The sequence below is a fragment of the Cryptomeria japonica genome, chromosome 9 (genome assembly GCF_030272615.1).
Source record: "Cryptomeria japonica chromosome 9, Sugi_1.0, whole genome shotgun sequence".
NCBI lineage: Eukaryota > Viridiplantae > Streptophyta > Pinopsida > Cupressales > Cupressaceae > Cryptomeria > Cryptomeria japonica.
In genome coordinates, this window is record NC_081413.1 from 339,202,015 (window position 1) to 339,274,103 (window position 72,089).

At 36.8% G+C, this 72,089-nt stretch overlaps 1 non-coding gene across 1 annotated transcript; it reads right to left on the reverse strand.

Moving 5' to 3' along the window:
- Window positions 1-25,705: 25,705 nt before the first annotated feature.
- Window positions 25,706-25,837, reverse strand: LOC131029815 (small nucleolar RNA snoR74). Its single transcript, XR_009102835.1, has one exon. It is a non-coding gene; the product is annotated as a small nucleolar RNA snoR74 (small nucleolar RNA).
- Between the last annotated feature and the right edge of the window lie 46,252 nt (window positions 25,838-72,089).

The window sequence follows — 72,089 nt, forward strand, 5'->3', positions numbered from 1 at the left end:
TTTGGCATTTGTCTATAATGGCGGACCGCAAATCTAGTGTCGTTGGTGTCAGTCATGTTTTGGACCCTTGTGTTTCTTGTAAATTCTCTACGCTCTATAGTATATATATTGTTTGGTTGCAGGTATTTTTTGGTGCAAGGGCATGTCAATTTTGGTTGCAGGAGTTCTTTGTTGCAGGGCCTTCAAGATATCCCAGGAACTTCTTTTGTAAATAAGCTTGCATGCTCCTATTCTGTAAAATGAGCTTGCATGCTCCTATTTGTAAATGAGCCTGCATGCTCCTTTGCTGATCTCGATTTTGTAAATTGCTCTGGCTAGAGAATTGTTCACTACTTCTCTTCTATAGCCATGTTGATGAGCAATGACCGGAGTTTTTCTTGCTGGTTCTTTTCTCTGGGAGCTCAGTTTGAATCAGTTTTTAAATATATTGTAAAAATTATATATTATTAATAAAATATATCAAGTGGCATTGCCACCTTGCCAAAAAAAAAAAGATCATCATCATATAGAGTCAATGTCTTCATATAGATCATCATAAAATAATAAAAGTCCAAGTATACAATGATATCAGATCAAAAGTCCAAATGCCTCATCAATACAAAGTCAAGTCAAGGCTGTCCTGTACCACTACCACCTGAATTTATCTATCTTTGTGGCTGTGGATGAGAAGATCCTCTAGATGCCTATCTCCCATGATCACCACTCCTCTAAGGAGGTCCCATGACTCCACCACTTCTAGTATCCATCAAAACAGTGGTATGATAACTACCTGCTCTCTAGATCTCTATGACTGCCTCCTCATATAGTCGTCGCCAACGAGAAGTCTCCTTCCCAACCCGAACTAGTTCTCTAACACTGTCAGCTAAGAGAGTACACAATCCAACCTGCTGAATATGATCAAGAAGGCCCTGAGTATCATGTTGTCTCTTGACAACTCTATCCCTCTCAGCCATGAAAGTTTGTACCTGTTCTCAAAGCTGATCAATCTATGCTCTAAGACTATCAATGGTCTCCTGCTCTGGCATATCATGCTCAGGTGCATCCTGCTCTGGTAAATCTTGTTGTGGCACATGAGCCCCAATCCCCTCCTCACCACCTCCATGTCCACCTGCTGGAATCTCAGTCTGAGTAGCTCTTAGAACCCTTCATCTAATAAGTGGAACATGATCCTTTGGATCCTCATCATCTCCACCATGAGCTGCAATAACCCTAGGGTCTGGCTGAATATGACCAAAATCAATGCCTCTCCCGCAACCCCCATCCAATCCAGTCATCCTACCTCCTCCTGTCAATGGAAACCCTCTCAATGATCTCATCCCTGCCCTACCAATATCCCTCCCAATCCATCCAACATCTCTCCCACCCATACGACACGGTCTCCCAATCCTGCCAACTAGTCCAAACGGTCCTCCACAGACTCTCAATCAACCTCCTCTTTGTCCTGATCTCCTACCACCCCCACCTCCATCCCCACCCTCATCTCCATCTCCCTCGGCCTCCTGAGAAGCTCTAAGCTCTCATCTCTGTCTCTGTCTCTTGACACCTGGATCATCTGAATCGTCATCCTCATCTCCTCAATTGGGAGGAGGATCTATTGGATCAGTAATACGAGTACATGGATGTGATAGTATATACTGAGCATAATCTGCAGTAACACCAGGATCAAGAATGTACAATCTCATATCATAAGCCACTCTTGGAGTAGCAAGAAACTCTGTGCAAGCAATCTCAAATGACAAAGAAGGTCCCCAATCTCGCCTAGCTCTGTACCGCCAAGCATTTATCATAACACTAGTAGGTATAGACTGAATGATACCAAACTGTCTAAGAATACGACTAATCAACTATCGCTCAATAATGTAAGGAGTCTAACCAATGAGATATCTACTCTGCATAATAAATGATAATCTCCATGCATCATCCATCCAAGGCTCACAATCAACATATGGTCTCCAAGTAATACTATCCAGTGAATCAAACACCCAACACCAATACTCCATCTTACCCAGCTTATGTTGAGTAAGGATACCTGCATACAGATAAACATATGGCTACCTCTCTCCACGAACTCTATGATGGATAGGTTGATAGGACGAGTAATAGCAATGTGCTCCCAGCACCAGATCTGCAATAGTGTGTATCCTGTAGATAAAATAGCACTCTCATCATACACCACCTAATGAAGATCATGATATAAATCTGCTAGCATACAAACACCCCAAGCATATCGAGTCCGATGTTGCATCATACTCTGAAGAATCTTACCCCATCCAACAGCAAAACCTCATGATCGCCTATCAGGACAAATGGCTCCTCCAATCAAACCAACAAGAATCATAGGGAGAGTCTCGTAATACATCACCATATCCTCCCATCGGATCTCTCCTCTAGAGATGCTCTCATCAGCAAAAATGTCTCTACAAGCCTCTGTCCCAACATGATCATGAACATCATACTGCACTAACTCGTCAATCACTAGGATGTGCAGAATCCTATAGACATCCTCAAGCGTCACTCTAATCTCATCTGTGGGTAGGTGGAAAGTGCTATGCTCATTGTGCCATCTCTTGACTAACACTGTCAACAATCCTCTATTATAGGTAATCTCAAGAATATATAATAGATGGCATAAACCAAAGGAATATATATGTCTCACCTCTGCCTGTGTCAGCTCTGGTACTAAATGATGTACCGCCGAGAATTTCTCCTGATACTGGAGAACATCAAGTTTCTCCTATTTACTAAGAGAATTAGATCAATCATCACTTATCTATCTATCAAATCAAAGCAATCGCTAATCTATCAAATCAGTCAAATCAAACTTAAGCAACTTAAGCTATCAAATCATTTTAAAACCTATCAATCATGGTTTTCTATCAATCACTAAGTTAAATAAAAAATCTGCTAAGCTCTTACATCAAAAACTAAATCGATTTCTTAGAGCTAATCTATCCAATCAAATCAAATCAATCTATCAAACGACATCAATCAATCAATCAAGTACCTATTCATCATACATGTGCATCAAACACGTCAAATTCTATCAAAAACATTCATTTAGAGCATATGTGCTATCCTATTGAACATAAGCGCTAAACAAAGCATATGCGCTAACTTTTTCAAAAAACTTGCTAACCGTAAGTACATATGTGCGAAACTTGCAAAAGCACTAGCACACAATGCATATGTGCTAACAAACGAAACATAAGTGCTAACCGATGCATATGTGCTAACATCCTTAGCATATGCACTAACAAAATGAGAAAAAGTGCTATCATAAGCAAAAGCACTAAACCTAATTGCATATGCACTAAATCTAAATGCAAAAGTGCTAACCTAATACCAAAAATCATCAAAATTCAAAAAAACGCGCCTAAAAACATGAAAAGTTGTACAACAAGTTGAAAACAAAGCGCGGATAAGATACATACTGGCAACCTATACTTAGGAGGTCACTGATATCATCGGACATGCTCAAATCGATGGTTCTCCACAGGAATCAACATTTCGCCACCTCACCAAGACAATTTTCTTCACAAGCTGACAAGGATGACAATGAAATTAAAATTAACCTTGGTTAATTTTATATTTACTATTTTGAAACAGTAATTAATGCTTTTCAATGGGGCAATTTAATTTTTTTTTCACAAATGAATTTAATTGAGGAAATTTTTATCAATTATCATGAGATCAATCGTTCAAACCAAAATTTTCAACAATTTCACAATCAATCTCTTGAGGGGGCACACAATCAGGATTTTTATCTCCATCAGGCGCGCTATCGAGACTTGATTTAATCTTTGAAACAATGGTGTCTCGACATCATTTCAAAGAGGGGCAAAATGTATACACATAAAAATGGCTACGAGCGATTAAATAAATATTTAATATATTTATTTAATAAGTATTCTTCTATTAAATAGTTAATTTGAAAAGATTAATTTATTTAATTCATTTCGTGTCTTTCTATTAATTAATTTAATTGAAATATTTTATCAATTAATTCATCTATCATATTCCTCTAAATAATTAAATATCTAATATTTAATTATCCTTCTAATCAAGTTAATTAAATATCTAATATTTAATTATTTCCTCCAAACATTTAAATATCTAATATTTAATGGTAATTCTTCTATCCTATAGTCTCAAATATTAAATGATTTCCTAAATTATTTAATCTTTCTTATCCAACTCACCCTCCATCTCCACTTTATCTTCCCTTTGCCAACTAATCCATCATGTGGCTAAGGAAATTAATATTTCTTAAATATTAATTCATCATTTATCTCCAACCTCCAAACTTAATGAAATATTGTGTACGTACACATATTTCATAACCTCCTTCTATATTCTCTCCAACACCCCCTACATCTTAGGAAGGACTTGAGTCCACTTGTCCTCTCATGCCTAAATCTTCTCCAACCATCCCTAGATTCCCTCAGTCAGCAACCCAGTCAAGGTGAGATGAGCGACACTTGTCTTCTCCTTCCCCCTTTCTCGCAACCTTCACCTTTGCTCACAGCCATCCAAATCTACAGATCTGATCATAACCGTTGATCTAAGCCACATCATCTTATCCTCTCAAGGTCTATAAAATCAAGAGTTTCAGTTGAGAGAGAGTTAGACTTCAAGTGAATTTGCAAGTCAAATCATTTGTAAAACTTATGCATCCGTGAGTTTTAATCTTGAAGCAAATAGAAATTAGCATTTTAGCATAATCATTTTAGTATAATCATGTAGTATTGTATATCATAGCATTTGTGAACTATCAGTTATCAGACAATTCTTCATATGCCATCTTGGAAGCTATCAATGCTTGTCTGAGAGCACACCATCTGCAACCAGGAACAATGGAGTTAGGACACAATGAGACATAAATCATGAAGCTAATAATAATGCTTTTATTTCATATATATTTCATGTAGTTTCATTGGTTGAGTTTGGATTTCCTGTAGCATTTCTATTGGTATTTTGTGAAACTAACTTGTTGCAAGTAGCATTCTGAGGATGAAATTCAAGTCGACACACTAATAATGCAATGCAATGAAACTAAAATTGTGTTCACATCGGACTCACCAAAGATGTGTAGGTGAAAAAGTGAGACCAAGTATGGAAACCCTAATCTCACTCTCATACACACTCATGGAATACGAAAGAGCCTAGGGAGGTAACGCACATCAGCTACTTCTTATGAGAAAGAGAGAGTCATGGATTACCTCTTAGGTTTTCTATTCCTTTGTTGTAAGTGAGAGAGAGGAATGATGCAAAATGCAAACTAACCTAGAAAGCAAATAAGCTAGCAAATCCTAATCTGAGAATGCAGATCAAAGAACAATTGATACACTACTAAAAAGTATAGATCAGAAGGCAAAATTAGAGGTGCACCTGTGTCTAAAATCTGAGCAAAAATGTTCGGGATCAGGGTGCTACGCCACTATCCTAATTTTGCAATTTTGAAGCTACAACTGAGAGGAGGGATTTTAATATTTGTGAGTTGCTATTTTGCCAAGTCCTACTGATAGAGGGCAAGACCAAGGCACCACACCCCTGTCCTTGACAAGTTTCCTACACTTTTTATGTTTCTGAGTGATGTAGATGCTTGTTCCAGACCTGTACCTGCTTCTGGATTCTTGTTTCTACACCTGCAATCTAAAAAGGGAAGGTTTGGGGTGGCTATATAGGTTTTTTCCGTAGTCAAACCCCCATGTTGGTGATTTCCACCTCCATGAATAGCCAATAATGTACTAAAAATGTGTGTGCAAGAACCTTGTGTATATGCAAGATCTTAAGAATGAAAGTAAACAACCTAGAGCAACCCTAATTGTTTATAATTGACAAAGTAAATGCTCTAAAACCATAATGCAAAGTGATCTAAAGCATGAATATGAATCAAAATGAAGCTTATGCAATGATTTGAAAACAACATGAAACCATACCCATACCCAAGGGAGAGGTACAAGCCAATCATCAGTCGATGATCTCCTATTGTTCTTCTACATCCTCAAAAGCCCCTAATTGATAAAATGATGCTTGATGGATGAATGTTGAATTTTGTTGAAGACTTCAAAGATCTACTCTTTTTCTGCAAAGAAGGCTCTAAAACTCCAAAACCCTGTTCTTAGATTCTTAGAAGAAGACCCCTTCAAATGAAGAAATAGAGTTAAGTATGAAACCCTAGATCTAAATTTTATGTTTAGGCTGACCTAGGATTTGAATTCCCCGCTTATATTTTGGGGTTAAGTATTATCATATTATAGGATTGTGCTCCCGAAATTTCAGGAAAAAACTGCAGACCATGTGCATTCCCGCCACGATCCAACCAATTTCTCACCGAATTTTCATGACCATTAGATATGATGATATTAGAGCGCATCCCAAAGTTACAGCTGATTCCAAGATGCTTTGATATGCGAAATTGGCCCTAAACGGTCAAAATAAGACATTAGGGTTTATGATTAAATGATTCATTGGAGGACTAAAATGAAAAGGGGCACACTTAGGGTAAAGGGCTCAACTTTGTAATGTGGAAAGTGATGAGACATGACCTTAGATTTAATTAAATTAATTAATTAAATTCTTAAAGGGGAATGAGAAATGCAAGATGCAAAATACACTAAGGTGGGTGCTAACTTAAGTGTGAAATTGTACCACCCTAGCAAGGGTGTACAATTTACGACACTACAATATATATAGATAGATAGATAGATAGATAGATAGATAGATAGATATTCTCATACAATTTAATAATTAAAAGTTTGATAATAAAATAATGTTATTAATAATATAATACTAATATTTATTAATTTTATTACAATATTAAATCGGCAAGTACTCGCCACTACGTGGCACTTGTTTTAGAATATTAAATGATATGCACGAAAAAAATAGAAATCTATTTTCAATCTATATTTTAAAACATAATTTTTTAAATTAGAAGTTTCTTTTAAATCTAGTTTTAAAAACATTATAAATAGCCTTATATTTATAAGCTTCATAGTAGTAACTACTAGTAAGTGAGATGTCACTTTTCCAACAAAGTTGAAATGCATAAATTTAAAGAAAAGCCAAGTTATTTGGTGAAGCAGATTCCATGCCTTTGCATCAATCTTGTCAAGTGCACTTATAACAATTTCCATAGTCTATACACACATCTTCAAGCTATTATACCAAAACTCACATTTTGCACACTTTCCTAATAAAGGGTGGAGTGAATAATGCTATGAAACATAAACCAGCAATTGATAAAGACTTTGTTCCATTATCATTCCCTGTCTCAAACCTCTCCATTTTTACTCTGCATTGGAGATAACTTGAGTTAACAGCTGATTAAATAAATCTATTTCACGTAGGTTTGGAATCATTGTATTCAATGAGAGCAAATTGCGTTTTCTTGAAAGCTTCCACCCCCTTGTCAAAAAGTCCAATCAACGCATTCCAGAGCAACGGAGCATAAGGAGGTTAAGAAGTTAAGAAAAATGAGCATTAGAGCATGATGGTTAAAGGAGAATCGAGCAAAATGGTTAAGAGGTTGAGCAATTTGAGCAATTGAACACATCGGTTAAGAGGTTAATCTCGGATGGAAGGAAATGTGGAATTTAAAGAATTTTTAACTATTTTTCTCCAAAATCATAAAAATGGGAAATAAATGAAATTAATTTAAAGATATTACAATTATTTTGAAAAATAATTTAATATTTCTTGTTTACAACTTAGTAGCTCGGTTTAAGAAAATGCTTGTATCTTTTGACTGGAAAGACATTCTGCTCTGAAATTTTAACCAAACATTAAGGAGAGTGAGGTGAGGACAACCCCAAAAATCATTTCTTCATGATGGAGTTTTGAGAGCAACATTCAAATTTTTTCTGAACAAAGGCCAACAAAAATTAAATCATTAAAATCCTAGAAACGATGAAGTGGGTTTTCATGAAACTTTGCCACATTGCTTGAAATAGTACCAAAAATATGCTCATAAGATAGTTTGCCTCAAAGATTTATAATTTCAAAAGTTAATTGGTTTCATTTTTTACCGCATTATTATAGCTACTTATAGGGGCTGAACTGAGACGAATGATGATTCTTGTTCAACCAAGTATGCCTTTCAACATAGTTTGAACCACCTATAACATTCTAAGTATGGATGAACAAAAATGTGAGGATATAAAACATTTTATATCATGATTTACATTCATTGTTTTGACACAAAAAAATTTAATTTTGTGGTGTTGAAACAAGGCTAGCATACCCTTGGATACAAAATAGTATACAAATCTTCACAAATATGCATTGTGCTAGCTCAAAATGGCTAGTGAAAAAGTTAACATAGTATAAAATTGAATTTTAGAATATCACATTCAAGAATGCCTTAGAAAATGCAAGCCTTACTTTATCCACACATTCCCCCTCTTACAACATCCTTCACTGCCTCATGCCATCCAACTATCATTTCACATGTAAACCTTGACTTATCATCCTACATCCATTTGGAATATTTTCTTACACTAACCAACATATCCATTGATACATCTAGTATGGGGAATATTATTCCTATCTGAAATAGTCCTTAGATATCTATCATGTATCCCTTCCAATTCCCCATCTTCTCTACTTAGATCACAAAAAATTCTTTATTACGATATCATCTATGTTCATACTTCCTTCACGTGCATCCCTGATATCCTATTGAAGCAATTCCCCCATCCTTTGTCTTCATTCATATCTTGGTTTTCCCTTATTATTGGTCCCAAAAAATCACCAATCTCAATGGACTCCCATCTTATCCGCTTATGTTAAATCCCATACACCATAAATAAATATCACAATAATGCATCCAAATGTCAATAATCCTAATCTATGCAATCTATCATCATTAAGGTTATCTTGTTCTCAATCCTAGTGCTATTCTTATCACCAACAACATTATTAATAGTCATGTCTTTCCTAATCTTTATATTGTTCTTATCATCAATGATTCTATTAAATATTATAATCATTGTCTATGACTACACAATTAACCTAGTTATAAACAAGTTCAACTCCCTACTAGTTACGATGATTTTAGTTAGCTCAAGGTAAAAGGTTGAAAGATAAAGCTTACTCAAATTAATAATTTTTTTTTTTCTATTATACTAGAACTCAATCAATTTTATATGAATATATATCATAAATATTCAGAATACAATTTTATATTTTATGATTATATAACAATTTTTTAATTTGATTTTTTTACAAGAGGCTGTGTTACAAGATGAAAACAAAAATCTACTAAGGAGGGTATATATAAATGATAATTAAGTGGAAATTATAGTAATTTGGTAAAGCTATTAATTCTTAAAACATGTTTTTTTAACAGATTTCAGAAAATGAGAGAAATTGTTTAATTGGTGGTATGGAGGAAGCTCCTAATGGTAATGGAGCCTGGGTTCATCCATGAGAAATAATACATATGAAATACTATATATGCAACTAAACACAACTCCAAACCCACATTGCATATTGGGTAGGTGAAGTTTAGTCATCTCTTAGCATGCCCATTAGTAATTATAAAATATTTTATAGTTAAATTGTTGCTACTTACTATAAATTTGATTAGAAACTTTAAAAACCACTAAATAATAGACACATTGATCATATGCATCCATTTTAACATAATATGCAATAGAAAAATAACAAACCAAGTCTTATGATGAATCTTTATAAATGTTATCGGATGAAGAGAACAAATTTTCAAATTTTGAATTTGGAGGGGAAACCCGGCCATCATGGGTTGGGTTTGCTACGTAGCTACATATGGCCTTGTCATCGGCTTCAAGGGGGGTTAGATAATGATGATATTTATCGGTGTAGTACCAATATCAGGAAAGGCGATTTTCTAATTATCATCCAGATGAATATCATTGGTGGCGATAAAGGAAACAATTGGGCTCAGCTAAATCACATTGGTTGGATTGATGGTTCACATAAGTGTAATAGATTTCGTGATGTGGAAATCTGTTAAACACAACTAGCAATAATCGCGACGATTATTGCATGATTTTATTCTAGAGTTGGCTGATTTTTCTTCTCGACTCTGCCTCTTCTCTATTTTGGCCCTATATCTTTGCTGCCCTGTTTTTCATTTTCTCTTCTAAGCTGGAAGAAACGACCATGGGGGTGATAGACTAAGACTGGAACCTGACAAAATGGATGAATTCAAAGCCAGGCCGACGGTTTGATTTATTTGCTCATAAGGCGGCATTGATAAATTCATGGAGAGAATGAAAGGAAATGATGAGAGACTGTCAAAGTAGTTTGTCGCCTCCTGGGAGGATAGAAGGGTCACCATGGGTGGTATTTCGTTCGAAGTCAAAGAAGAGGTGATTGATCAGTCGATGGGTTTATCCATGGAGGGTAGGAAATGGAAGAAACAAAGCCGCATTTCAGACACCACCAGCCTGAACCAATTTTTCTGTGATGGGGAGAACCCTATGAAGAGGGTTGGTGACTTCAAGTGGGAAGAGCTTTTGTCACCTTGGGACGAGGTTTGCTACATCGTCATCAAATATTTCACCCTTGAAGGACGGTATGGGGTCTTCTGCTACTATCACCTTCATTTCCTTAACCATCTTAGGAATAAAGATCTTATCTCCATTCCTTTTTTTCTGCTACACTCTATGGATTCTAATGTGAGAGATATTGTAGAAGCCAAGAAGAAAGGAAAGGACTTTACTATTTTGCACCAAGGCCTTATCCTCCGCCTTTACAATTTCCACTTGGCCCTATGCCCCCCTCGCACGATTTTTGTCCAGAATGTGCCTGAAAGCCAATCCCTGGCCATAACTACTAATAAACCTGACATAATCCCTCCTCGGCTGCCCGAACTTGGCTCTTGTAGTAAGAAGAATAAAAAGTGTCATTCAGAGGATGCAAAACCCCTTAAGAAAGTGAGAATCCAAGAAATTGCCTCTGATGTGGAGATTATAGATGAGGCTAACACTCCTCGCTGATCTGTGTGATTGGCATCCAAACCCCCTGAGAAATCCTTAAGGGATCCCTCATCATCCCATGAAACTAAGAATTCCATCCCCTCTGACAATGTGGCCTTGTTTCAGTCCACCTCGACCCCACACTATGTCAGCGCCACCCATGCTTCTGAGAGTCCAAAAAATTCCATGAGCCCAGATGCCGACCCCAAATCCTGGGCCAAATATTCATCCCCTACTCTCAAGTTTGATAAGATGATGGTGGTGGAGGAAGTGAGAAGCATCAAGGAGGAAGTGGATTGCAAACTAGCAGATTTGGAAAAGAAAGTGGAGGGCATGTTTGAAAACCTGCAAGAATTTACCAACAGAACGAAGGCCATTGAGAACAAGCTGCAGGATGTCTCCAGGTTTGCTTTGAATGTTATGCACAACTCGACGACCACTCTTTGTCTCCTGTAGGAAAGCACAATCAAAGGTAAAGGAAAGGAGGGCAAGGACTACAAGTACCTCCTTAAATTCCTCACCAAGGAATGGGCAAGGAAGCTCCTCCCCAAGAGGAGCCATGGCAAAAAGAAATATTTGTGTTTTCTATGGTTTGGGTTTCTGGTTTTTTGAATGGCCCTAATGGTCTGTTGGCTTATAGTTATGGTTTTTGGTTATGCTTGGACTTAACTATATTTTGCCCTACATGGCATATTTTAATTAAGACTTTTATTTACTCGATTAATATGTGTAGCATGTTTAAAGTTTTTGATAGAGGAAAGTTTAGGAGGTTGTGATTTTGTTGCTTCTTTGCTGACAGTTGGTTTGCCACTGTTTTCTTATCTGTACCTGGGACAACCCCCTTGTTTTGGCTACTTTTAATATCAAAAAAAATATTAGTTTTATGAATAATAGGTATCTAGGTTTACACATTGATAGCATTGCAACTCTTGAGGGGCATCCCCATAATGGAGCACATAATTTCTACATGCAAGGCTGATGGATTTGAATCTCAATTTTTATGAAGATAGTGTATTTTGAGTATAATAAAGCTTTTGGCTTATTGCATTCCCTTGGATTTATATTTTAATAAAACTTTTAATGGATTTCAAGTTGGCATTGCATCACCTAAAAATTGTAATGGTGTAGGTAACCAAATTTGTGATATATAAGGATAGGCAATTTTATCCTCATAATTGCTTGTGTATCAAAGGATATGTAGTTATAGTTGTTGTATTTAATGGTGAATATGGAATATGGACATATTTATTACTTAACATATGCAACACAAAACGGTAAAGATATAGTTAAAAAGGTAATTTCTTAGGTCACTACCTAAGATAAAAGCCTTATTTGTTAATTTTACTTAGATTTTTATATTATTAACTTTTTAAATATTTAAGGTTTATATATTTTATATTTTTTATATATTACATCTAATATTTTAATATATTTAATTTGATTAAATTATAATATAATATATCTACATAAATCCTGGTAAATTGTATTTAAAGAAATATAATTTCTTAAGTATATATATTTTTTATAGTGGATGGTGATTTATTTAAATGTGTCATATAGTTAGCAAAAAAAAATTTACAGTAATTAAATTTGATATTTTTCCATTGTTAATCGATATATCATTTTTATTGAAAAGAGATATTATAGCTAGTTAAGTTACCTTAAAATTAATAAAAGTGTATTCTGTCGAGATGTGTATGTAACTAGGAATTTAGGAAAAGGCATCAAAGCATACAATTAGGCAACCACAAACCTAGAATCTTATGAAAATAACTCCTAATACACACAATAAAGGTATGAAGACAAGATGCTCAAAAACAAATGCAAACCATAAGACATCAAAGGATCTCCTCCATGTCTCTTCATTGGATTTCTTTCTCCTCCAAATTATGTGGATGTCACCTACAAATGCAAGTGAAAATGAAAGCAAGTTGATGAGAAAATGATAGCAAATTAGACAGCATAAGGATACTCAAAGCATGGTTCATTTTGATGAGAAATGCATTCAATTTATAGAGAAAATTGGATAGAGGACAAAAATTAGAATGAAATTGATAGTAGATGCAACTGGATTCAAAAATGGGAAAAATCAGATTTAGAAAGAAATGCATGACACACTTTCCCATGCAAAAGGATAAGACTAGATATCAAATCCAGTGTTAGGATAAGTTGTCAAATCTAGACTCATGATGAATAAGAAAACATGCCTCCAAAATGAAGCACAAAAATAGGAGCCACTTGAGAGAGATAATGAGTTGGAAATTAATTTAGGAAATTAGGAAATTAGGTGGAAAATAGTGATTAGGAAACTAGGAAAAATTAGAAATGATGAATTAGGAAATTAGGTGGAAATGATCAATTAGAAATTGGGAAATTAGAAAGTGATGAAATTTAGAAATTAGGTGAAATTAATTAATGAATATCCATTCATTAATTAATTCGCAAAAGAGGGGGAATTAATTAGCCAATTAAATAAATATTTAATTGTGAGAAGAGGACTTAGGATAAATAAATAAATTATTTAACCTAGAGGGAAAATGACAAATAGGATTAAATGATTAAATCAGAAAACCCTAGGAGATGAATTAGAAATGCAAGGACGACAATTAGGTCTTGACAAAAGATAATTAATGTAAGGTCGATTTGATCATGATCTAATCATGAAAATTGAATAATTGATAAAGTGTCGATGTTGATTGATAAAGATCAATGATAAATTGATCAAGATTGACAAGGATGAAATTGATAGACATCAATTGATGAGGACCAATGACTAATTGATCCAAATTGATAAGAGATTGATCAGGACAAAACCCTAATTCAACATTGAGAAGGGTCGACGATGTTCTATTGACATGATAATATTGATAATGATCAAAGATCGCAATTGATAATGATAATGTTGACAAGACCTAATTGAAAATGTGACAAATGCAAGAAACTCGGAAGAATGACAAAATGTTGACAAATAATAAAGATCAAGTGTGCGACATAAACAAAATGTTAATAGGATGCGAACACCCTAAAAATAAGGTCACATAGACATGTTAAAGTATGACACCACAAGCATTGACCATGTTTAGATGCCTACAGTGTATATATTAGGTCTTTTTAGCAATCATTATTCATTAGATAAAATGTTATATTTCATACTATTATACTATAAAGTAAATTTTATTTGTTGTGAATTTGTATGTCATTCTAATATTTATTATATTGAAGAAATAAATTAATTTAATATCTCATGTGTAATTTTATTTTGGAGAAAATTAGTTATCACATTTTGCAAATTACATGTGAAATTTTTATAATAATAAAATATTTTTTAAAATCTAAGATTAATAACTCGAATCTTTAACCTAGTTCAAGCCCTTAATGGCTAAGATGATCTTAAATGGCCGAGAGTAAAATTTCAAAACTTAGAGCCACTTCATGTTAAAATTATTTTTCTTCTATCACTACTAGAACCTATTTGATTGTATGTGAATCAATAACAAAATTAAAATATAATTAACAACTCTATCACATATATGTTATTACAAAAACTTTTCTACAAGATGAAAAGCAAAATCTATAAAAAGATAAGTATAATGCTAATGGAGTTTCAATGAAGTATCTTGATCACCCAAAAAAGGAACTATTAATTTTATTAAATAAATATTAATTAAGATAAGCACGCATTAATGAAGTATCACAATATAATTCATTGAGTATTCAACATTGTATTCTTAATTTAATTGTTCTCCTTACTAATTGAGCAAAATTGTATAACTAGCACATGCATCCCAACGAGGTGCAATGGATAAAAGGATAGCGAGATATGCTTTGGGTAATATATTGGTGGGCAGATGAAAATTGGAAGAAATGAACATTACCTAAAGCACTTAAAATTTAAGTTTGTTTATTTGATAAGTTAAGATATAATAAGATTCTAGTTACTATTAATATATTTCTTTTAATTTTGAAGATGAAAACAATTACATAAAAAAAAAATTAATTTTTTCCTTTAATCAAATTGAAGAGAAATGTTTTTTATACATAAAACAAGATATGATAAGATTTGGGCTCATAAATTTATAATTATTCCATGGATGATTTCTTAGGAATAAAGAAATTTATATTGATTGTCTTTGTTGAATATTTTATAATTCACTTTATATTAACTTAGAAGATAAAACTCATATTTATTTTAAAATTATGATCTTTTCATCAAGATAAAATCTTCAAGAAAAGATGAAATTTGAATATTGAAAAAATAAAAAGAACAAACATTTTTTTAGCCATTTATTTTATTAATATACTTAAATTGCATGAATTGTTTATCTTAACTATATTATCTTTGAAATATATATTTATTTTTTCAATAAAAGTGGAGTACCACTAATTTTATTAATATTTATAATTTTTATACACAACCTGGTTCAAAGAGCACCGGTAGGAAAGAACCAAGCAAAGAAAATCTTCGGTCTTGCTCATAAAGTCCCAATGGGAAAAAAATACAGCTAATTACAATCGAAGATGAGAAGAGAATAATCCAAACCAGCCCCAAACCATCCCAAAAAAACCATAAGGGCCACCAAGCCAATTACATCAATAAAGCCCAGCCCCCCAGAATATGTGAAGCAGATACAAAAACTATGAGGTGAGCATGAAGCATCAAGAGTGCATAAATCAAGTACTGGAACCTTCCTCAAGAGGAGATAAAGGCTGGGAAGCCCCCTCATTTTGATCCTCTGAAACAACCACCTGTAGAGGCACAACTACACTTGGAAGAGACATTACTGCCTTCAACGAATCAAGAAGAAAGTGAATACCTGAAAACACATTAATAGCCATAGTCAAGATATCTGGAGAAACATGATCTAAAAAAGCTACAAGAGAAAACATCATGTCATCATAAAGGTTAGATATCAAACCACCTCTTATAACTGAAAGTAGCTCACAGTGCCAGCTACTAGATAATAATTCAGAGCAAGGTACAAAACCACCATAAGGAAAAGCACCAAACTCAAAATGATAAAGAGACAAAGAATTATCCAGATCAGAAGCAGAATAATGAAAGGGATGAACGTATGCATCCAATAACGCTCAAACTAGAGAAGCATCCAAGAGCATGTCCATACACATAGTAGTAAAATGAGAAGCAACTTCAACAAGAAAAATATTAGCATTCTCCACCAACCACTGTTTGCCCACCACCTTGTGAAAAGAAAGAGAAAATTCCAAAGAATGAACTTTAAACAATCAACCAAGTTTCTCATCATCAAAAAGGTGAGGATCCAAAAAATCACACTGCTTAACAGGAAATAAAATTCTATAACCAGCAGCCTCCATCACCAAAAAAACACAAAGGAAGATAATGCACCCAACAAAAAGGAGCGAGATTATAAAGAAAAAATAAGACATCATTAATAAAGAAGCACATCCTCCGAACGAACTAAAATGATATAAGATCAAAGTTCAGCATGACCTAGTTAACATAACACTGAACCAACAAGCTCCTACAGGCCCCCACCTTTTAGAAAAAACAATCAATATTCCTCATAAAGAAGAAAACATAACTTTCACATAATTCCCACAGTAAATGCAAGATATTTGCATGAGCCATATCCCAGGACCATGCCAATAAGCATACACAAATCGACACATCAAATATCAAGCAATGAAAGAAACATAAATAATCATATGTGTGAGCCGCCACTACAAGTGCAAAGGATAATCATTAAAGTTTAATAAAAGAGAAACTGTACAAGCAACTGGTACCGAACAATCAGTATAGTGAAAATAATGATGAAATCAAGAATAGTACAATGTACATAGGCAACCCAAGAGCTAGGCACTGACCAACATGATGTTTAAAATTACAAGCAAACATGCAAAATTAATGTGGTGATATAAAACGGCCAAGAAGGCCCCATACACCATCGCACTAAGTTGCATACATGTTGACAATCCCAAACAAGATGTGAGGTCGAGGCAAAGCAAAAGAGTATGCAACAATAGGAAATTTTAAGGCTTCAAAGGATGAGGAGGCAGGAAACTCACTTCAATATCAACCAAAGATTAAATATTTTCATTTAAAGCCTTATTTGCCAAAAAATCCGCAACACAATTAGCTTCTCTATAATAGTGAGAAATAGAGAAAGAGTTAAATAACTCAAGTTGCAATAGAACCTTGTCCAACCATTATTTTAGATGCCAAGAGTTACAAGAGTGATTTGTAATCACATAAAAGACAACTAATGAGTCTCCTTCTATCAAAACATCTAAGACGTTTAAAGAAAGAAGCAAATCAAGCCCAACAGACAGAGCGTACAACTCTGCCACATTATTTGTCCCATCAGGAATACATAGACATTGAGCTTTGATTACTCTGGACTCATCATTAGAGACCACCACCCCAATGGAAGACTTCTCTGGATTGCCTCGAGAGGCCCCATCAAAGTTTAATTTATGTTTGGAAGGAGGGGGGTAACCAAACCACCTCTTTTCTGTTAATTGGGGGAGACCTTTTCTTAGAAATGGCCCCTTGCATAGGAAGGAAATCCAAAGCTGGCCAATGCCTAATGATCCAATTATCCCATGAAGTAAAAGTGAATTTAGGACTAAGACCCTTGTAAATAAAGGCCAAAGAAGATTCTGAAATGGATTTCTCAATACAGAAGAGTACATCCGATAATGAGGATGAGTGTTTCCTAAAAATTCTATTATTCCTTTCTAGCCAAATCTTCCAAATCAGAATAGAAGGGGCAATAATCCACACACAAGAATAAAAAGAGGATGAACATAATAGTGGCCAACACATAAATTGAGACCAAAGATACCCACATAAAGCTGCAGCCTAATTTTATTTCTTAAAAAGCTAGTACCAACATTGAGAAGCAAAAGGGCAATGAAGAAAAAGATGATCAGTTGATTCTAACGACCCTCCACACATAACACATGAAAAAACAACAGTGATACCAGCCTATCCAACCTCATACCCATGAGAACTCTATCTTGGCTAGCTAGCCAAGCAAAAGCTCCTGCCTTTGGAAGACAGGCAACATGCCAAAACAACCAAGAGGGCCATACCTCCCTCCTACAAGTAGTAGATAAATATTTGTATCCCTCCTTAATCGAATACTCCCTAGATTTTGAATGGACCCAAATAAGCTCATCATTAGCCTCAAAGTAAAGCAATTGACTCTTACTTAATTCCTCAACAAAAGCATTTGAGCTCTTGAGCAACTGAAAGAGACTCTACTGATTTCCATCTGGCAACTGGGACAAGCCCCGAGGAATCCACAAAAAATTAGTCAGCCACAAATAAACCCCAAGAAGATTTCAAAAGAGACATAAGAGATGACCAATCTCTCAGACTAGTCAGAGCAGAGAAACCATTCCAGACTTCCTCCCAAAATCTAGCTTTTCGACCATTATGTACAAGCCAAGATAAACCAGGAAGAATAGAAAACCTACATTCAGACATGAAGTTCCTAATTGCAGAACCCTTAGGAAATGAGGAAACAGTAAAAATTGCCTCCTGGAATGATTTCTTAAATATTTTGCAAATAAAATGGAAGCCTGCTTAGAAGAGGGCTGCTTATACAACTTTCAAACTAATTTAGCACCTAAAGCCAAATTTTGTTTACTTAAATCCCTAATCCCTACACCACCCCTGTCTTTCAAAGAATGAACCTTATCACAAGCCCACAAAAGGATTTGAGCCCTTTTCTTTACATTATCATTCCACATAAAAGATCTCAGAATTGACTGCAAATTAGAAACTGATTTCTTGGGAGCCTTTAAAACAAACATCAAATAAATAGGAACCGCATTTAAAACAACCTTAATAAGCACAATCTTCCCTGAAAAAGTAAGCCACTTGTGAGACCAAGAGAGAACCCTTGAAGAGATAGAAGCAGAAATTCATTCCCAAAAATTATGCTTCTCAGATCCAGTGAAAAATGGAATCCCCAAATACTTAAGGAAATTGACCAACAGAGAAAGACCAAAAATTAGTCAATCTTGATTGCACCAAAGGGAAAACATTAAGAAAACATATCTTAGATTTAGCACTGTTCACCTTCTGACCAGAGAAAGTAGAGTAATCCCTTATAATCCTACTAATAATCTTTGCTTCACCCATAGTGGCATGACCAAACAATAAAGTATCATCAGCAAAAAGACAATGAGAATGATTAACAACCATATGTGGAATACTAATTCCCTTCCAAAGACCTCTCTCCCTAGCATCCAAAATAGCTCTACTAAGAGCTTCAACTAAAATAATAAACAAGAAAGGAGACAAAGGGTCCCCTTGCCTAAGACCTCTGGAAGAAGCAAAAAAACCACACAGGGAACCATTCAAAATCATAGAAAACCTAGCAGTAGAAATACATGCATAGATCCATTTCACCCACTTCACCCCAAACCCAAATTTATTAAGAACAAAAGAGAGATTCTGCCAAATAACACTACCATAAGCCTTCATCATATCTAATTTAAGAATCATCGCAGCAATAAAAAGATGGGAGATAGAATGCAGAATATCATGAGCCACAATAGCACCTTCTGTCGCCTCCCTACTTGAGAAAAAATCACCCTTCTCACCAGAAACAATCTTAGGAATAAGCTTGGCAAGCCGCATGGAGGTTGATTTAGTGATAATTTTATATAAAGTATTACATAATGCAATTGCATGAAAATCAACAAAAGACTTAGGATTCTCTGTTTTTGGAATGATGGCAATAAGAGTTGTATTTAATTCCTTCAAAATGGATTTATTACACCTAGCCTCCTCTAAAACAAGAAGTTCTTCCCCAAGGAAAGACCAACACTTTTGAAAAAATAGAGCAATAAACCCATTAGGCCTAGGGGCCTTGTCAGGTGCCATGGAAAAGACACCCTCCTTAACTTCATGAGTAGAAAAAGGAGCCATAAGCATGTTATCATCCTCAACAGATATAAGATGAGGGATAGTTGAAGCAAAGCTATCATCTAAATCAGAAGGTTCTTTAGACAGCAAAGATTTGAAGAAACAAATAGCCTCAACGGCAATATCCTTTTCCTCTGAAAGGAAAACCCCATCAGGATCATGAATACAAGAGATCCTATTCCATTGTCATTTTAATTTAGTGGATGAATGAAAAAAAATTAGTGTTCCTATCTCCATCAACAAGCCATAAATCCCTAGATTTCAGTCGCCAATAGATTTCCTCCCGAGAAAGAACTTCCTCAACCTGAGAATTTAACAATTTGTGTTTATCAAAGGTAGCACAATCCATCCCAATTTTCATAACCACGGAATTTAAAACTTCAAGCTCTTCCTGAATTCTAGACTTCTCAGAGAAAATGTTTTTAAAATGCAAGACATTCCAGGACTTGATCTTTTCTTTAATAAAGGAGAGCTTTTTGACAAATCGGAACATTCTAGTACCGGAGATAAAAGTGGTCGAGGCCCACCATGATTCTAAGAGCATCAGAAAAGAAGGATCTCTAAACCACATAGGCTCAATTTTAAATGAATATTTCCCAGGAGCTCTATCATCCAAAATAGACAACATGATCGGAAAATGATCTAAACCAGAATTAAGCAATACCATAGCAACAACATCCATATCTGAGGAGACCCAATTATTAGAAATCAAAAACCGATCAAGCTTTTCAACAATCTGCGAAAAATCCTTCCTCATATTTGTCCAAGTAAAAGTACCATTCAAATTTTTACAATCCAACAAACCATTATTCTAAATGAAAGCAATGAAATCAACCATAATACACTTATTTAGTAGAATACCCCCAATTTTATCATCATCACAAGAAATGGCATTAATATCACCACCCAAAACCACAAACTATCCTCTTAGAGGCAATAGATAGAGAGTCCCAGAGGTTTCTTTTCCCCACTATAGATGTTGGACCATAAACAATAAATAACCAGAACTTCACATTAGAAACCATACTTTTACCAAAGCCAACATCCATAAAGGAGCAGAAATAACCAAGGATAATTCAGTAGAAGCATCATTCCAAAGCAAAGCCAAACCCCCAGAAGCCCCCGTACAGGGGGAAACACAAAATTTCCATACTTTCCAATTAGAAAACAAATATTCAGCACCTTGCATACTTAACTTAGTCTCTTGCAACATTAACACATTACACTTTATTGAGTCCAATTGTGACTTAATGAAGCATCTCTTGTTAGGGGCATTTAAGCCCCTAACATTCCAAGAAATGGCCTTCATTTCTCTTGAGGGGAGGCAATCTCTCCCCTCTTCTCAACTACATTATCAAAATCAACAATGCCTACCCCAAAAGAAGCTTGAAGACTATGTTTGGAAGAAACCGACCTTGTAAAAGGAGGGCTAATTTTTTTTTCCTTTTTACTGAACCAGAACCCAGAGTCAGAAGCGTAGACTGGATGCTAGCATCAATTTCTAACTGAGTATAAAATGCCTTCAGCTTCCTACCTTTCTTAGAAGGAGAAGGAGTAGGAGATGAAGGAGATAAAGGAATCTAAACCAATGGCTTATTAATTACAGGGTCAAATTCAACATTACTGACCACACACAAAGCATTCTCACAATCATGGGTTTTATCTGGAGAGAGAATATCAAAAGGATTGCAAGTTCGGGGGATAACTAAAGAAGAATTAAATTTGATCAAGTCCTGGTCAATCACATCTACCACCTTATTAGTAACATTAGTATTCAGAGTAATGTTATGTTCAGAAACCAACTTCTACACTTGGGAAATTAAACCCTCATCAGGAAGAAACAAAGTCGAGTCAAATCCATTAACCAAAGCGTGAGAATCCCTCAGAGGAGGACCAATAGAGTTCATAGCCAAACTCCCCTTATTAGGAGACCCTAAAGGAGAACCTAATCCCACCATCCCCTCAACATTTTGCACATCTACCGAAGGGAGAACTGCATCCCCAATAGGGATGATAGTCGGAATAGAAGCCCCTTGAGGATTAGACGATTTCGACAAACACCCAAGGTGAGAATTAATGGGTACTCGATTTTCTTGCCCAACATTAGAATCAAGGTTTTCCAAATTTAAATTAACAGACTTTGAGGGCCGAACCACCTTATCACCAAACGACAATCCCTTGAGGGAAGCAAATAAAGCAGAATCCAGAACCACAAAAGACTTAACAAACCACTCAGAGTCACGAACAATACTCTGTTGCCAAAGCCCATCAATAGATTTTAAATTGCAATTACAAGGAACCATAGAGGATGAAGAAAGTAACACACATATCTTAACCCTAAAAACCCCATCCTCAAAAATCGAATGCAAATGAATGAATTTTCCAAAGGAATCCCCAATTTTTTGCAAAATATCAGGGTTAGAAAATTCATATGGAATCCCAAGCAATGAGAACCAAGTAGGGATAGTTTTAACAATATCTTGAGAAGCAAAAAAAAAGGGTTTCCAATCTTCAAAAAAAAAAAAATTACGACCAAGCCAAAAGAATGGTTTTACCAGAGCCTGTTGTTTAGCTTCCACAGAATCAAAGATAACAATGAAAGAGCTCAAAGAAAGAACCTGAAATTAAAGCGTGCCATACCAAAGAGAATGAATGTTATGATGAAGCTTGGAGAGAAAAAAGTTATCACCCCAAACTTGAATTAACACAGCCAAAGAATGAATATCCCTAGCTTTTTTTTTATCAAATGGAGCTTCAACTGTAGAAATGCAAGGTATCAGCAAACAAACCTTATCTATCAAGGGCACCTTACCCAAGGGCTTATCCTTGTTTATAACGGCAGGAATTGTCATAGATGGTCATGAAGCCCCTATGGGATTCTCCACCTCCACTTTAGCAAAACCAGAATTGCTACTAGGTTTACTTCTAGACCCCCCCAATTCTTTGAGATTTTGCAGGAAAAACCTGAAAGGGCCTCGAATTATATCTCGCTACACACTTTTTCTGATGACGAAAAAAGCCCTTGAATTAATTAGACCTCAGCCACTCGGAATTCCTTCGGTGCCACTCATTCTTCTCTAAAGCGAGCACATCAACCCATTTCCCATTTTGAAACACCCACTGAGGAATGTGGTCCCTCTACAAACCAAAAGGATCCAGGGCAGGAAGAGGATCACCGAGGGCATCCTCACCCCAACTCAAATTTTGCCGCGAAACCCTAACTTGCAAAATTTTGCCCATTTCGCTCCTTCTGTCTCACTTTAGTTTTTTCTTCTTTGAAATATATTAGTTATGTTTTTTATCTACAATATTTGTATATACATTTTTCAATATTATCTATATTTTTATATTAAAATGAAAACAATTAATAGTAATTGTTATCATTGTCCCATGCCTCACTCTCTAGGCTTTATGCATTTTGCAAGGGAAATATGCTCTATGAAGGCAACATCTATCTAACATTTTGAATGTACTTTTATGAAAATAATTATCAATCAAAATTTTAGCTGATATGAGCATTGGTTGTTTAACTGGCATCTCAAATCCTATCTAAAATAGAGTTAAGTTGGCTATTAGTTAAAATTTTCAAAATCATATGCAACATCACAATCAAATTATTCTTTGATTCCTTTATTTTTACTCTTTGAAAAATGAGTACAAAAGAAACATCTAACATGGTTGTGCAAAAAGAGCTACCAATTTTAATGTAGTTTAAAAGATGTAAGAATTTTAAATCATTAATCAGAGTCTTTGGATGGGTTAAATTGTTTATAAGATTATTTTTTGTTAATTGAGTTTTTCAATATATTTTGAAAGTAAGCAATTCTATTCATTCTATATGTAATTTCCCTATGCATCGGAGTTCATTTTGGATTCATGAAGATTTGATCTATTGTTTTTAAGGTCACTTCAAAATCTTTTATTTCAACTCTTTTTGGAAAGAACCAGATTTGAATTCAGTAATATAACATGTTAATACTTTGTTCTTGCCCTTAAAGCTTTTGATATCAGTTTATTCTCCATGACATTCATATTGACCAATGGTGTCTTTTATGCATCAACCACAAAATGAAAGTTGGCCACATATTAATTGAAAATAAAACAAGTCCAAACTTCAAACACTCCAACAACGAAGTGGAAATTATGAACTTCCCAATAAATTTAAAGTTCAATCTTGGCAATCTAGAGTCTAGACAACCAAGTTTAATTGTATCAACATGGGCCTTCTTCTGATATTTATACCTTTGAGTTATAAAATAATATTTTTTAATATGAGTTTCACCATATAATTGGAAGTATGAAACTTCAAAAATTTGAAAGGAAATTGAAAATATTTTTGTATTTTCATTAAATGTAAATTTGAGAATTTGATATTGATAACATTTACAGAGATGTATGAAGTGTTAGGGTTTAGGCAAATCTGGAGCAAATACAAATTATATGCAGATATAAATAGAAAAGATGAAGAATAATTCATAACACAAATAACATAGAGATTTAATGTGGTTCACCCAAGATGGGCTATATCCATAGAACACAATCTTCCAATCTTTTCTTATTGTCTATTAAACTAGTACAACACCATTACAATGCCTTTTTACATTCCAATCGCTTATAACATGCAGTTTTTAGGAAAACATACAAAGTCATCTATTTTTAGGGTTTTTTCAATGTCAGTTTTTTTTCAACAAAAATGGTAAAAAACTTGCATGATCAGTTGCCACATATCAATATGAAGCTGTATTGTTCCTTAATATTTTTACACAAAAAATTCTTATCCATGAAATGGAACAACTAAAATTTGCAAGATATAAGATGTTCAAAGTAGACAAAGAAAAAGCAGCAAACCAGACCAACCTGGAATTTTTTGGTATGTACTGCTTGTAATGATGAAACTGGTACAATTCATAGCAAGAATATTGACAATAAATTGACATGAAATGTGGTACTTCTCATAAAATTTTGACCAATATAGATCATAACCTGCCTTCCTGCAATTTCATGGTATGTGTTTGTAATGATGAAATTGACACAATTCATAGCAAGAATATAGATAGTAAGTTGAAATGAAAAGTGGTACTTCTCATCAAATTTTGGTCAAAATAGATCATAACCTACATATTTGACCTTCTCCAAAGCATGTGTTATGTTAAACTAGTGGAGAGAGACAAAATAGTTAAAGTTTTATTTTGTAAATTATTTTATCAAAAAGATAATTACAAATACAAAATCTATCAAGTAAAATGAAGGGCATAAACACTTGAACAATCACTAGTTTACTTGCAACCAAAGTAGCCAAATTTTTTTAGCTAAGATCCACAAAGAGAAGATTCACAAAAAATAAAAGAAAACGCATTTTAAAAAAAAATCACTGTTGGATTATTCCATACAAAGTCCCAAGCATTTTATTGAAGAATAACGTATAATTTAAAATACCCTCAAATCTATAAAACTGCTATAGTTTATATAAACTAAAAAAATATATGATGATTAGTTAATCTAATTCTCAACTTGAAAAGCTAGACAAATTATTTTATAATAAGTCGTCCCCCAAAAAAATCACTAAAAACCGTGGCAAGTGACTTACCCCAAGATTATGCACAAATTGTGGTATGATGTCAACAACTTTTTTCCAGAAAAAATTAGCATAGTTTGCAGGAATAAAAACAAATGCATGTCAAGCACAATATTTTCTCCCAAAGCAGTTACTTGTAGTATATTAATTGCCATATTGATTTCAATCAAGTAGTAATTGACACTACTTTTCAATGGTTGTGGTAACAAAACCAGACCTTAAACTTACTTAAATGCATGATGTTAATGATGTTGCATAGTAGATTGAATCTATTGTCAAGGAAATAGCCTCCAATGATTCACCCATTAAACAGTGCAAGCAATTTCCCTGAAGTTGTCAAAAGACCAGCTCATTATCTTCACTGTTCTCTTCTTTTTTTTAGGTACATTGAAATAAGAAAATAAAAAGCGAAGATAAATATGCTCAATGAACTAAAAATCAAGTCTTATTCAATCATAAAGGAAAAAAAATCAAGTTTGACTTCAGAGTTTGGGATTACGTCAATACTTGGATGAACCTTACATTAAGCCTATCAAATGGCCTCAGATTTGCATGTGCCAAAATGGTAATGATTGGGGTCTTGGAGAGGATTGAGCAAGAAATAGTGGAGATTGGGGCGCTAGGCATAGGTGAGTTATTTAGCTTAGCTCAGGGAAAATAGAGGGGCAACTCAAGGCCAAGTTTTATTGGGAACATTTATGGGTATTTTTCTTCCTTTTATTTGTTTGTTCACATTTTGTTTTTACATAGAAATGTAATAGTAAAAGCAAATGTCTAGAACATGCTTACAACATATATCATGTGGATGATTCCAATAGTATGGTGGTCAAGTTGGGAGTTTACTTTAAGAAAATGAAATGGTTTAATTTTTTTATGCAACTCTCCACTAATCTGGTTTTTTTTATAATGTATATTCAATATTAGAGGATCGTTACATTACACACCCAGCTTATTATTATTTTTTAACCACATATACCTAGGTTTACTTGAAATATATAAGCTAGATCAAATAGGCAAAAAATTTATCCAAGTTCCACACCGTCTGACCAAGAGAAGGTATTTTAGTATTGCTTGATCTCTTCTTTGGTTTCCTTGATAATGTTATAGCAAACCCCGATAAAGGTTTCAATTTCACAAAATATCAAAATATGGGATCAATGATGATGTTATGGAAAGTCCAGATAAAAGGTTTTAATTTCATAAAAATCTCAAAATAAGGGATCAAAGATGATGTTATAGCAAGCCTAGATAAAAATTTCAATTTTAGAAAATCTTAAAATAAGGGTCTAGGGTTTTAGAATATATTCATCCAAGCTTAGTGTAGCCGACTTCAGATTCTAGGCAAATTCTAGACCAAAGGCTAAGATTTCAAAATCATGAACCAAAGCTTACAAACGTTAGGATTCACGTATTCAGATTGATGGGTTGCCTAAGAACACCAAGCCCTAAAATTATTCCAAATCGCTACCAGATTGAAGTGTTCTTGAAGGTTTGAGGCACCTGAATTTTTTTTTTAGAGAACTGTTTAACAAGAGGACTCTTTTAGAATGAAATAAAACACAACAAAAAATGATCTAGTTGCATAATGATTCAAAAAATCACTAAAACCATGGCAAGTGACTCACCTCAAGGTTCTACACAAATTGTGGCATGCTGCCAACAATGTGGATGATAAAAAAATAGGCAGAGTTTGTAGAGAAAAATTACAAAACCCTAGCACGATAAAAAAAAATTAGAATGAAAAAAACCAAAACCATCTCTAGTTGCTTCAATAATTTCATAGTAAACAAAATATTATATAAAAATATTGGTGTTTGAGGTTACAGAGATCCAAAAATACTAAGGTTTTCAATTGCTCGCAAAAAAATTCTTTGTATAAATTTGCAAAATTTTGGACGGTAGATATGTTACGCTTGAAGGAATAAATGCAGAGGCATTAAGCAAGTAAAGAAAATAAATGCTTTCGCTATAATTTTTATGCCTTTTTGGACCATATTAATTTTGGGTAGTTCAATTTTAGACTATTACTATTGGTAGTCCTTGGCTCATGTGCTTTGTTGGTTGAGGATTTTGCAAACTAGGTGAGTTTACAAAATTATGGTTTCAACCACAGCGAATGAGATTAAGTCTCTCCTAATTTCTAAGGGAAGGCTCCCCCTTTTAATTCACTTCTCTACCTTTCTAAACTAAGATACAAGTTTCAACTTATAAACTAAACTTGGGTGGTGCATCATCCTATCCTCTTTTTCAAAATAGATGTTATTCTCTCCTCTTTCTTTAGGAAAGTATTTACAATATAGAGAAGAAATAATTATTACAATTTCAATGTTACAAATTAACTTAAAATGCAAGAATGATTAAAATATGGATAAGTAAAGAAGCAAATTTTCTATAAAGGCCCAAAGTCCTTTGTTTTTTCTTCGGGATAGGAAAGAGTGCTTAAGCTTAAAGTCTTAAAACTCACTACTATCCTATCAAACTCTTCACAAATACTTATGTAGCCGAATGTGTTAACTAAGAAAACCAAAGCAAAGAAAAAATTCTTTAATTTGATTCCTTATTACAAATTTCGATAATATTTTTATGAAACAATAATATGAAGCTCAAAGTCTTTAAATTAAGATTTCCTTTTCCAAGATAGCACAATAAAGCACAAAGTCTTTGAGGTACTATCTTAATATATTTCAGCTAACTTTATCTTGAAAATACCAATATGAAGCTCAAAGTCTTCAAGATGATATCACATTCACTAATTCCTAATTTTATCAACAAGAGTTTAAATATGACACAAAGTTCACAAACCAACAATTGTTTTACTCTTTAACAATATTTCTTCAAAAACACCATTACTTGAGCAAAATAAGTATTTATAACAAGAATGACATAAGAACACTCTCACCATAAACCACAAATGAATCCAACACAATGTTTGGATGTCAAAGTTTTCTTCTCATTTGATCATTTTTTTAAGATAACAATAGGAACACAAAGTTTCACTCTCTCTCTTCACTTCAATAGAGTTTTGGAATATAGATTAAAGATTCTAGATCCAAATTACAATAAGCAACCTCATATATATAGGTGAGGTGCGTTGAGAAAATATAGGAAAAACTATGACTAAATCAAAGAATATTCCTATTTGACTTTGGACTTATGCATTGCCTAAGTGCAAAAACGTAAATACAAAATGACACTTGAAGTGTCGAAGTCTTATTCAAAAATGCATCTACAAAATCTAAACTATGAAAAATACTAAGTATCACCAGACACTCCATTTTGATCTTGTTTCATAAACTCCTTGAAATTTTGCAAAACTTCTTTCATCTGTTGCCCATATGGTCCTTTGGTGTGACTTGTGATGATTTGGACCCGGGTTATAGAGTCTCTGAGGTTTATGAAACATTTCTTGTGCCTTTTCAAAAGAGAGGTTAGATCATCAAGATTTACTTGTATATCTATCAACTTGTCTATTGAAGACAATGATAATACTTGTTTGTCAACCTCTTCACCAACTAGTAAACTGAATTCTTTGATGATGATATCCTCATGAAGGGGTTTCTAATTCTCATCTTGGAAAGTGCAAGGGAGTGCTGATATCTTATCAATGGTGTCCTTCTCCTTATCCTTGCATTCTTTCTGTGCTTTCCTCATATCTTTGACAAGTTCTTCCAAGGTGTTCATTTGGTGTTCCAATATCTCCCTTTGTTTAATATACATATTCCTTGAAGGGAGCACATTATTATTAACTAGAACATCTAATTGGAAATCTTCTAACTTCAACCAAGCATCGAAGTTCCTCTCATATGTGTCCAATTCTTGAGAGAAAAGATCTAAAGTTTTGTCAACTTTAGACCTCATACCTTCTAAATTATTTACCAAAGCAACACTGGAGCATATCAAATAAGTCCCTTGACTCATAAGTTTATCCATCAACTTGACAACTATTCTTCCATGAGAATTGACCTATTCATCTTGTTTAATGATTTGTTCATCCACTGAAGAGGTGACAGGCTCAACTACCTCTGATGATTTGGTTATCTTGATCAAAACTTTGGTAAGTCCATCTACCTATTTCTTCAATTTGTATTTCTTATCCTTCTCTTCATTAAACATTGCAACAAGATGTTGGAAATATGTTTGAACATCCTCCACTATTCCTTGATGTGTTTTCTTGCCTAAATCAATCCTTTTGATAACATAATCAGAGGGTTGCACTTTATCCAAATCAGTACCTAGAGGAGGAATTGTCATTTCCATATAGTTGTGCTTTGATTTATCCACTTTCACCCTGGATAAAGTGTTGGCATTCTCCATACGCTTGGACTTAATAGGCACCAACTAACTGAAATCAAAGTAATCTAGATATATGGCTTGCTTCTTTCTCTTAGGAGTGTTACATACTAGCCATGGTGGTAGAAATGTATCATCTTCCACTCTCGAAGTCAACACTTGTGTTGCCTACTCTTGAGATTGAAAATTGGTAGTAACAATTGATGGGGTAGAAGTGATAATGGCAGGTGGATTTGGAGCAATAGAAACCTTAGGAGGAACTTCAATTTTTGACATAAATTTATCAAAATCTTCCAACATGGAAGAAGTATCCTCAAACAAATTGGGAAGGAATACAGTATCAAGATTTTCATGAGGTGTGTCAACGGCAAATTCACTAGTATACATGGAAAGAATGACATGAATTTTAGGATCTTGGGACAAAAATGAAACAATGAAACCTAAAGGAATAGTATCAGAAATTGGAACTGAAGTGGTACATGTAACCACACATGATGTAGGAGGACTACCTTCTTGTGTTTCTTGAGACTGGGAAGTACTTGGGATTTCAGGTAATCCCTCCTCATCAAATTCTCTTTTCTCTTGTTCATGTTCATTTTTAGGTTTCTCTTCATCTTCTTGTTCACCTTTATTATATTTGGCATCTCCTTCATCAGCCTCTTCATGATTTTGAGGAGTAGAAGACTCACCTTGACTCTTACCTTTTCCAACTGTGAACTTGAACTTTGGACCTTTAGGAGACATAGGATCCTATCTATTTTTTGTCCTCAATTCAGAAGTTTTTCCCTTAGCCCCTACAATATCATCTTCAAATGAATTCGGTCTAGAAAGGCTTCAGCTGAACACCATGTAGATTCAACCAAACATTAGTATTAGCAAGCATATTTTGGAATCTGGCCTTTATTGAAGATCTATCCTTTTGAGACCATTGGATAAGAGGAAAAGGTGATCCAATAACTTTGTTCTTCTCATGTATAGGATCTAGGATGTCTCCATCCTCCTCAAGATCCTTAGGAACCTTAGCAAGATCAAAAATTTCAATCTGCTCTACTATCAAACAACAGTAGTCAAGTCTCCAGATGTCCTATTCAGTTCTGCAATCAATCCATACATCTTCAATCCAGTGAACATGGGTGTAGCTCTTCTTGATTTTATTCTTCATACCTCTATAGTCAAAATACTTTCTAGCCTTGAAGAATTTCATGGTCACTCTCTTCATTTCTTCCTCCATGGCACGTGCCTTGTAGATAGAATTGACAGAGTATCTCCCAATGGTGATGGAGCACTTGAGACTTGTCTTATGAGCTCCAGATTTACGCTCATGGGTTGATATCATCTAGTGAGCCATCTCCAAAAGGATGATTTTATCTAATGGATATCTTGAAAGCATGAAGGGCTCTCCATCAAAACATCCAATCCCGATATATGTAAATGTAGGAAACTGTAAGAAAATACAAAAATATTCACTTACTACTTTCCAAGCCTCATCTGGGACTCTCTTGTTCTGAAGATCTTTATCAAACAAGCACATGTAATGGGGAAAGAAAGCATCATTGACCCTCTTGAAATGATGTAAACTCTCCTTGAGAGTTGTAAGGACCCGCAAGCCCTAACCATAGAATAACTAACATTATTAAATCCTAATTAAATCTAACAAACATTTATTAAGTACTATTAAAATCTGCTTACTCTTATTTCAAATGAATAACAAATTATCATTTATATAAGTGTAAGATCTAACATTCTACATAATAAGGTAAGAATTATATATTAACAAGTATGTAGGAAAATGAAATACTATGCCAAATTGAGTACTACCATCTATGGTTAGTGAGATGATTAAAGGTAACCAAAAGATGATGTGCATGAAAATTACGAGATACTAGGTCAACTTGATGACTATTTAATGAGCCATGAATAAGGTCAACTTATCAAACTTTATTTAGCACTATCCAACCAAGCATTAAGCATTCATAAATGAAAGATAGAAAAATAATCAAGAAACACATAATCGATGAGTCATGCACGTGATGGACTCATGTTAGTAGGTTAGTGAGTCAGTGCTTTCCTTGCTTTCTGGTTAGTTACATTTACATGGCGACTTCCTGTTGCATTTGAATCATTAGACCTCATAGGTCATTTACATGGCTTACTTAGCCTAATATCAATGAAACAACAATACAATAGACGTCAAAACATAGAAATTTACAATGTCATAATATGAATCTTTGTCTCTGGATGTAGCGTCTCGATTGCCATCGAACTCACCTCCATCTGTAAATGGAAGATGGACATATGACCCAGGCATTTTATCCGCCCAACCAAACAAAGCTTATGCTTCTCGATGCTCATGATAAGCTCTTGTCCCTCACGACGGAGTATCCTAGCAAACCGGTATCAACTGTTGAGAATGGAACCTGTGTGTGCATGTATTATCTAACAACCAAACTGTTGAACTTAGCTACATGTGTTATGGCAGGGAGTAATTTAATTAAGTTATTTGGCCAAATTAGCCCTCTTGGAATAGGTAAAAAAACACCCTTCCCTATTTTATCCCATGAACAAGCACATGTTTCCTACTACATCTATCATAGACAGTAAGATAAAATTACCCTCCCTTGTTAAATTTTATTTATTAAAATTTTTCTTTTATTCTTAATTATACCCTATTATGGAAAATAAATTACATACAACTTCAAGCACTAAAATAATTAAATTAACACATCCATTAACACCTGCATTAAATAACCTTCTTGAAAAAACATCTAATGCAAAATAAATAAGATATCAACTATAAGGAAGCTAGTGTGATTTGATCTCACGACTTGTGAGTCCTAACTAAAAATTGTAACCATCGTACCGAAGGCATTATTTTGTAGGAAAAGAGAAACAGTTATATATAAACAAGATTTCCACCAACTAAATTAATGTAAGCCATATTCTAATGGACAACTCCACCTTTTTAAATTGAGTATCAAACTATCAAATGAAAGATTCACTAAATAGAGAATAATACCAAAAACAAATGCCTCAAATAAATGTGAGTACATAGGGAAATATGATTCTCTATGCACACAGTATGATATACATGTCAAGAAAAGATGGGAGGAAGAAAAGGAGGGCGTTAGATCCAGCGAAAAAATTTCAAAACAAATACTTGCTTTAGCAAATTGACCCAATAGTAAATTATTAAGAGAGATGCATGGGGTGATAAGCAAAAAGAATCTACCTTGCAGCCAAAATAAATTTGTTAGCTTCAATAAAATGAACCTTTCATGCCAACAAGGCAATTCAACATAAGTCATATTGCAGATAAGAGAAATAAGAGGGGGAAGGGGGGGGGTGATAGTCTCTTAGTTACCTAGAATCAATTTGGCATCCCTGCAAAACCAAACATTAATCAATCAAAGAAAATGTATTCTTCAGAGATACTAAAAAAAAAACTATTGCCAAGCAATGAAATTTATAATAGCAGATTTACCCAAATTTCTCAGCCAAATGTGGTCAACAGAGGAGAAGAAAGGCGTACTCTTTCAGCCAAATCCAATCAACAAAATATCCAACAAAACATATCGAGCCATGTTGAATTGTAGAGATATGAAGGAGGGGGCGATAAGAACAATTTACCAACAACAGCACATGGAAATGAAGAAGGAGAGGGCATGGGCACTCTCCAAACTATCTGGAGAAGAGGTGAGGAAGAGGGTGTAGCCCTTGTTGTTGTTCGACCCTTCCTAGATGTCTTAAGCAGACGCTCTCCCTTAATCTTCACCAAGTCGATGGGAATGCAGAGAGAGAGAGAGATGATCCCAGTTCGATATCTCTCTAGGTTTTTTTGTTTTTTTTGGCTGAGAGAATCGATCCTCAAAATGTGGATCTAAACTAATTAAATATAAGTGAAGTGAGGAGAACTAAATATAAGTGAAAATTATGTGAAGACTGAGTTATCCCTCACAATTTGAGGCAAATTGAGATTTGACAGGCAGTTACAGATAGTTCAATTCTAAGTTCTCATTTGAAAACTCGTGTTAATTTCAACATGTTTTAATTTTGAATTTTAATAATTTTTCTTTCGAAAATCTTAGTTCGAATTAAATTTAATTTAATATTATAATTTGTTTATTTATTTATAAACTTTTCAAACTTCTAATTTGGTTTTAATACTTAATGTAGTTATTCTATTTAATTATTTATTTATTAGTGTGTGTGTGTGTGTGTGCAAGTTCACATTCTGTGAGTCACTGCCGACAAACTAGAAAACTCCTTCTCAGTCATATGTTTGTCCTCGATGATCGACCCTACATCCACTTCACACTCAACAAAATCGTTAGATCATCATTATACTTTAATAATTCATCACATCAATAACATCGTATCAAAATAATGTTGCCAATAGCATTATTTCATTAAAATAATATCGTCAATCACGTTATTAGTATCATCAATAATTTCAGTGTCTAACTTAATAATTTAATCTAAAAATTTATTAGTCTAAAACTGGTTCATGACAAAAGTCAACTGGGTGAATTATTGATTAACAGGAACCTCGCTCCTATTGCATGTGGTAGATAAACCTGGAAAATGCCTCATTGAGGCGACTGCATAGACAAGATATGAAGGCATATAAAATTTCAAGGTGGTGGGCACCTTGGTCAACTGCTCACACAAAGCGTCTGCAATCCACTTGCCCTAATAGATCTTCTTCTTATTTTTCTTAATAATGTGAATGTACTGATACATCCACTTGTAGTAAGTATTGGAAGTTGGGAGGCCTTTTACCCTTCTAAGAAGAGTAATCAAATCATTGACCTCCTCAATAAAATCACTACAAGGAAGAGTCTCAGGGCACCTTACAATTGTATGCCTAGGGTTCTTCAACCAATTTTCATTGATGTTCTTCCTACATTTATCTAAATTGTTGTCAAAGTAGGTCACAGCTGATTGTATGTCAATATTGGCATATTGATCTATTGGTAGGAACTTGAAAATTGTGTCAAAGAAGTCCACATCAAGCTTGATGAGCATCTTCTTTCCATCTACATCCTTTATCGATCTAGTTGTAGGATCATGCCTCTTAGCTAGGGTTAACACAAATTTCATATTCTGAGCTAACATGGAAAAGGCCACCACCAGATGTTCATTCCATTGTTGATGGTGGGCTCCATTTTGTAGGACATTGTCAGCTCTCTAACTCTTTTCAAAAATTCTTCAAGGTCTACATGTATGATCTCCTTATCTCTCATATTGTCAATATTTTATGATACGGAAGGAGGAAAGACTGGACGAATCTCTTCCTTTTTAAACTTTATTGTTCTTTTACTAGGTGATGGCTTTGTCATTTGCAATAAGTGCATTGCAACATAAAAAAATTGTCACCATATTGAGATGATTAGCCTCCATAAGAATCCCATTGGATAGAACAAAAACCTTTGATCAATCACAAACTGGTTAAAAATCACCAATTTGTAAGTGTGTTATTCAAGTGCGAATCGGACTTATAAATTCCATTAACACTTTGAAAAAAGTGAAAAACAAGAAGAAGTGCATATCGGACTTATACATTCAATTTTCACTTGGGAAAAACCAAGAAAATCAAATTAAGGTGTATATTGGGCTTATAACCCCGATATACACTTGGAAGGACCAAAAATTATTAAGGTTCATATCAAAGGTATAAGCCCAATATGCACTTAGTAATAGAAATAATAAAACACAAGGTGCGGATCAGTGTTGTATCCCAGATTTGCACTTGAAAGGGTCAATTTGGTGCAAGTCAGGGATACAACCGCGTAATACACCTCGTAGGCAATACTTTGCAAAAATGGTTATAGCTAGGTGGAAGTCGGGGTTGTAGACCCGACCGACACCATAGAAAGGGAGAGAAAAAAGAAATGGTGGGTGGCAGGATTGTAACCCCGCCACACACCATTGAGAAAGGCTCTAGTGTATGGCGGCATTACATCCCCGCCATCCACCACAAGAAGCGCAAATTAAAGTGGTGAGTGGGTTAGGTTTGAACCCGACACACATCGAAGCCATTAGCTTCAGTGTGTTTCGAGTTCAAAACCTGACCTCACATCGATTAAATCCAAGACAAAGCAAATGGTAACAGTGATGTGGGTCAGGTTTGAAAGCCCGACACACATCATAGCCGAGGCTTTGATGTGTGTTGGCTTTTGAACCTTACCAACACCAAAGGCTAAGGTTTGGATAAAATGAATGACTCTTATCAAAACGACAATGTGGATTTGAATAATAACAATATTTATCGAAAAAAAAATTGATGTATGTTGTTAGTATTCAAGCTCGACTTCACATCAAAGTCAAAAAATATACTGAATGAAAATTAGGGGCAAGATCAAAATACATACCACATGTAATGCCCCTCCAAGACTTACATTTTATTTGTGCTTAGATAGACTTATTTAGATTTATGATGGTTATTTGGATGGTTATTTATGAGTCTTTTGCTATCTTAGATGGTATCAACGATGTTAGGACTTATGTGGATTATATGACTTATGATGATACTAACCCTATTTCATGATGATGATTCTATGTGATGATTGATATCATTTTGTGTGATTGTCTTCATGAGTAAATACGATGCCATATCACTCATTACGAGTGGGGTATGTCATTATGATTCTCTATCACTTGTTTGTTTATATACTATTGGCATAACTAATGGTGTTGGCACAACCAGTTCATCAGTTAGTATTGGCATTGATGACAAACACTTATCGGTGAATAAGGCCAAGCTCATAGGCAAGGAGGTGTGGTATTGGCTACAAATAGTATGAAGGATTTAGTGCTTCCCAAATATGCATTATTGATACACTGAAGCAATATGTTGTTAGAAGACTAATCGGTTGAAGGACAAAAGGAGTGGTTGACTGGTCAGTCAAGCACCTGATAGGTGTTGAGATCAGTTTCTTAAAACTGACAGATGATATGATGATGTGGTCATAAGAGGTGACTCAGATTGCAATTTAGTAGTCTTATGCATGACCATAACACTCTGCATTGACAGGAAATCAGTCTGATTGATGATCAGTGATTGGTGGCAAAAGATGAAGAGTTACACCGATGAACCCGTAATACAGGTTGAAGAATGCTATCCACCAAGAATCTTGGAGTAGTGACCAGTAAGTTGGATGCGATGACCAAAGGTGAGTTAGTCATGGAGAGATATCATCAAACAACCGGCTAGTGAAGTCTACAACAATTAACAACTAATCAAAGTGAGATTTGTGTGTATTTTCCTGTTCGCATTAAAAATACAAGACACAACCTAGAGGTTGGTGAAATTATGAGTTGCAGAGGAAGATGAAGATGAGTTGCTAGCGAGATTGATGGAGAGCGCGTAGAGAGAGTGCGGAAAGATTTGGAAAGATTTGAATTTCAAATCTATCAAATGTTAGGTGTGAACTCATTAAGGAATCAGTGGGTATGTGTTGGCAAAATATGGTACAAGGTTTTTGGTGAAAACCAAAAAGATTGATCGTAAAATTTGCAAAGTGCAATTTTGAAGAAAGGTGATCTAGCTAGGTGAAAAGGCCAGAACTACCAAGTGAATAGCAGAGTGGTGAAGAGAGTGTGTAGAGCTCAGATAGTGTGAAGAGTAGAGAAAGAATGTAAAACACTAGTAGAGTGCAGAGTTAGTGTAACCGGTGGTCAAATTGAAGAGCTTCATTTGGATCTGATCAAGCTAAGAGTATCTATTACAGCAGATCATTCTCTCTATTGTTTTCTAATAACTACAACAGAAAAATCCCTTAACCGAGGTACTTTAACAGGTCCCTTTGTAACATCCCTTAACCGGGTAACATCTTAAATGATGATCCTAAGTCCTTTAACAAGGCTACCTATAATAGGGTAAATGTTCTAACATGCCTTAAAGAAAATCCCTTAACCAGGTGGCACCTAACAGTGTCTTTGTAATCTCCAAATAGGAATGGCTCCTCACCGGGCATACTCCAGAAGAGTGTAGATTTTGTGAGTTTCTACTCACACTGTGGTTTTCTCCCATTTGGGTTTCCATGTGATAAATCTTGGTAGTCATGTGTGTTTGATTTTATGTATGCATATTTCTTATTAAATGTTGCTCATACTGATAAGTGTTAAGTTTGAATAGAAGTTTTGATTAAGTTTAAATCTGGAATATACCGATATAGTGTTGATTCACCCCTCCCCTCTCTGCTCCGGTTGGGACTAACAATTGGTATCACATCGTTGGTCCTTATATTCAAAAGAGCTTAACAGCTTAAGGAAATATCCAAGATGATGCGAAAGGAAGGCCCCAAGTTCTCTAAGGATAATTACACATTATGGTGTGGTAGAATGAAGCTCTACCTAAGAACCCTAGGAGATCAATATTGGAATTATGTAATCATAGAGTACAATGAACCTACAGGGGTTCTCACTGCAGATCAGATCAAAGAGAAACAAGATAACATCACAACTATGGATGTGATTGCCAGTACTCTATCTGATAACAAGTATGTTCAGGTTTAAGATCTGAAAATAGCCTATGAGATGTGGAACAAGCTAAAGATTGTTTATGGAGGAGATCCTCATGTACAAAAGGCTAAGGTGGACATCTTAAGAGGCAAACTTGATGAGATGAGGATGCAAGAAGGAGAAAATATAGACCAGTATAGTAAAAGAATAAAGGATGTAGTAAATTCCATCAGAAGTGCTGGAGGAAAACTTGAAGAAGATGTGTGGTCAGAAAAATCTTGAGAACCCTGCTACCACAATATGCCGTAAGGATTTATGCAATTCAAGAACTTAGATCTTTGGGAAAAGTTAATGTTACACTTGACTCCCTGATCGGTAAGTTGACTACCTTTGAACTGAGCAACTATGATAATAGTATGCCTAAGATTGATGTTGCCTTCAAATCTTCCATGACACTTGCACCAACAATGAGAAGAAAAGAAACTAGAAGTAGTTTTACTGCAAGAACCAGTCATTCTCATGAACATGACAACTTGTTATCTGAAGAACAGAAACATGATGAGCTTGAAGATCTAATAGAAAGAAGGTTGCCAAGAGGAAAAGGGAAGTATAGAGGTAAACTACCCCTGAAATGTTTCTCATGCAATAAAATAGGTCATATTGCATCCAGATGTCCTGACAATGATAGGAAGGATAAATTTAGAAGATATAAAGAGAAAAGCAAGAAGGAGTGATATCTTGCAAAAGGAGTTACCGATGAAGAATAAGAAGGATCTAATGGAGAAGGGATTGCATTTCTAGTGGTAAAGGAAGATAGCACAGAGAAAAGTGATAAGGCACTGATTTCTAGTTCAAACCGGTGTGGAGACTGGGTAATTGACAGTGGTTGCACTCACCACATGACTGGTGATAGTAACAAATTCCTCAGCATTGAGGACTATGATGGAGGACTGGTGAGATTCAACAATTATGCTCCCTATGCAGTAAAAGGTAAGGGATCTATTACCCTAAATTATAAAACCAATTGTGAAGATGTTTACTGGGTAGAAGGGCTAAAGTATAGTCTATTAAGTGTTGCACAACTTAACAATAAGGGTTACCAGTTCAAGTTTAATGAAGGAGTATGCAAAATAAGTGATAAATCAGGAGGTCTAATTGCTATCAGTAAATAAACTAAAGGTAATATGTTCTACCTAGAAACCAATGTAGGAAGTTGCCTAATGGAAAAGGTAGAAGATAGTTGGTTGTGGCACAAAAGATTGTGTCCTAATTTTGATAGCATAGCAAAGGTTAGTACAATGAAGTCTATAAGAGGTATGCTTGACATTATGAAACCTGAGAATGCTCTGTCTAAAGATTGTCAGCTAGGAAAGTTGATTGGATCTAGTTTCAACAACAAATCTTATTCATCTGAGAATGTGTTGAACTTAGTGCATACAAATTTGTGTGGTCCTATGAGGACTAAGAGTTTCTATGGGGACCAGTACTTCATGTTGTTTATAGATGATTTCTCAAGAATGATGTGGGTTGTATTCTTGAAAGAAAAATCTGAAGCCTTTCACATGTTCAAGGTCTTTAAGGCTCGAGTGGAGAGAGGAACTGGTAAGAGTATGAAATGTTTGAGATCAGATAGAGGAGGAAAGTTCACCTCTTAAGAGTTCATAAATTACTATGAAGAATAGGGGATTATGAGGCGGATGTTTGCACCCATAACAACTCAGCAAAATGGACTTTCTGAAAAAAGGAACACTACTCAAATTGATTGTGCAAGGACTCTGATGATACAGAAGGATATTCCACATGTCTTCTGGAGAGAAGCAGTGAGTGTTGTTGTGTATACCTTGAACCGGATATAGGTGAAGAAGGGGACAAATAAGACTCCCTATGAATAATGGTGTGGATACTCACCCAATGTGAGTTACTTCAAGGTATTTGGAAGAAAGTGCTACATCAAGAGGGATGAGTACTCTGGAAAGTTTGATCGTAAGAGTGATGAAGGAACCTTCTTAGCTTACTCCACAAAGAGTAAAGCATATCGGTGTTTGAACAAAAGGACCAGTAAGATTGTGGAGAGTGCAAATGTCAGAGTAGATGAGTTCTTTGAGAAAAATGAACAGGACAACAAGAGTGAACCAGAGGACTGTCAAGGATTCGATTACACTGTACCAGTCAAACCTACTATAGAAAATCCTAATGTAGTTGCAAATGAGGAAACATGTGAAGTAGAACCTACACAACCAGTAGAAGAAGCTCCAAGAAATGAACCGGTACAACCAAGGTATGTCAGAAACAATCATCCTGCTAACAATATTATTGGTGACAAAAATGCAAGAGTATTGATTAGAAGAAAAGCAAGGGAGAGTACTTATCTTCTCTCTAAAATTGAGCCTAAAATAGAAAAGGAGGCTCTAAAAGATGAAGACTGGATAAAAGCTATGGATGAAGAACTAGAGTAGATTGAGAAAAATGAAACCTGGACCCTTGTGCCCAGACCAGAGAACAAAAATGTGATAGGCACCAAGTGGGTGTTCAGAAACAAAATGGATGAAACAGGTCAAGTAGTAAGAAACAAAGCAAGGTTAGTCTACAAAGGGTATGCACATGAAGAAGGATTGGATTACAGAGAGACATTTGCACTGGGGGCCAGACTGGAAGGGGTCATAATCTTGCTTGCTTATTCTGCTTACAGGAAGTTTAAGGTCTACCAAATGGATGTCAAATCAGCATTCTTGAATGGTGTTCTAGAGGAAGAAGTGTACATTGAGCAACCAGAAGGGTTTGCTTCAGAAGATGGAACAGATATGGTATGTAAGCTAAAAAAGGCTTTGTGTGGGCTAAAACAAGCACCAAGATCTTGGTATGAGAGACTGCACTCATACCTAATAAGTATAGTGTTCATGAGAACCAGTAACAATAGTAACTTATATTTGAAGAATGGAAAAGAAGGAAAACATCTAAATTGCAAAGATTTTTGTAGATGACATCATCTTTGGAGGAGATGATGAAATGAGCAAAGGTTTTGTAGAATAAATGAAGAAAGAATTTGAAATTTCCATGATAGGTGAAATAAAAATTCTTCATTGGTCTACAAGTTTCTTAGCTAAAGAATAGTATATTCATTAGCCAAACCAAATATATAAGGGAAATATTGAAGACCTTTGGAATGGAAGATTCCAAACTTGTTGGAACTTTGATGGTTATAGGTTGCAAGCTTTCCAAAAATGATGAGGCTAATGAAGTGAATGAGACACTATACTGATCCATGATCGGTAAGTTGCAGTATGCAGTGCACTGTAGACCGGATATAGTACAAGCATTTGGCTTGGTTGCTAGATTTTCTGCAAATGCAAAAGAGACTCATATGGTGGCAGTTAAGAGGATATTTAGATATCTTAAGGGGAATGATGAATATGGTCTCTGGTATCCACATAAGGGAAACTTCAACTTAAGTATCTTCACCGATGCAGATTGGGTAGGGAATTTTGATGATAGAAAGAGCACTAGTGGAGGTGAATTCTTTCTTGGATATAAGATTGTGTCATGCACAAGCAAGAAATAGAATTGTATCTCCCAATCCACAGCTGAGGCGGAGTATGTGGCTGCTACAATCAATTGTACATGGGTAGTATGGATTAAGAAGATCTTGGAAGGTATCCAAGAAAAGGTGACTGAACCAGCGGTGATACACTATGACAATACAAGTGCCATCAATATATCAAAAAACCCGGTAATGCACTCTAAAACCAAGCATATTGCAATAAAATATAATTATCTTAGGGAACAGGTACAGGACAAAGAAGTTAGACTGGAATATGTGCCCAGCAAGGAATGGGTTGTAGACATATTCACCAAACCGCTACCTAAGGATATATTTGAGTATCTCAAAGGTAAGCTAGGGGTAATTCCCTTACATGCTCTAAGGTGAGTGAAGACTGGAACAACATAAATCCGGTAGGATTTTTCCTAAAAAAAATTATGTATTAGGATTGATGATTATGGACTACTCCTGTTAGGGGGAGCAGTCATTGAAATATGTGAAATAGGATGTCTAGACTACACCTTTGGCATTGTTGTCAAAGAGGGAGTGAAGTCAGATGAAAATGAAGGGAGTTGAAGTCAAATGTGACATGAATGGAAGCCAGTGAGAAGGGGAGATTTAAACAGATCAACTGATCAGTACAGTAGAAGTAGAAGTGACCGGTTCCTAAAAGAGAAATTTGAAGTATTGTAATCAACACCAAAGGGGGAGATTGTTGGCATAACTAATGGTGTTGGCACAATCGGTTCATTAGTTAGTATTTCCATTGATGAATAACACTTATCAGTGAATAAGGACAAGATCATATGCAAGGAGGTGTGGTAATGGTTGCAAACAATATGAAGGATTCAATGGTTCCCAAATATGCATTATTGACACACTTAAGTAGTAGAAGACTAATCGGCTGAAGGACAAACAAAGTGGCTGACTAGGCAGTCAAGCACCTGATAGGTGTTGAGATCAATTTCTTAAAACTGAAAGATGAAATGATGATGTGGTCATAATAGGTGACTCAAATTGCATTTTAGTAGTCTTATGCACCACCAAAACACTTTGGACAGACAGGAAATTAGCTTGATTGATGATCAGTGACCAATGGAAAAAGATGAAGAGTTACACCGATGAAGCGGTGATACAAGTTGAAGAATTATATCCACCAAGAATCACAGAGCAGTGACCGGTAAGTTGGATGTGATGACCATGTTAAACAGTTCAAATAACCAGAAGATGACTAAGAGGGGGGGTGAATCAGTTATCTCAGATTACCAGAACCTTAAGCAATTAAAACTTTAATACCAGAACCCAAAAGATCAATACCAGAATGCATAAACCAAATACAAAAATAATAGATAAACCAATTAAGCATAAACAACAATCAGAGAATAAATATCATCCACATGACACCAAAATTTGTACGTGGAAAACCGGGTAAAGGGAAAAACCACGGTGGGAAGCTTACCCACAGTCAGATGATACTTCTACAGTAAGTATATGAATTACAATTGAGGGGCCTGCACTTGCAGGAAGGCCAACAACCTAGAGCTCACTACTCATCACAAAAGGAGTCTCATTGACTACATAAATGTCTAGACTACAATCTGAAAGAAGGAATGAACTACAAAGATAGCATCTCCTATGACTGAGTATAATTATAGTTAAGCTCAATACCGGTGGAGTAAATCCTCCTACATAAACCCAACTCGATCACCAATGATTGACCAAATCCTCTACCTGAATGATTATTACATTATTCGCACATTACATATCCATATCCCATTCCCATTACCTTGATGATCTACAATGAGATCTTGCTTCATATATATACAAACCCTCAACCATAAACAATCAAGTTGGCCACTAGACAATAATACAATTACATAATTACAAAATATGTCGACCTAAGACCAAACAAATAATATCCAACCCATAAGACATCCCGGAAACACATCGAGAAGTCCATTTCGCACATTACATTTAGCCGGTCCATAGCCTAGATACATCGGGACCCAATATAGGTCCACACACTCTAAAGCAATGATCCCAATCAATGAAGTCTCGAACATGATCACCATCACCATCCTAAATCTCCACCAGAAGCCACACCAACACCACTTATGCATATCATCAAAGATCTTCAATAAAGTTCTGCCCGTGAAACCCTCATCGGAACCACAAACCAAGCTTACTAGTAAATAGGATAGCATCCGATCACCAGATCAAAACCAACTGACTAAACATGAATCTGAGTAGTATGAATAAGCCAATTCCATAACCCAAACATACCAGAGCATACTAGATCATGATCCAACCAGAAACCAAACCACCTACCGGGACCAGAAGGGTGTCGGTAAAGCAACCAAAATAGCTAGTGTTGACATCAATGCAACACATAATCAATTCCTCCAAATGGCCAACAATCTCCGCCTTTGGCATTGATGGCAACACTAGATGTGAAAAACATCTAACTACCAAGAAATACCAAACAAGTCTCCCCCAATGGAAGACAGCCAACAATCTCCCACTCAAAGATATAGAAATGAAAATTTGAAAGAAAGACCAAACTCCCCTTGTGAATGATATCTATGTAAAGCTCTTTTTTTCACATATATCTCTCCCCCTTTGACATCAATGCCAGAAATCTGACAAAAATATCAAAGCAAAAACAAAAACCACTGAATCACAAGGCAAACTACCCCCCCTGAGCAATAGCATCCCCACATCAGTCTAGAATGAATAATATCTTTGATAATGCATACTAGACTGATGCCAAAAAGCATCAATCAGTTTTTTTCTGGAAGGGCAGAAACCCCTATCCTATCCCTGAGGTACTCAAATGATTCTTTAAGCAAACATTTAGTGAAAATGTCTGCAATCTGCTCTTTAGTGTTCACATAAACCAATCTGACCTCATTTTCTTCCACCTTCTCCTTCAAAAAGTTATACTTGATAGATATGTTCTTTGGCTTAGAGTGAAATACTAGATTATTTGATATGTCAATAGCAGTAGAGTTATCACAGTGAATAACTACCGGTCCAATGCAATGAAATTCAATGTCCTTCAACATTTCCTTCATCCATAGAACATGTGTATAGTTAGTAGCAGTAGCAACATACTCAGCTTCGGCAGTAGATAAAGAGGTACATGATTGTTTCTTGTTGATCCATGAAACCAACTTCTTTCAAATAAAGAAAGATCCACAGGAAGTGCTTTTCCAATCATCAACATCTCCTGCCCTATCAGCATATGTGTATGCACATAAAGTAAAGTCATCATCCTTAGGGTACCACAAACCATATTCTGATGTACCTTGCAAGTATCTATAAATTCTTTTCACCGCACTCTCATGATTTTATCTAGGATCACTCCGATATCTTGATGCAATACAAACAACATTCATCATGTTAGGCCTAGTATGAGTCAAATATAGAAAACCTCTAATCATAGATTTGTATCTTGTATGATTTACCGGTATAGAAACATCTTTCCTTGTCAATTTCTCACTAGTAACTATAGGAGTAATTGTCGGTTTAGAATCTTCCATACCAAATTTATTCAACAATTCCCTAGCATACTTAGTTTGACAAATGAAAATACCTTTGTCAGTCTGAGTAATCTGCTAACCTAAGAAAAATTTCATTTCCCCAATCATAGACATTTCAAATTCTTTCTCCATATTTTTAGAAAATTCCATGCATAACTTATCTCACCTCCAAAAATAATTTCATCAACAAATACTTCAATAATCAGTATATGATCATCAGTGACCTTATAATATAGATTATTGTCAGCATTACCCTTAGTAAAACCAAGCTTCAAAAGATATTTATCTATCCATGCATGCCAAGCTCTAGGTGCCTCTTTCAATCCATATAAAGCTTTCCTTAACCTACAAACCATGTCTTTATCATCTGAAGGTGAAAAACCATCAGGTTGCTCAATATAAACTTCCTCATTAAGATCCCCATTCAAAAATGCACACTTAACATCCATCTGATAAACCTTGTAGTTTTTCATGTGCAGCATAGGCAAGAAATAATCTTACAGCTTCAATCCTAGCTACAGGTACAAAAGTTTCACCATAATCAATTCCTTCCTTCTGAGAATATCCTTTACAAACCAATCTAGCCTTATTCCTTACAACTTGTCCATCTTCATTCAATTTATTTCTAAAAACCCATTTAGTTCCAATAACATTCTTATTTTTAGGTCGGGGAACTAAAGTCCATGTGTTTTGATTAATATGAAAAACAGGTTTTAAGGACCCGAAACCTTTAACACAGGAGCATAAGATAGTTCATCAAAAAGTATCCAGACCAGCATTGAAATAGCTTACAAAAAGACTGGCAAAAAGGCCAATAAACCAAACGGATGACTAAAGAAAGGAAAAACAAAGTGGAAAAACCAGAGAAAGGACAAAAATGACAAACAACAACTATAAAGAGTTAAGACGATCAGCCGCCTTATTGACCAACTGGTCATAGTTTTCCAAAGCAACTTTGAGTTCTTCCATATCCTTGTTTGGCTTCTTCTCCTTCTTTTTGCCTCTGGTCCTCATTCTAGGTCCTTGCACTTCTCCCATACTTTCAATGTCAAGTTCCAGCTCCAGGGAATCCTTTTCGTTCTCCAATTTGTTGATGAGAATTTTGGTATTATCGGTCAAAGCCTTCAAAATTCTATAGCTTTGTTCAGCAATGCTTTTGAGGCATTTTTTGAATTTTGTTTAATTTGTTGTCAGTTTTTGCCACTCTTTGGTCTGTAGCATTGTCATTGGTATTTATCTCTGTTAGGGCCTTCTCAATTTTCTCAAACCTAGGGTTAAAGGAATCTTTGATCTCTTCGGCTCTGGCAATAGTTTTACTCAAATACTCAACATATTCTGCCATTGATTTTCCTTCACCAATACTGATTGTCTCCAAAATTTGGACCTTGTGGCTCAGCTTCTTATTATCCTCCACAGCTTTCTTGTAACTGTTAATTAACTAATTGATGGTGTCCACAAACCCTTTCAAACCCTCAATGGGAGGATTTGAAGGGGGGTTTTTCTCACTAGGATTGTCCTGTTCATTTTTGGGGACGTTGCCACTAGTGATCTTATCGACATTTCCACCAAGCCTCTGATCAAAACCTTCCCCTGTGATCTCATCCTCCAATTTCTGGTCAACGTCAAGATCCTTACTCTACACTTTATCCTCCAGTTCCATATCATAATCATCTTGCCTCTTTTGTTTGTTCCTTATCTGAATGGAAGTTTTAGTTTTCTTTTTCCAAGGAGATTGGGGTTCATCCTTCTCAGAATCCTTAGAGACCTCCGAGGAGGAGGAGGAACGGATCTGGAAAACCTTTTCTTTAGTTTTTTTCTTACCCTTAGAAGAGGAGGGCTTGGTACTCACCTGTTTTCTTTTGTTGCCAATTTCAGCTTCAGAGTCTTCCAGACTCTCCTCTGACTCACTCATCGAATCACTTTCAGACTCCTCACCCATAGAAAAACCAAAATCCGACCCTTCCTCCTCAGACTCATAGATAGAAGGTTGGGGATGGGCAATTTGGTTAGCTTTTAAATGGTCTTAAATTAACACCATAAGACCTTGATGCATGGTTGTATCACCCTTAGGGTTCTCTTTATGGGCTTTAATGGTAGCATTCATTGAACACAACAGGAAATATGGAATATTAACTTTTTCATCAAACCTGAAATGATGTTTCAATACAAAATCATAGCCATACACTTTTGTGAATCTTTCATCCAAGATAATGTAATGCATAATAGCAAACAAAACCTCCCTCCATGGCTTAACAAATGCCCTAGGCGAGTAGTAGGTTTTACTTAGCTTTACCAGGTGCTTCTTCTCCTTTGCCATTTCGGGGTATCGCTCAATGGCCTCCTTGCTCAGTTTTCTATCTTTATAGCAATTGCTTCCTTCTGTGCGAAGACACATGACCTGAGAGATGAGGTCTTCATCAATGGAGATTGTTTGATCTCCCATCTTCAGGGTGCCCTTCCTCCAGTTTTTGAAGAAAAAGTTAGTGATTGTGGCGTCCCTCCCATGGATCCTCTCCATAAAATTCATAAACCCGCCCTTCTACAAGATGTTCCAAATTACCTCCTTTTTTTTCCACTCCTTATAGTTGTTGGGTTCATAGCAACATCTATTTCCTCCCATTTTTTTGCTTTTTAAAATAGAAGGCCGTGTTGTTCTCAAAATCTGATTCCCCTTCAATGCCCTTAATAATACAATCTAAAATGGGTGCCGAGAAGACATCAAGGATAAAGGGATTTTAGAGACAACATATGACAAGGTTTGGTTAGACCTTCTACACTTCGGGCTCTTCCTTGAACCCAGGTGGGTATACCCTTTGTGAATTAACTTCACACTCTTAAGCAACAAACCCACAGCAAACCAATCCAGAAAACCAGTGAGTTTATTCACCTTGAAAACAACTAAAAACAAAGAATGAAACAATACTCAACTTCAGCATATTTGATCAACAAATCATGCAATAAACAGCTTCGATTAGTACCAGTGCTTTATCCATGGCCACAGAGTCACTCAAACTCAAATAAAACTCCTGAAACAAAATATCCCTATACTTCCCATCAACTTGGTTTCCATTAATCCTTGCGAATGCCTAACACCAACAAGAATTCAATCACTTCAAACTAAACTATGGTCCTCAAAATTCAAAGTCTCTCCCGAAGTATTTACTGGTAAGAATGATCATGCATATTTAATTTCCCTCCTAGAGAGAAAAGCTAAAAGCACCCATACAGAGATTGCCTTACAATTTCAATCAAACAGAAAATCCTGGATTATTCAGAATGAAAACAGTAAATAGACTTAAGGACAAGATTGAAGACGACACAGAGCTTTACTCAAAACTAACGGCCTGTATATTGATATTCATTTGAAAAGATTTTACAAAAGTCTGATTCTCCATTAAACTTTGGAAAAGCTCAGATAACATTTCTGCAGCGTTTTCTTACAAAATTTTTGTGATCCCTTTCTCTCTAGTCCTGGTATCCATTTATAACAATATCGATGCACAAAGCTTCGGACTTCTCGAGGAAAGTTTGTTACAATTTATTTCAAAAATTGAAGAGGTTATGATTTTTTTTGCGTGAATCAGTTATGCGCTCTTCTCAGATTCCCCAGCAGTCTGTTCAACGGGTTGTTCAGTTGTAACTTCTTCTGGCTCTTCAGGGACGCCCTCCAACTGCTCCAGATCTCGAGTGGAATATTTAACTCCCCACTCACTATATGTCTCCTCTGTCGGCCATACAAAACTAATCACATCATTCTTAACTTTAGTCAACCTTTTCCAAGAATTCCTCAGCTTGTTGACTTCTGAGTTAAGAAAATTATAGTGTGATTTAATTCTTTCTATTTGCTGTATGGTTATAACAAAAAATGAGGTATCATCCAGATCAATGATTCCCTTAACCCTTGCTGACAATTTGGCATCCATCTCATTGAGCCATATCTGCTTATCTTTCAGCTGATCTGGATTGGCAAAAATTCTTGGGAGCAACTCACAAACTTGATCAGTGTATTCCTTTTTAAGCAATTTAACCCTTCTTTCCACATTGTCCACCTCTGTTGCCAATTGCAATAAACTCTTAGTGATATCAGAAGTGGATTTGATAATAGGGTTAGATCTTGCTTCATCACAGGAAACACACATGAACTCTAAGTCTTGCTCCCTAGGCCTCCATCTGTCAAAAATGGGTGTCAAAATGGCCTTATCTCTTCTTAACTCAGTCCATATCTCCATGACCTTTCCTACACTATTGTGAAGGAGTGAGGCATTTATAGTGTCTGCAAAACTGGAGATTGTGGCTTTTATCTTCTCTTCATACTTCCCTGCATAATAAGCCTGAGTTTGCTTTAAACTCTCCAATTCTTGAGGAGTTATCTCAATCATTTGAGAGCTAGAAGGCGCAGGAGATGGTGGAAGCTCAATGATGGGGCTAGTAGGTGGAGGTCTTGCAGGAGAAGAAGTGATCATTAATGTTGAAGACTCACCTTGTTGGCATTGTCCCGCCAGCTGGCTTTGCAATTTAGCAATAATGCTATCTCTGCCTCTTATCTCCTCCTTGGCACTATCATAAGCCTTCAAAACTGTTTCCAATTTAAACTGGAGGGCCTCCTTTTCTTTGGCTTCCTTTTTAGCCACTGCAACACTAAATTTGGCAGTCTCTAGCATAGTGCTAGCAGCCTCTACTACCCCTGTACTCTCTACTCTCTTGACCATCAATCCACCAATGTGACTTGTCCCTGAGGTATCTTTACCTTTCTTGTCCTCATTTCTTTTAAGGGACCACATGACCAGTGCAGCATTGTCCTTACTGAATGTAACCCCTTCCATGGGTTTGGTCTCTTTTCTCACTGCATCCAACACCAGAGCATCAGCAATATTCCACTCTGGTAAAATGAGCACTCCAGCTTGTGCTACTAAATCCCTTCCCTGTTCAAGAGTGATGGTTTTGAATTCTTCCATCATCTCCTGTTTTATCTCTTCCTCTACTGAGGCTAGATCTTTATTAGGCTGCTCTGCCCTTTTTGCTTCACATCGAGCATTATATTTATCTATATGTTGCTTCCAGATAAATTGCATAAATGCTTCAGATGTGACAAAGCCATCATCAGCTAGAAAGGCACTAGTGGCCTTCTTTATCTCAGGATCCCACTCCTGGCCTTTAAGTTCAGTTGAAGTGATGTCCATCTATGCTTCAGTGGGTTCTTCTGGCATCCCTTCTTCCACTTCATCATATGTATATGCAATCTCCCCCAAGCTGCCCAACTGAGAGAGGTATTCAGTTGCTGCTTGCTCATCTCCTATGTGGAGAGGGGATTGGGATGGGGAATACAGGGGTGTATCTGATTGTACTTCCTTTCCCACCCTCTACTTCTTTGGGCTGTCCTGGATGTCAATGACATCTTTTACCTTCCTCTTTCCTTTGGATGAAGAGGGCTCCCCTGTTGTAGACACCGACACACTGTAACCTGCTTTCTTATGCAGGGTGTAATCACCAGGAGGGATTGCTTTAATGGGAGCTGATTTTCCCAAAATCATTCTTGCTTTCTCAGGGTTATTCTTGATTACAACTTCCCTCTTCTCCTTTATTGTTTGCATTACATCCTCAAAGCAAATAATCAAAAAAATTATTTTCTCTTCCAATGGGAAGAAGCTAGACAATGGGTCATAGCTAGCATCAAATTGATGCACAAAATCCAGGGCCTTCCTGTAAGCCACCCACTTTTCCTTCCTCAACTCCTGTTCATCTAAATCAAATTCATTCCTGATGAGGTCTTCAGGAAAGTGGAATTGATGAGGCCTACCTCTGCATGCTACTTTCTTCCGGAACACACCATTGTAAAAGTCCTCTGGATCAGCACATCTAGACACTGCAGTGGACAAATGGTAGGGTTTGAGGAAATCCTTGAAACATTTCCAGCCTCCCTTGGTGATTACAAATTGGTGGGCTACTGTAGCCGTAGGGAAAATAGTCCCTTTACCTCTGCCTGTTAACTCTGCCTCTTGCAGGTTACCAATTTGTCTAAGAATCTCAGCTATTCCCACTTTGAGGGGGACTTGGTATGGTAACAAAAATGGGGTGCCTCTGAAACCAAAGACTCTGAAAACTGTAGAGACTGGATATAAGTACATATCACCCCAATTATGAACTATCTTGATATTCTCTGCGAATTCTTTTGGTCTTAAGAACTCCAGAAGAACCTTGGGGACTCTTGGGTTGTCAGAGCAAAGGAGAGTCCTTATTTTGGATGCAAAATATTTATCAAATTTCAAAAAACTAGCATCCTCTCTGTCCCATGACAACACGGTACTCCATAGTTGTACCGGCATCTTCTCTCCCTCCTTTTCTTTTACCAGGTCCATACCACTGGCGAAATAATCACCACCTTTGAAGAGAAAGAGGTGCATCAAGAGTGAATACCACCCAAATGGCCTATCTACCTTTCCATTCTTTATCCCTATCAATCCTCCATGGATAGCATCGGCAATATAGGAAGCATAATCAAATGTAATAGCAAGGGAAGGATTCAAAATTTGAACAATCATTAGCAAGTAATGGTTTGGCATATTTGATTCAGCATCCTCTCCTAGAACTTGGCAAAGTGCCCAATACATCCCTTTTGCCCTCAAGGTAAACATACTCAATGAAAAAGGCTCTTGTGTATTGGGCCCTACAACTGCTAACCCTCCTACTTTCAGAAAAAGTTCTTTGAGAGGCCCATTCCTAAGATGACTCCTCTGTGCCCTGTACACCTGAGCTAATTGTGTGAAGTTTATGGGTTCCAAGAAATTGGTGAACTCACTGAGCCCAAATGCTTTTCTCAACTCTTCTGCATTAATCTCCACGAGGGTTTTTCCATTTACATCCCGGATACACCTTGTAACTGAATCATAATTCAATGCCATTTGGGTTAACAAATCTGTATCCATGAACACCCCTAGGACTACCAACTTCCCAACATCTAATTCCCAGATGCTATTTTGAGGAGCAGGAGAATTCCTCATCCCAAATCCGATTCTAAATAACCCCAACCCAGACAGTCCAACCTGTGGGTCTCTTAACCAATTACCCTTGTCATATAATCCTTCTCCAATCTTCAAACGGGGAGCCCTGGGTACTAACTCTTTGGCCTTAGATGCCTGGTTGGTTGACAGTGTCAACTGTTCTAAAAAGTCATCACACACACTTCTTTCTAAATAATCAACTTTACCAGAAAATTCCTTTTTAGGAGCCATTTGCAATACAACCAGAGGAATATCACTTCCTAAAACACTTCTGTAATACGAGAATAAGTTCACTTATTACAACACAAGTATGGTTGCAAAATAAGAAAGAACCTGATGCTTGCTTGAAGAAATTCGCTCTGCAACTGATTCACCTTCTCTGTATTTGCAAAAGATAACTCTGCGTTACTCTTCTGCAAAATCCTTTTAAAAGATCTCTATACTTGGTTGTTAGGAAATCAAATGCTTGTACTCTGGGCCTTAACTGTAACATTTATTCCGCATGCTCCGGCCGTCCCTTCAAAATCGAATTCATATGAGAATTCATATTTTAACTCCAACGGGTCGCAGCCTTCCTGCAAGTGTCTCACTGTGAATTGCATTTTGACGGCTTTGTCTTTAGTCTGGGTCCCATCCTTCTATTGGCTACATAATACCACACGGCATCTGATCATTGGTTTAGAAAATCCCTTTACATTCTGTTTTGATACTAGCCGAATGTATCCCTTTATACTATGGTGGGCCCATGTTTTTCCCTTTTTGCCATGTCATCATCATGACACATGGACGGCCCTCGTTAACTCTCGCTATTTCGCGGCCTTAAAAGGTGAGCACCTCACCCTTGCGAAATAACGCGGGCCGTTGGATCATCTTTCAAGTTAACCACCTTTTAATCCTTCGAACAGGTCCTCAGGAATGGTGGGCCCGCTGAGCCGTCACTAACACCCGGCATCCAGTCACTTACCGTGCTGATTTGTCATTCTGTTATTTGCCAAAAGAAGAACCATGGGGGCCCTACCTTCGTCTCAACAAGTCTATCTCCTACGTCATCATCAAGACACGTGGACGGCTAATATTAACCCCTTGAGAAATCTCTCAGAGGTGGTGGGCCCACGGACATGCCATGGACACCTGGCGCCTTGTCACTTTTGGAGCCGACCTGTCAATTTGTCATTCATCAAGCAAAAACCGTAGGGACCCACAGTTTCCTTTTAGACCGCGTGTCATCATGACACGTGGACGGCCCTCGTTAACTCTCGCTATTTCGCGGCCTTAAAAGGTGAGCACCTCACCCTTGCGAAATAGCGCGAGCCGTTAGATCTTATCTCAACTTGCTTGGCATTTAAACCCTGTTAGAAGCTCTCAGAGGTGTTGGGCCCACGGACACGCCATGGACACCTGGCGCCTTGTCACCTTTGGAGCTGACCTATCAATTTTTCATTTGCTCGAAGGAGCCACGGGGTCTCAATAAATTGTAAGAGCTGTCCTTGCCAGGTCATCTCCACCTGTGAGCCAACTCGTCTTTGGGGCCCACTGACACATCATGGACACCTAGAGCCTTGACCTGCTAACTGTGGCGACCTGTGCCACGTGTTACCTTATAATACGCCAAAAGAAAGCCACGGGGCTCCAGCTATCTCTGACAGCTATGCCTTCCACTTACCCCGTCGTGACACATGGACGGCTGATATTCATTCTCGCTATTTCGCAGCCTTAAAGGGTGAGCACTTAACCCTCGTGAAATAGCACTGACCGTCGGATCCTTTCTCAAGTTGATCGGCATTTACCGGGCCCGACACTTTAGAATGAAATAATACAAGGCAAAAAAATTTCAAATAATCAACATGACCGCCTAGGTAAATAGCAAGGGGGGGACACTTCTTATGACCCCGCGACCCATGACTTAAGTGGAATAAAGTAACGGAGGAATAGAAACCAGGGGATCTAATACAAAAGATAAAGTTTAAAACTTGGAAAACCCTTAAACCCTCTAGGTTTAGAACAAAGCTGAAGCACTTTAGACCACACCCTATTCAAAAACTTTCAAAATACCATAGCCAATTATGGGGAAAGAACCCAATTTTAAAACAGTGATAACAGGCCGCAAATTGTAGAAAGCTATAGGAAACAAATTTCTCGAAGTGACCACATATAACCAGAAAGCATGGGAAAAGGTAGCATTTGTCTTGTAATAAATGGTATGGACATAATGATAATTACTCATAGCCCTCTATTATTAATCTGTTTAATCATTATTTTATCCATTTATGATCTTTGGGGTATTGTTATATCGATCCATGAAAATGATCGATCTGACGTAATTGAGGAGACCCTCTTCACCCTTCCAGGTAATCATATTGTTGTGATTGACTACCACGTTGGCTGCCCAGTCAACTGGACCATTAGCTTCACGATAAATGTGGGAAATAAAACATTTATCGAAGGTGTTGATGAGATCTCTAGCATCCTTTATTATGTTGTTGATACTCCTTGAAGGCTTACAAGTTCCTTTTAGGCACTTGATCATGTTATTAGAGTCCCCCTCAATCCATAGATAGGGACAGTTCCATCTTTTAGCCAGGAGAATGCCTTGGAGAGCAGTCATAGCTTCCGCCATGTGGTTAGTTTGGCAACCTATAGGAACAGCAATCATTTCCTTACAACTGCCATTTTCATCTTTGAGAATTGCACCACATCCCGCTAGGCCAGGATTGCCTTTGGCAGCTCCATCAAAGTTGATTTTGAGCCAGCCATGAGGGGGAGAGTGCTATCTGGCTTCTAGTCTCTTGTTTTGTTTAAGATCAGTACTAACAACACTCTTCATATTCCAAGAGTTGAAAATGTGAGTTTCCATGAGGTTGGCAGAATTGCAAGGATCCCCAATGATCCTACTGTTCTCCACAATAGCCCTTTGAATTTCCTGGAAAACAACAGCCTAGGTAAGAGAAGTGTCCCTAAAGATGCGGTTGTTCCTTTCTTTCCAGATCCCCCACAGGATGTGATGGAATGATAGCTACCACAAAGATCTCAAAGTGGGGTTAGACCAATGATAACTCCAAGAATGGAACAAATCTCGGATAGAGTTAGGAAACACCCATTCCATACAAAAATTCTTAAGAAAACTTTCCCAAATTGAAATAGCGAAGGAACAATGGAGAGCCAAATGGTCCATAGACTCTTCCTCCTCAAGACATGAAGCACACCTATTTGGGAAGAAAAAACCTCTAACCTTTAGATTGTCTAGGGTCAAAATTTTTTGATCTTAGGGATAAGACCCTTTATCCAAGATTTAGACCAAAAGGGATTCTCTGAGGGGTCAGGGAAAAGAACACCATACATTGAAGAGCTAGTAATGTTGCCTTTAGGTTCATATTCCCAAATAAGAGAATCTTCCTCATTGTTCAACCAGGAAGAAGATAGATGATTCTTAAGATTGATAAGGTCAGGGTGGATACTTTCAATGTTCTATCATTTATCACCTATCCAATACCCCTCAACCAAGGAGCCAAAGACTCTAATACAGGGGGCAGAAAAAGGAGCCCAATCAGGGATTTCAATCAAAGGCTTATCAAGTAACGAGGGATCCTCCCAAAATCTAACTTTCCTACCATTACCAACTCTCCATTTCACCCCTTTAGCAATGATGCATTTACACTTAGAGGCATGATTCCAAATATGGGACCCATTAATACTGAAATCAGAATTGATGAAAGAGAGAAGAGAAGAAGACAAAAGAGGATACTTACTTCTCCAAATTTTACACCATTCGCTGTCAAAGTAGACCAGTCTCCAAACCTGTTTAGACAAAAGAGCTTCATTGAGGGTTCGGATTCTCCTCAGGCCCACACCACCTTTACATTTCAATCTACAAACCTTGTCCCAAGCCACTAATGTCATTCTTTTCTTTTCCTCTACCGCTGACCAAAGAATTTTTTTTTGAATTTTCTCAATAGCATCAGCATACTTAACTGGAATTCTAAAGAGGCTAAGGGCATAAATAGGAATGCTTTGAAGGGATGCTTTAAGAAGTTTAAGCTTGCCAGCTTGACTTAAGAGAGAACCTTTCCAACCAACAATCTTTCTTTGAAATTTATCCACCAGAGAACTCCAAAAGGAATCAGGTGGAGCAATGCCCAGGGGGAGACCAAGATAAGTAGTAGGAATTTCAGTAGTCCGACATTCTAGAATTCTGCTAATTCTATGTTGTCTTTGTTGGCATTATGTGAACTGGAATGAAGACATAATGACATTGTATGTTATCATTCATGTCAATATGTGTTATGAAGAAAACCAGCATATGTGATAGGTGAAAAGAGAGAGGAACCGGCATATGTAAGAACCGGTCTATATGCCAAAGTGAAGCGGCATATTTGTTCAAGATGAACCGGCATGTAGTTATGGGAACTGGCACATGGAAGCATTGTATGACTACCGGTTGGTAGGTATCCTCCACTTCAGGATTTCCGGTTGGAGTACCTCAAGTCTGTGTGACTCAATCGGTGATCTTCATGTGATGAGTTAGCAGTATAATGGAGGACAGATCGTGTTGCCACGTAAGCTCTGTGCGCATGAAGGATCTTGCATGAAGAAGACTATTCCTATCTACCTCGGGAATGTGTGAAGTCTGTCAAATGGTGATAGCGCATGATGGGTTATCAGCCGCCATGAAATCGGTGGATAATGGACGATGGAGAATGTCTTGAGATTGATTCAAGATTGTTGCATTTAATGGAGTATGATTCAACGATCAGGATCGAACCGCTTGAATTGCTTAACCTAATAGGTTTAGGGTTTAGGGTTTTTGCTACCGACCTATATGTTTCCTATAAGGTTGATGTTGTGTTTCTTTCTAAGGTTGTTGGCAAAAGTTGTGTGTGTGTATCCTAGGGAAGTGATACATGATTCTTGCCAGACCAAAGGAGAGAAGAGATACCTGCAAAGTGAATGTGCAGAAGGTGAAGAGGAGCCTAAATGGATCTACATTAGCATTGAGTGTTGTTACTAGATCATTGTAATACCTATTGATCTCTAACCACTTCAACAGTTGTAAAATCCCCTAACAGGGTAGCCTTAACTGGCTCGTTGCAAAATCCCATAACAGGGTGGTCCTAATAGGCTTGATTCAAATCCCTTAACCGGGTAACTCGAGGTTAATGAGTTCTGAGAAGCTATAGAGCTTAGGAGATCCTTTAGCTATTGAGTTCTTGAAATCCTCTAACAAGGTGACCCTACCAGGTTTAACCCTTAACCGGGTATTATTGCTATCCCTTAACCGGGTGATCCCTAACAGGATCGGTTCCTAGCAGAACCTATTGTAATGTCTTTAACCGGACAAGGCTCCTAACAAAGAGGACTTCTAAAGAGTTCAAAAAGAAGCTTGTCGGTATTCATCCCCACCGTGGTTTTTCCCAGTTGGGTTTCCACGTGAAAAATATGTGTTATGTGTGATGCCTTTATCTTGTGATGCTTTGTTTTACATGTTAAGCATATGAAGGTTCTATGTTTTATGCCTGTCTATAAAACATATTGAACTCACTATTATGAAGATCAAATGATTAAGTTTACCTGTTTATGCATGAGAGTATAATGATACTGTAGTATTGAGCTAATAGGAAAGCTTATTGAGTGACCGGTTCATGACTTATTGAGCTGTACTGGATGTTACCGGTTGCACTCTGTTTTACCAGTATCCCTGTTTTGTCAGTCATTTGGAGTGTTTGTTGTCAAACTGGTTTTGGACTATATTTGTGTTTGTACTGATTCACCCCCCCCCTCTCAGTACCAAATTGGTACTAGTGGTTCATCATTGAGTTATCAATTGGTATCAGAGCTCCTCCAGGTCCTCTGTGTTGTAAGCTTAACCACTTGAGGGAAAAGATCCTAGTCAAATGATGAAGAGGGAAGGTCCAAAGTCTAACAGGGAAAACTTCAGTATATAGAAAGATAGGATGAAGATATTCATCAAAAGCATGGGTGTTCAACGCTAGAGTTATGTTGAAAATGTATATGTTGTTCCTACCGGTACTCTCACCGATGACCAAAAGAGAGAGATTCAAGAAAATGGGCAAGTCATGGAAGCCCTCATCAGTAGATTATCTGACATGGAATTTATTGATGTTCAGGACAAGGCAAATCCCAAAGAGGTATGGGATGCTCTTAAAAATATCTATGGTGGTGATGAGCATGTAAAACAGGCTAAGGAAGAAAGCCTGAGAGGGAAGTTTGAAGACATGCAGATGGTTGAAGGAGAGACCATTCAGCGGTATGGAATAAGAATCAAAATGGTTGTTGGAGAAATCAAGAGTGCAGATGGAAAAATAGAAGATTCCACTGTGGTAAGTAAAGTCCTGAGATCCCTGTTGTCGATCTATGCAATAAGGGTCGCTTCTATTCAGGAGCTGAGATCAATAAACAAGTCTAAGGTGTCCTTGGACTCCATCATAGCCAAGTTGATAGCCTATGAGCTGAATAGTTTTGATGGTAGTGTTCAAAAGATAGAATCATCTTTTAGAGCCTCTGCTATACCATCTAGAAAAGGAAAAGAGGCTAGCACTAGTGGGGAATCTAATCAGAACAGAGAAATGAATGATGAAGAGTTTCTGATGGAATTTGAAGCTCTTCTTGCCAGGATATTTCCAAAAGGAACTGGTAAATACAAAGGTAAGCTCCCTTTGAAATGTTTCTCCTGTAACCAGATAGGACATATTGCTATGGACTGTCCTAATAGTGACAACAAGGATAAACTGGAAAGGTTCAAGAAATTCAAAGGAGGAAACCAGAGAAACTATTTTGTGGTAGTTGATGAAGGTGTCATAGATGAGGAATCAGAAGATGAAGAGAATGAAGACATTGTGTTTGTTGTTGTAAAGGAAGATGTGGCAGACAAGAAGGCTCTTGTCTCCTGGTTTGATAATTCAAATGAGAGGATCATTGATAGTGGTTGTTCTCACCATATGACTGGTGACCGGAGCAAGTTTCTATCCTTAGAGGAGTATGATGGTGGTGTGGTTCGCTTTGGCAATGATGCACCATGCATGGTCAAAGGCAGAGGGTCCATCTCTTTGAATGGAAAGAGTAGTGCTGACAATGTGTACTGGGTTGATGGTCTCAGACACAACCTTCTAAGTGTTGCCCAGCTAAATGACAGTGGCCTCACTCTCCAATTCAAGAATAGAGTTTGCAAAATCAAGGAAAAGATGGTAAATTGGTGGCCACCGGCATGTAGACCAAAGGTAACCTATTTCATTTGAATGCAAATATAAGTACATGTCTTATGGCTAAGCTTGATGATAGCTAGATATGGCAGAGGAGACTCTGCCATGTAAACTTTGATAACATTGTAAAGGCTAGTAAGATCAAGGCAGTTAGAGGGTTGCCGGTGCTAAGAAAACTGGATAATACCTTATGCAGAGAGTGTCAATTGGGAAAAATGTCTTCCTCAACCTTTAAAGGTAAATCTTTCACTGCTGACAACTTGCTTGATCTTGTGCATACTGATCTATGTGGTCCTATGAAAACTAGAAGTGTGTAGGGTGATAGGTACTTCATGATTCTCACTAATGGCTGCTCAAGAATGATGTGGGTCACATTCTTGAAAGACAAGTCTGAAGCGTTTGTGAAATTCAAAGCTTTCAGAGCATTAGTGGAGAAGGAAAGCGGCAAAAGGATCAAGTGTCTCAGAACTGATCAAGGAGGGGAATTCACTTCTGGTGAATTCAACAAGTATTGTGAAGAATTTGGCATCAAGAGGCAACTGTCTGCCCCTCGGACTCCACAGCAGAATGGCCTAGTAGAGAGAATAACTGGTCTGTGGTTGAAGTAGCTAGAACCATGTTGATTCAAGGAAAGGTAGCTCACACCTTTTGGAGAGAAGCGGTGAGCACTGCAGTCTACACTATGAACCGGGTACTCATCAAAAAGGGTAAGGACAAAACTCCTTATGAGTATTGGACCGGTAAGACACATGTGGTTAGCTACTTTAAGGTATTTGGTAGCAAATGTTACATCAAGAGGAGTGAACATTAGGGAAAATTTGAAGCTAAATGTGATGAGGGAATATTTCTAGGATATTCCACCAAGAGTAAAGCTTTCAAGTGCTACAACAATAGGACTCAGAGAATTATGGAAAGCATCAATGTAAGAGTTGATGAATCCTCTGAGAAGACTGAGGAAACCGACAGTGAGCAAGCCGTAAATGAACCGGTTGTAACCTTCTACAAACCGGTTGTTAGCCAACCAAGTACCAGTAATAGTGTCCCTGAACCAATGACTATTAATACTAATGAAGATGAGGATGAAGAAGAAAAGCAAGAAGAACCAGTTAAGACCATTCCTCGGTATGTCAAGTTGAATCATGATCCTAAGAAGATCATAGGTGATAAGGATGCAGAAATCCTTACAAGAAGAAAGATGAGAGAGAACTCATGTATGATCTCTGAATTTGAGCCTAAATCATTCAAAGAGGCTCATAAAGATGAAGACTGGATCAAGGCAATGGAAGAGGAACTTGATCAGATAGAGAAAAATGGTACATGGTCCTTGGTACCCAGACCTAAGTATAAAAATGTCATTGGCACCAAATGGGTGTTCAGAAATAAGTTGAATGAAGATGGCACAGTGATTAGGAATAAAGCCAAATTGGTATGCAAAGGATATGCTCAAGAAGAAGGAGAAGACTATGGGGAAACCTTTGCTCCTGTAGCTAGATTGGAAGGAGTTCATATGCTTCTTGCATATGCAGCTTTTAAGAAGTTCAAAGTATATCAAATGGATATAAAATCTGCATTCCTAAATGGTGTACTTGAAGAGGAGGTATATATAGAGAAACCAGGTGGGTTTTCCCTATCCGAAGACAGTGATATGGTTTGCAGGCTACATAAAGCATTATATGGTCTAAAGCAAGCACCTAGGGCATGGTATGAGCGCCTACATTCCCATCTTGTGAAGATTGGATTTGAGAGAACAAGTGAAGATAGCAATATCTACTTGAAGTCTGAAGGAGATCAAATCTTGTTCTGTGAAGTTTTTGTTGATGACATCATCTTTGGTGGAGATGACAAGATGAGTCATGAGTTTGTTGATGAGATGAAGAAAGAGTTTGAGATGTCACTCATAGGGGAGATTAAGTTCTTCATTGGATTGCAGATCCAGCAGATGAAAGATGGAATCTTTATCACCCAGTCCAAATATGTCAAAGAGGTACTGAAGACCTTTGGCATGGAAGATAGCAAACCGGTTGGTACACCGATGGTGACCGGTTGCAAATTGACAAAAGAGGATGATTCCACACTGGTTGATGAGAAGGAATACCGATCAATGATTGGTAAGTTGCATTATGTAGTGCATAGCAGACCAGATATTGCACATGCAGTTGGCATTACTGCAAGGTTCTAGAAGAGTCCAAGAGAATCCCACTTGATTGCAGTCAAGCAGATTCTTAGGTATCTAAAGGGAACAGTTGACTATGGATTGTGGTACCCATACAGCAATGATTTCAATCTGAAAGTGTTCACAGATGTTGATTGGGCAGGTAATGTGGATGACTAGAAAAGCACAACCGGTGGTGCATTCTTTCTCGGTGGTAGACTGGTCTAATGGATGAGTAAAAAGAAGAGTTGTATCTCTCAGTCTATAGCAAAAGCGGAGTATGTTGCAGCTTTCATGAACTGCACTCAGACAATCTGGATGAAGCATGTACTGGAAGGCTTCAAGATCCCTGTATCTGAACCGGTAAGTATATTCTGTGATAACACAAGTGCTATCAATATATCAAAGAATCTGGTTTTACATTCTAGAACCAAGCATTTTGAGCTTAAATAACATTTCTTGAGGGAAAAGGTTCAGAATAAAGAGATTGCACTAGAGCATGTGTCCAGTAAGGAGCAGTTAGCAGACATATTCACCAAGCCTCTTCCAAAGACAACATTTGTGCATTTGAGAGGTGAATTAGGGGTATTGCCCCTTCAGGAGGTGAACTAAAAGTAATTGTTCCACATCAGTCAGGTACTGGAAAGATAAATTTTTGGGTGATTGATGTGTTGAAGGATGCTACTCCTCAGGGGGAGCAGCATGATGAAACAGAGATGCTTGTACCTCCACTTTGGCATTGTTGTCAAAGGGGGAGAAGGAGTGAAGCAAAAAGATATCTGCAGCAAATGGGAGAAGATGTGAAGTGGAGAAGATATCTTTGTATATTGCCATCAATGCCAAAGGGGGAGATTGTTGGCATTATGTGACCGGCATGAAGACATAATGATATTGTATGTTGTCATTGATGTCAATATGTGTTATGAAGAGAACCGACAAATGTGATAGGTGAAAAGAGAGAGGAACCAGCATATGTATGAATCGGTCTATATGCCAAAGTGAAGCAGCATATTTGTTCAAGATGAACAGGCATGTAGTTATGGGAACCAACACATGGAAGCATTGTATGACTACCGGTTGGTAGGTAGCTTCCACTTCAGGATTTTCAGTTGGAGTACCTCAAGTCTGTGTGACTCAATCAGTGATCTTCATGTGATGATTTAGCAATATAATGGATGACAAATCATGTTGCCACGTAAGCTCTATGCACGTGAAGGATCTTGCATGAAGAAGACTATTCCTATCTACCTCGGGAATGTGCGAAGTCTGTCAAACGGTGATAACGCGTGATTGGTTATCATCCACCATGAAATCAGTGGATAATGGATGATGGAGAATGTCTTGAGATCAATTCAAGATTATTGCATTTAATGCAATATGATTCAATGATCAGGATCGAACCACTTGAATTGCTTAACCTAACAGGTTTAGGGTTTAGGGTTTTTGCTACCGACCTGTATGTTTCCTATAAGGTCAATGTTGTGTTTCTTTCTAAGGTTGTTGGCAAAAGTTGTGTGTGTGTATCCTAGGGAAGTGATACATGATTCTTGCTAGACCAAAGGAGAGAAGAGATACCTATAAAGTGAATGTGCAGAAGGTGAAGAGGAGCCTAAACCAATCTGCATTAGCATTGAGTGTTGTTACCAGATCATTGTAATACCTATTGATCTCTAACCACTTCAATAGTTGTAAAATCCTCTAACATGGTAGCCTTAACTGGCTCTTTGCAAAATCCCCTAACAGGGTGGTCCTAACAGGCTTGATTCAAATCCCTTAACTGGGTAACTCGAGGTTAATGAGTTCTGAGAAGCTATAGAGCTTAGCAGATCCTTTATCTATTGAGTTCTTGAAATCCTCTAACAAGGTGACCCTACCAGTTTTAACCCTTAACCGGGTATTATTGCTATCCCTTAACCTGGGTGATCCCTAACAGGATTGGTTCCTAGCAAAACCTATTGTAATGTCTTTAACCGGACAAGGCTCCTAACAGAGTGGACTTCTATAGAGTTCAAAAAGCATCTTGTGGGTATTCATCCCCATCGTGGTTTTTCCCAGTTGGGTTTCCACATGAAAAATATGTGTGTTATGTGTGATGCCTTTATCTTGTGATGCTATCTTGTGATGCTTTGTTTTACATGTTAAGCATATGAAGGTTCTATGTTTTATGCCTATCTATAAAACATATTGAACTCACTATTGTGAAGATCAGATGATTAAGTTTACCTGTTTATGCATGAGAGTATAATGATACTGTAGTATTGAGCTAAGAGGAAAGCTTATTGAGTGACCGGTTCATGACTGATTGAGCTGTACTGGATGTTACTGGTTGCACTCTGTTTTACCAGTATCCCTGTTTTGTCAGTCATTTGGAGTGTTTGTTGTCAAACTGGTTTTGGACTATATTTGTGTTTGTACTGATTTACCCCCCCCTCTTAGTACTGGATTGGTACTAGTGGTTCATCATTGAGTTATCAGTCTTCTCTCAGGAGTGTTGATGAAAAACACTTCACTTTTAATCCAGTTGATAAGTTGGCCAGAAGCATAAGCAAACTTACAAGGGTGTCCTTCAGGATTCTAGCTTCCTAAATGCTTGAATCCCCCATAACAATGGTGTCATCCACAAATTGTTGGTGGGAGAAAGTATGATTAGCAGAGGAAGGTTGGAGACCTTTAAAAATACCTCTAGTCACCATAATTTCCATGGACCTACCAAAACATTTAGCCATAATTATGAAGAGGATATGGGAGATGGGGCCTCCTTGCCTCAGTCCTCTGGAGGCTTTCAAGAAGGGGGAGGGAGATCTGTTTAAAAGAACAGTAAAGGAGGCAGAGGAGATGAGCTGCTTGAAGAGGTTCACACATTTGTTAGAGAAGCATAAATCCAAAAGGACCTTCATGAGGAAAGACCAATCAACCCGGTCATAGGCCTTAGATAGGTCAAGCTTGAAGATAAGATCATGTTTCTTAACCATAACAAGGGAATGGATATTCTAATGGACACTTATGATGGAATCAGAATTTGTCTTTCTGGCACAAAACCATTTTTCTAATGACTAATCAAAGAAGGAAGGACTTTCAAGAGTCTGGAGGTGAGGACCTTGGAAATTATCTTATAAAAAGAGTTGCATAAGCTGATTGGCCTGAACTTATCCATGGAGTCAACACCTTGAATTTTGGGGATTAAAGAAATGAAGGTGCCATTAATCTCTTTCAAAGTTTTATAGCCCCAAAAAATTCTTTAACCCCACTGGAGACATCTTTCCCAACAATATCCCAGAATTCTTGGAAGAAGAACATGGGGAAGCCATCAGGTCCAGGGGCTTTGTTACCTTCAAAAGAAAACATAGCATTTCTGATCTCCAATTTCAAAGGTATAGAAGTTAGGAAGGCATTCTTCTGCTCATTAATAAGGCAAGGAATGTTCTAAAGGAAGGAACTTTGAACATCAACATCTAGGCTTTGATCTTTACAAAGAAGATCAGTGAAGAAGCTTTTGGCCTCATTTCTTATCTCCTCCTCCTTAACTAGCTCCCAATTGTCCACCATCAGTTTTTTGATCCCATTACCCACTTTATGTTTGATTGTCGACATATGAAAGAATCTAGTATTCTTATCTCCTTCCTTTAGCCAGATACATCTAGACCTCTGCTTCCAAAAAGCTTCTTCTTTAGCAATGATTTCATGGTATTTTTTGAGGACCTCATTTTCTTCAACAATAGTCACAGTAGAGAATCCATCCTTCTGGATTTGGACCTATATTTTATTGAGGTCTTCCTGAATTTTTCCTTTGGCCTCAAAAATATTCCCAAAGCTATATTTATTCCAAGTCCTTATATTGTCTTTTATGCTTTTGAGTTTCTTCACAACCCTATACATGGTAGTACCCTCAACTTGAATGTTCCACCATTCCTAAATTTTATGGGTGAGATCTAGATGAAGATTCCACATTTTTTCACATCTCAAAGGAAAGTGTCTTCTTCTATTTATGGGGTCAGCAAAAAGAGTTATGGGATAGTGGTCAGACCCAACCTGAATGTGAGCAGACAGAGAATAGAAATAATGTATGTACCAATCATCAGAAATAAGAGCCATGTCAAGGCAAACTTGAATAAGGTCATTTCCAGCCCTCCTGTTAGTCCAAGTGTAATTGCAACCCTACATCTCAACATCATTAAGAGCCTGAGTGTTTATAAAATCCATGAGGGCTAGTCTACTATCCAACTGAGAAGGCCTTCCACCAAATTTTTCCTCCTCTCTCAAAGGGGTGTTGAAGTCTCCCATGACCAGCCAGCTGAGGTTCTTGAAGCTGTCCCTTATTTCCATAAGTTTTTTCCAAAAAATACTTCTGGCTTTCAAGGTGTTAGGAGCATAAATGTTAGTGAGGACCCAAGAGGTTCCATCTTTTAAATGCTCAAATTTAGTGCAATAAAAATTGCTTTCTTGAATAAGAACATGACCTTTAACACTATTGAGATTCCAAATTGTTGCAATGCCTCCAAAGGCACCTTCTGAGATACCACCACTGATACTCCCATATTTAAATAATTTCAAAGCTTCAACCTTATCTCTACTCATCTTTGTTTCTTGAATAAGAAAAATATCAGGTTTTCTATCCCTAATCATATTCTTAATAATATCATGCTTGTGGGGATTATTAAGTCCCCTAATATTCCAAGAAACAATCTTCATAATTACTTACCAATTCCTAACTCCTTCAGAGTCTTTTGAGTCCCATCTGCTATGCTCTTTTTGGCTTTCTTGTCTCTAACTTTGTGGTTTGAAGGTCGTCCTAGGGATGAGGAGGCATACCCAACATCAACTTGAGCAATTCTACTAGACTTCCTTAATTGGGCGGTTGAGGGAGTGGATCCTTTTCTGTTCCTATGTTTTGGAATTTTCCAATCTACTTCTTTCTCAAAAACTGCTTCAAGGTTACTATGAATTCTATAAATTTCCTCTTCATTAACCCAATTAGGTGATCTAGAATCATGTGAAGAACTATTGACTATTTTAGAGGCTTGATCTGAATTCGAAAGGTTCGTACCCAATATAGCACATTTATGGGCTTCTTGCATATCAAACTAGATCGTGAGAGGGGAAGAGTCAATCTTTTCTTCTTGTGAGCCAATGATCTCCCCTTCCTTAGATTTTTCCACTAGCTTAGTATCCTTATCCTTCTAATCCTCTTCAATGGGAGCTTCCTTACTAGCCAAGGTGTCAGCAATTACCATCTCGGTATTTTGTTTAGAAGATTCATTCTGATCTTTTATTTCCTCTATTCGGATTTGCCCTACCTGGGGGTTGTCTGCTTTCATTTGTTCCTTCCTCAGAGCTTTCTTGATTAGAGACAGAGACTGAGGAGACCACTTCCTTATTCTCCCCCAGGGGTCCAAAATAGTTGGTATCAACAAGGTCAGTTTCCTTATCTTCTAAATTTTTGACTTGCCATACCTTTTTCTCCAAAGCCTTTTTACTTTCTACTATAGGTTTGGCTTGCTTGTTCTCCCCTTTAGGCTTGAGAGGACAATATTTGGCCCAGTGACCTGCTTTCTTGTAGTGAAAGTAAGCAAAGGGGATGTATTCGTATTCAATTTGTTGTTTCCACGTTCCCAACTTTGACACTATATCTATCTGCTCAGGCATATCTACATCGTGGGCGATCCCTACACAAAATCTGGCATGATTGAGCCTCCTTCTTGAAGCTGTGATTGGATCTATTCAAAGGAGCTCACCAAAGGAGCTTGCTATACCTGAGAAAATACTTTCTACGCAATACTCAAGAGGCAGACCTGGTAACTTAACCCAAATTGGGACTTGCACCAAAAAAGAATCACTCATGTTTAGATTCAGATGCCATTTCTGAAGGACCAGAGTTGTCTTTCCAACCAACCAAGGACTACCATAGACGATCCTTATTTTATCTTCTTCATAGGAAAAGGAAAAGGTGAGGAGGCCTTTGGGCAGAGCCGAAATTTCAACATTACCTTTCAAAGCCCATTTCCTTTTAACATAAGCCCTAACAAATTCAATGTTTGGGCATGGTCCCATGAATTTACCCACCAGAAAGTTCAACATACTACTTATGTTATGATCCAAAACTAAGTCAGGGATAGAAATGGCAAACTTACCACCAGTCGAGTCTGATATATTCTTGACAGGAGGCAAGGAGGATTTTCGAGATGGTCTAGTTCCAAAGAGGGATGACCACTTTCTAGATTCTTTTCCATTCTCCAAAACAGCTTCACATAGGTTGGACCCCTCACTGGACCCCCCCACTATGTTTCCAGAACCCACATTCATCTCTAGCAGAGTACCATCAGCCTGCAGAATATCCAGAGGCTTGTCCTTCTCCCCCATCGGGCCAGCTCCATCGATCTGGCCACTCCCTCCATTGGAACCAGAGTTCCCGCCTTGTAGAGAATTTGAATTTTGAATTCTTCCATTGTCGCCTTCTCCACCTCCACGCGAGCTCTCCATATGCATTTCAGAGCATTTGTTAATTTTTGTTGCTAATTCTTCTTCCATATCTTTCAACCAACATTCATCTTTACATGCTTCAATTACTGATACTAGTTCAACTTGATAAATTAAACATACCTCATTAGTTTCTAGTCTTCTTCTTGTCATCATTGTTCTTATCCCCAATGATCTGATCTTCTGAATGATTCAATCTCACATACCTAGGAGTCTTCTGACTCTTTGTTCCTATTCTCGGTTCTTCAATTACTATTGAATTTTCTGATACTACCAGAGTAACTGGTTCAACATTTTGTTTCGGTAAAAGTGTTATCAGTTCAGTTATGATCATTTCCACTGTCGGTTCTTGCTCATAAACTCTGATTTGACTTGTATTCAGCTCATCCACTTTGACATTAGAACTTTCCACAATTCTCTGCAATCTCTTGTTATAACATCTATATGCTTTGCTTTCATTAGAATAACCAAGAAATATGTCTTCATCACATCTAGGATCAAATTTGCCTATAATATCATCTCTCCTGATATAACATTTACTACCAAAGAATCTAAAATACTTAACTGTAGGTGTATTGCCAAACCATAATTCATAAGGTGTCTTACCGTTTTCTCCTTTAATATGTACTATGTTGAATATATAGACTGCTATGCTCACTGCTTCTCTCCGGTAGATATGAGGTAGACTATCTTTCATCAGCATTGTTCTAGCATCATCCAAGATAGTTATGTTCTTCCTTTCCACAACTCCATTCTACTGAGGTGTTCGGGGAGCAAAAAAAATTTCTCGTAATACCATGCCTCTCACAAAAGTTATTAAACTCACCGGATGTGAATTCTCCACCATGATCTAACCTTAAACATTTAATCTTCAATCCTATCTCAGTTTCCACTTTAGCCTTAAATATTTTAAACTTTTCAAAAGCCTCAAATTTCTCCCTTAGAAAAGTAACCCACATCATTCTAGAATAATCATCAATGGTTAGCATAAAATATCTATCACCTTGAAAACTTTTAACTCTAGCAGGAACACACAAATCAGTATGAATAAGATCAATAACATCATTAGATATATCTTGTATACTCCTAAAAGAGGTTCTGACCTATTTTCCCATTTGACATTCTTTACATAATGGATTATAGGGCTTCATAATCTTAGGTATATCTCTAATTTCCTTAGTTGAACTAATCTTAACAATGCAATCAAAATTCACATGACATAGCCTTTTATGCCATAGCCAACTCTCATCAATTTGTGCAATCAAACATGTCTTCTCACTGGAATTCAAATGAAATATATTACCTTTTGTCTATGTACCAGTTGCAATCTCCAAACCAGATCTATTAATGATTTTGCATTTTCCATCCTTGAACTGTAATTGAAATCCCTTATCCACCAATTATCCTACACTCAAAAGATTATGCCTCAAACCTTCAACAAAATAAACATTATCAGTATTGTGCTTACCATCCAATGATATAGTTCCTTTTCCTTTGATCATACATGCCTTGTCATCTCCAAATCTAACCAGACCGCCATCAAATTCTTGCAAAGATAGAAACTTCCTTTTATCTCCAGTCATATGATGTGAACAACCACTGCCAATTACCCATTCATCATTATCTTCAATTCTAGCATAAAGTGCCTTCTCTTTAGGTACATTCTCTTCTAGTGCCGAAACATCTTCCTTGATAGCCAAGAGCACCCATTCATTTCCATTACTGGAACCACTTGTAGAGTCGGATGTCGGTTCATTATCAGAATCAGTCACACCTTCCTCATCCGCTATGTAGCATGATTTATCTTTTTTTTTCATGTATTTATACTTGTGTTGATATTCAGTGTTAGGCTTAAAAGATCTAATATCTCTCTCTTCAAATCTTGAATTCCTTTCAAGACATCTAGATGCAAAATGACCTATCTTATTACATGCAAAACATTAAAAGGTGCTTTTCCTTCATACTTACTTCCTACCAGTCCTTTAGGTACTCTTCTAGCAAATAGGGCTTCAAGTTGCTCAAATTCATCATCTTCTCTCTTCATATCATCCAATTCTTTTGCATATAAAGCTTTCCAATCTTGATTGTTGGTTGATGATGCAGATGCATGAAAAGAAAGTTCAGACTTCACAACTCCAGAAGGTCCAAATTCTTCAAGCTCAAAAGAAGATAATTTCCCAACCAAGGCATCTTTGTTGACAGAAGTATTAGCCATTGTTCTTAATTCATTAATTGCAGTAGCCTTCATTTTGTCAGTCAGTGGTAAATCTCTCAAAACTTTAGAAACTATTTCATCTTCACTCAGAGTTCCACCACAACATTGAATTCCCATAACAATCTCATTTACCCTTTCCATGAATGTAGTAATCCTTTCTTCTTCTTCCATCTTCAAGTTTTCATAGCTCACCTGGTAACCATCATGTTTAGCAATCTTCACAGTAGGGTCACATTCATTAAGAGTCTCCAACTTATCCCATATAGCCTTTGTAGATGATTTGTCAGTTAATCCCATTATTTGATGATCAGAGAGTGCACACAAGAGGGCTTCTCTTGCTCTACAATCATTCTCAAGCTCATTATCTAAGTTTTCCGAAGTAGGGTTACCAGATGTAAGATTATAAGGGGTAACACCATTCTCTATGATTTCCCAAATCTCCTTTCCAAGACATCTCAGATGAGTCTCCATCTGAATCTTCCATGCTTTGTAATTTGTTCCATCAAGCCTAGGAATATCTCTCCAAAAGATAGCTCTAGGTGAACTAGATGAACTTGAACTTTTAGTTGTCATAGGATCTTCCTCAAGCGCTTAAGCTTCTGTAGAGAGGACCAAAGCTCTAATACCAATTGTTAGACAATTCAAATAATCAGAAGACAATTGAGAGGGGGGGTGAATCAGTTGTCTCAGATTACTCGAACCTTAACCAATTAAAACTTAAATACCTGAACCCAAAAGATTAATACCAGAATGCATAAACCAAATACCAAAATAACAAATAAACCAATTAAGCATAAATAATAATCAGAGAATAAATACCATCCGCATGACACAAAAATTTGTATGTGGAAAACCTGGTAAAGGAAAAAATCACGGTGGGAAGCCTACCCACAGTTAGATGATACTTCTGTAGTAAGTATGTGAATTACAATTGAGGGTCCTGCACTTTTAGGAAGGCCAATAGCCTAGAGCTCACTACTCATCACAAAAGGAGTCTCACTGACTACATAAATGTCCAGACTACAATCCAAAAGAAAGAATGAACTGCAAAGATAGCATCTCCTATGCCTGAGTACAGTTCTGGTTAACCTCAATATCGGAGGACTAAATCCTCCAACATAAACCCAACTCGATCACCAATGATCAACCAAATCCTCTGCCTAAATTATTATTACATTATTAGCACATTACATATCCATATCCCATTCCCATTACCCTGATGATCTACAATGAGATATTACCTCATATATATACAAACCTCGACCATAAACAATCAGGTCGGCCACCAGACAATAATAAAATTACATAATTACAAAACATGTCAGCCTAAGACCAAACAAATAATACCGAACCCATAAGACATCACGGAAACACATCAAGAGGTCCAATCCACACGTTACATTAGGATGGTCCATAACCTAGATAAACTGGGACCCAATATAGGTCCACACACACTAAAGTAATGATCCCAATCAGCCAAAACTTGAACATGATCACCATCACCATCCTGAATCTCCATTAGAAGCCACACCAACACCACTAATGCATATCATCAAAGATCTTCAATAAAGCTTTGTCGGTGAAACCCTCATCAGAACCACAAACCAAGCTTACTAGTAAATAGGATAGCATCTGATCACCAGATCAAATCCAATTGACTGAACATGAATCTGAGAAGCCAATTCCATAACCAGAACATACTAGAACATATGGAATCATGATCCAACCAGAAACCAAACAACCT